This window comes from Mytilus californianus, unplaced genomic scaffold (genome assembly GCF_021869535.1).
Source record: "Mytilus californianus isolate M0D057914Y unplaced genomic scaffold, xbMytCali1.0.p SCAF_19, whole genome shotgun sequence".
Lineage (NCBI taxonomy): Eukaryota > Metazoa > Mollusca > Bivalvia > Mytilida > Mytilidae > Mytilus > Mytilus californianus.
The window spans coordinates 3624993-3697081 of record NW_026262667.1 but is presented as its reverse complement, the minus strand read 5'-3'; the positions used below and the strand labels follow the sequence as shown (position 1 = coordinate 3697081).

Sequence of the window (72089 nt, the reverse complement as noted above, 5' to 3'; positions counted from 1 at the left end):
TCAGTAAACAAACTTATTACAAGTTTCTTAATTGCCTTATATGTATTGGGTTTTAGTATTTCTTAGATACAAGATGGGAAGTGTGGTACTGTCCATTTCTTTATATCCAGTAGAACGAGTGTTTCAAATAACCCGCCAACATGTGGAGCAGGATCTGCTTACCCTTCCGGAGCACCTGAGATCATCCCAAAATTTTTGTGGGGTTCGTGTTGCTCAGTCTTTAGTTTTCTATGTTGTGTATTGTGTACTTGTTGTTTTTTTTTTTTTTTTTTTAATCATGGAGTTGTCAGTTTATTTTTGGCTATGCATTTTTTCGTCCCTTTGGTATCGTTTGCCTCTTTTTTTCAACACCGATTATATGTGATAGATTTTTCAAATACGACCTATGTCTGAATAAAGTTGTGTCGGACGTATGGTGCGTCAGACAAATATGGTGTCAGACCAATAGAGTGTTAGACCAATCGGGTGTGAGAATATCTGGGCCACCCCATAGGAATATGGGACCTTCAACGAACACAAAAAGCTTTGTAAGTAGTTAAAGTATGTTTTCAATCATTGAAATGGGCGTATTACTTACCCTTATTATTATTTTTTATATCATTTCTAAAATATATGATAGGCAAATTTATGTAATAAAACATATGAAAATAGTGGAATTTACCATTTTTGGAGTGTAAAAAATTCTTTGAATGTTTTAGATAATTACGTGCTTTTGATGGTCCTTTTGATTCGGTTAACAGTTTTGACTTTTCCATTCTTTACACTTCACTTCCACACAATCTTATCAAACAAAAGTTTTCCTATTTAATTAAATGGTCGATCGATATATCTGATTGCAAATTTGATGCAATTCATAGAAAGCCTTTTTCTCAAACGAGAAAGGTAAATATGCTAGATATACTTACTGGAGGTGTGATGAAATGATTAAAACCATAAATTTTGCCCTTTATGTACGTTTCGGCAACAAAGTTTATCGACAGATTGTAAGTATTCCTATGGGCACAATGTGCGCCCCTTTAATAGCAGACTTGTTCCTGTACAGTTATGAATCACAGTTAATGACCAAACTCAATAAAGACCCGTCTATATTCTATTTAAATGATAAATTCAACAATACTTACCGTTATCTTGATGATATTTGTTTGTTGAATAATCAAGAATTTCTAAATGTACTGCCGAAATTTACCCACAGGAAATTACCTTGAATAAATCAAATATTAACAGCAATAAGTGTACTTTCCTAGATTTAACCATTTCAGTTTTACACCAGAAACTCTACACAAAAATTTACGATAAATAGGATTGATTTTTCTTTCCTTATTTTTAATATTCCTTTCTTGGACGATGATGTTCCTCTGGCACCATCTCACGGTGTTTATATATCCCAACTCGTTCGTTATTATGCCCGTGTCTGTAGTGACGTTTTGGATTTCAATGACAGTAATCTATTTATTACTGGTAAATTATTAAGTCAGGGATTTCGTTACCACAAATTACTTAAAACCTTTACTAAATTCTTCCATAGATACAAAGATTTGGGTTACAAGTTTAGCTGTACCCGTAAAAACGCCTTTCAGACAGAATAGCACATCCAAAATTTTACGATGATGTTGTTTATCAAGCCTGGAAATGTATATACGATCCGGGTAACATTATCAATCCTTTAAATAAACTTATTCTAAAAGGTTACCAATTCAACACTGTAATTAGATCTTTGAATATTGTTTTTATTGGTATATATATTGATTTTGTTATAAGTAAATTAAAATCATACTAAATAGTTTTGTTATACACATATGCACTTTAACGGTACTACAATCTGTCGATACCTTTATTTTTGCATTGCACACGGTCATGTTTTTCTCTGACTGTTAATGACGTCTTTACACTAAATCCATTGGATGATGAATGTGTACTGATTGATATTTTAGTCTTAGATATATTATTCTTTGTATTAGTTGTTATTGGCTTTGAACTAGTTGTTCGTTACTGCAAGTTCTCTTAGATCTGTACTTAGTGTCCTTTTCGTTGTTAGGGATGAGGGATGGATAAATAATCTGCCACTTCCGTTCTGTGTATTTGTTTGATTTGTATCGATCTGATGAGTTCAGACTTTTTCAACTGATTTTTTTAGTTTGTTCTATTGTTGTGCTGTTTCATCAATGTCCCAGGCTAGGGGGAGGGTTGAGCGCTCACAAACATGTTTTCTCGTTTTTATATAGATTTGACCGTTGGTTTTTCTGTTTGAATGGTTTTACACTAGTAATTTTTTGGGGCCCTTTATAGCTTGCTGTTCGGTGTGAGCCAATGCTCCGTGTTGAAGGCCGTACCTTGACCTATAATGGTTTACTTTTATAAATTGTAACTTGGATGGAGAGTTGTCTCATTGGCACTCATACCACATCTTCCTATATCTATTAACCCCGCCACATTCTTTAAGTGCCTGTCCCAAGGCAGGAGCCTCTAGTTCAATGGTTGTTGTTGGTTCTAGTCGGTCAAATTTGTTTTTCGTAAATTGTTTTGTTATAAATTTGGCCGTTAGTTTTCTCAATTGAATTGATTCATATTTTATTGTCGGGGCCTATTATAGCCGACTATACAGTATGGGTTTTTCTCATTGTTGAAGGCCGTACGATTGCCTATAATTGCATACATCCACTTCATGTTAACTTTGGTGGATGGTTGTCTAATTGGCGATCATACCTTATCTCCTTATTTTTATAAATATCAACACTATTCAGACATTTATTAAATTAGGAATTAAGGGATTTCTTGAAGGATTCTCCTGTTTACACTAGTGATATTTTGATTATATTTTGTGACAGTTTATAACCCTAAAGGGCTTCTACATTATTGAGGTCCGATATTATTACATTACCATAGGGATCATATCTCAACTTATATTCCGTGTTCATTCTTATGATCTGTCGAACATCACAAAAGATTTGATATATAATGTTATTTATATATAGGTATATTTAACATTGCCATAAAGCGCGGAGGTTTGGCTAGCCACAAAACCAGGTTCAACCCACCATTTTTTTCTTAAAATGTCCAGTACCAAGTCAGGAATATGGCAATTGTTATTTAATAGTTCGTTTCTACGAATGTTGCATTGTTGTTTGTTTGTTGTAGCACTTCTGTGTTCTGTTATTTCGTTGTTTTCCTCTTATAGTTGATGTGTTTCCCTCGGTTTTAGTTTGTAACCCGGATTTGTTTTCTCTCAATCGATTTATCACTTTTGAACAGCGGTATACTACTGTTGCCTTTATTTATTTCACCTTTAGGGTGAAGAGATTTCAAATCAATTTCGTGTATATTCGAAAATGAAAAGTATAATGTATGAAATTTTGAAACAGTGATAAATCTTTGAATATGCAGGGAAATTTACGCGGAGTCAAATTTTCGCGTTTTTTCAGCTGCCGCGAAAAAAAGCGAAACTTAAACACATGCCAAAAAACCCGATATACGGTAACCAGTAAACATATTCTAAATAAATGATCACATTTCCAAAAGAACAACCAGGAACATTTACAGATGAACCATAACAGTCTCCTTTAGCATCTGTTCCTGTCGGATTATTATATTCTAATGACTTGTTTTCCCTTTGTAATGTATGTCTTTTATTAGCACAGAAAGAATTTAATATACTGGTGCTGTGATTAAGGTGTCAAATGCGACACTTCTCTGTGCTTTATACAGCTATAAATCATTGTTTTCGTTATGTTTAGAATTAAGAAACCAATTACAGATAATATTTCTAATAAATACCTTCAATCATTTTAGTAAGAGCTGTGACATATGAGTGTTTTGATCTAAATCCAGACTACTTAATATGTATCATATCAAATGTAATTTTTATTGATACAGTGCTTAACATATTTTTCCTTAAAGTGTTAGTTCACTTTGAAGAACAGATCTAGGTCTTCAGATATTCATATCCGTGCCATATCCTTATATATTAACCGGAGTAATTCAGCTAATTTCAATTTTAATGGCAAATTACCACTGAAGATAATCAAATTAAAATACTTTAATAGCATATATATGTGTGTATCATTTTTACGACAAAAGAGATGATTTCAGCTCCCCAATTGTGAACTTTCCATTTCTATGTAGCAACATTCCACCAGCGCCTGTATACGGAGTATATATCTCCCAATTGATACGATACTCCCGGGTTTGTGTTTCCTATCATGATTTCCTTGATTGAGGATTGCTGCTCACAAGGAAGCTATTAAACCAAGAGTTCCAAATGGTGAAGTTGAAGTCATCCCTTCGTAAATTTTACGGACGCCATCACGAGTTGGTTGACCGTTATGGAATAACCGTTTCACAGATGATATCGGATATGTTCCTTATGTCGTAACTACTATACCCTCCCTTTTCACGAATGTGACTTACCGAATTAGACTATTTACCGGATTTGTAATAACATTAGCAACACGACGGGTGCCACATGTGGAGCAGGATCTGCTTACACTTCCGGAGCACCTGAAATCACCCCCAGTTTTTGGTGGGGTTCGTGTTGCTTAGTCTTTGGTTTTCTATGTTGTGTCATCTGTACTATTATTTGTCTGTTTGTCTTTTTATTTTTGACCATGGCGTTGTCAGTTTGTTTTCGATTTATGAGTTTGACTGTCCCTCTGGTATCTTTCGTCCCTCTTTTACTTTACTTTATAATGCACATTTTGATTAGCTTCTGTAGCGATGCCTGAGTTCTAAGATGTCAAAATTTGCAAAGTCCAAAATCTCTTATACGTAGTAAAATTTGTACAAAAGCTATATCAACAAGATCCATCTACAATTCAGCACTTAGATAATTAATTGCATCTTCTCAGTGCAAAATACTCTACCTTCCTCTTTTGTTCTCCTAAGTATTTCTTGATTAGTTTTTTCTCAAACAAATATTCCTAGAAACAATTTTTAACTCTGGATCAAACTATTGATGTCTTCTATAGTTAGAGGAGGGGATAAGGCGTCTGCGCAATGCTAGGCGGTGTTGTCGTAGAAGTTAGAAATAAAAAGTACAGGTTCCAGCCGCGCTCGTGGAGGAAGAAAAGAATCAGATCTACTCTAACATCGTTAGGTTGATTTTCTAGGCACTTTATATGTATGTGTTTCTTAATATTCGGGAAATGTGTAGTTCCATATTACAGATTTATAGGACCAGGTTTTCCTGACCTTTCTCCGTTATTGATTGTGAGTGGTTGATACAGTGAGGCGTTTGATTTAGTCAGATTTTATGGACTTTCCCTTTTTTCAATTTACCTTGGAGTTCGGTATTTTTCATAATACTTTTCTATTAATCAGATTTTACCTTCCGCCAATTAAATATTCCTGTCAGCGTAATAAGTAAACAATATTTTGAATAAAATATTATTTCAAAAAACATATTAAGTTCATTTTTTAAAATATTTCATTTTTTAATATCCGTTTCTTAAACTGCGAAAGAAATTTGGTAATTCATCCACTAAAAGACGGGCAAAACAACATCCATTACCTCCTTGAAAATAGATTCGGCTTTTGGGTCTTGATGAAATACTCCTCTACGCTCTCTCTGATTAATATATAGTTACACCAGCTGACCACGATTGATTTTCGACTCGTTAAAAGGTTTATGCTCCTTACACAAAAACTTCTCTTACAGATTTATGTAAAAGAACGATTGAAATCAAAATACATAAATTTTTACGGTAACCATCAGAAATCGGTTGAACGATACGATGTGTCGCTGTCTCAACTCCCCATCGACATGTTTTCGCGGTCTTACACCTCTAGATACCAGTATAGTCGTCTGATCTGTAATTTTATCGAGTGTGTCTTATTCCCGATTGTGACATCATGCCGTAGTGTGAGTTAGAAGGGCGGGTGATACAAGCATAGCAGGAGACGCTTATCCTGTCGACACACCCGGTCTTGTTCCTTTTGGAGTTCATGCGATTCCCTTGGGTATTGTTTATTATCTTGATTTGTCTCTTCCTAATCGATTTACGAGATTTGAATATCAGTGAATCCCTTTCACCTTAATCTACCAATCGTTACAAATCGAATAATTTTTCTGACTGGCTGGATTAGAATTTGAACAATTGATGTCTAAATCCAAAGGATAAATATAAACTCCCAACATCTTTCTGATTTGAATATTGATTCTAATTGTGTGGATTTAGGCTGTTTGTATCGTTTCAGTTACTGTCGCAAATAACACAGAAATACGTTTGCCATATGATATACCAGATACTATAATATCAATAATCCTATTCAAAAAATTTAAAGAATAATTTTAGCATCTTCATATCAAGTTTGTGTTCATTGGCATTCAAGCACCATCTTATATCATTGAGCTAAAATGAAGGAATTGCTTTAATGCTGATTGGATTCCACCCCGTTGTTTGAATTCTCCTCCCTCGTTTATTACGAACGTGTTGGATATGTCACTGCAAAAGGCATGTGGTCCTTGAATGTGATAAATTTGTTTACAGTTTTCCTTTGAAATGCCAAAGATTCTATTTCTTACATTGAACATTGATGAATAAGTGTTTTCAAAGAGTAAATCCTAGTAGTCATTGAGCATGTGGTACTAGACATTTTTTTTTTCAATTCACCAAATCAATCCCTAGAAAAAATATCTAAAAGGTTGCTTTACTTTCCCTTTGACTTTAGTTGTGGTTAAGAAGTCCATACCAAGGAGGATAGACAGCAATATCGCAAAAGAAATAAAGAAAAATATATATCAGTAAAAACTACACAGAAGTATAGGCTGCTTTGTCAGTTAAACGCTGCTTTTGGTTTAGAAATGCAAGCCTTTTTCAACTGATTTTTATATTTTATTCTTATGTTATGCTGTAACAGCTCTGTCACAGGTAAAAGGGAGGGTTGGTATCCGCAAACATGTTTAACACCGCGACATTCTGACATTCTGTATGTACTTGTCATTCAGTGGTTGTCGTAAGTTGCTGTTTATGGTAAATGTTTTTCTTTTACTGTATTGTACATTAATGAGACCGTTAGTTTTCTCGCTTGAATTGTTTTACATTTGTCATGTTTGGGTCTTTTATAGCTTGCAATGCGGTATGGGTTTTGCTATTTGTTGAAGTCAGTAAGATGACCTATTTTTATTTATATTAAACTTTTGGGCATTTCGTAGCAGTATTATTTGTAAATAGTATTGGCTATATTGAAAATCTGTGTAAAAGCTTCTCATGCGGAACCTTGTTATAATTCAAACGAAATTTTACATGAAAGACCCGCAGGTCATTTATCTATGGCATGGTATTGGATGCAAAAATTTGATATTTTTCATTTAAATGCAATATTTCTTATTTAATTGGTATATTTCTTCATTTAAATGCAATATTTTTTTATTTGAATGGTACATTTTTTCATTTAAATGCAATATTTTTTATTCAAATGGTATAATTTTTCATTCAAATGGTATAATTTTTCATTCAAATGGTATATTTTTCATTCAAATGCAATAGTTTTTATTCAATTGGTATATAAAATGTCATTTGAATGCAATATTTTTTATTCAATTGGTATAGTAGTTTTTTATTTATATGCAATAATTGCATTATGGGAAATTCTTTGACGTCATAAGGTCAAATTTGCAACAACGTTTGTGATTGGTCGAAAATTGTTTGGATTTCTCCCCTTTCTTTCTAAACATGGGTGACCAAGAATTAAAAAACGCGTCAGAATATCGCCCCTCTAACTAAATCTAACGTTCGTGCGAGTCCTGCACTGGCTGTTAAAATCTTGTGGTCATAACTAGTATTTCTATTGCAACATTTCAATGGTCAAAATGTTCGGTCCACTTTTCAAAAACCGTTTCATTGTATGTGGATTTATATTCAAGTATATCGTTTTTTTTTAAATAGATTAGACACCGTTGGTTTTCCCGTTTGAATGGTTTTACACTACTAATTTTTTGGGGGCCCTTTATAGCTTGCTGTTCGGTTTGAGCCAAGGCTCCGTGTTGAAGACCGTACGTTGACCTTTAATGGTTTACATTTACAAATTATGACTTTGATGGAGAGTTGTCTCATCGGCACTCATACCACATCTTCTTATATCTATATACAACGTAAACCAGACGTTTCTCGGACTGTTTGCTTTTTTAATAAATCCTTTGCCGCGCGTTGTGTACTGATTGATAACTCTGTCTGGGAGAACAAGATTTATTTCAGTACCAGTTGTAATTAGGTTTGAGCAAACTTCCAGTAATTGCAAATACTCTTATGTCGGTGCTTTGTGTCTATTGTCTTAATGTTAGTTTTTTTGTGTGTCTCGTACCGATCTTTTGAGTTAATTTGCTGATTTGTGCAGGTTGTTATTTTATTGTACTGTTACACCACTGTCCCAGCTTCGGGATGGTTTGCTCACAAACATGTTGTTGTACTGTTACACCGCTGTCCCAGATTAGGGGGAGGATTGGGATCCCGCTAACATGTTTAACCCCGCCACATTCTGTATGTATGTGCTTGTCCCAAGTCAGGAGCCTGTAATTCAGTGGTTGCCGTTTGTTGCTTTGTTATACATATTTGTGTTTCGTTCATTTTTTTGTACATTAATTCGTCCGTTAGTTTTCTCGATTGAATTGTTTTACATTTTTGATTTCGGGGCCTTTTATAGCTGACTATGCGGTGTAGGCTTTGCTTATTGTCGAAGGCCGTACGGTGACTTATAGCTGTTGATTTCTGTGTCATTTGATCTCTTGTGGAGAGTTGTCTCATTTGCAATCATACCACATCTTCGTTTTTATATCCACCCTGCCATATTATTTATTTTCCTGTCCCAGCGGATGGAGCCTGTAGTTTAGTTGTTGTCGTTGGTTCCTGTCTCGACTCATATTTGATATTTTGTAAATTGTTTTGTTATGTATAATTAGGCTGTTAGTTTTTTCGTTTGAATTGTTCACACTTTTCATGTCGGGCCTTTTATAGACGACTTTACAGTATCAGGTTTTTGTCATTGTTGAAGGCCTTACGATTGTCTACAAAAAGCATTTGTCTACATGACGGCAAACAGCTCTACAGAGCTTATGTTTGTAGTATTTCATGTAACCCGACTTTAAATATTTTTTTTTATCTTATCTTATCTTATCTTATCTATAATTGCTTACATCCACTTCATATATATTTGAACTCCGGTGGATAGTTGCCTTATTAGCAATCATATTCCATCTCTTCATTTTCATATTATATACGTGATTTCTAAACTCGTGTTTTCCTGAAAAAGCATAAAATAATTTTCACTGGGCGTTAAAATTGGCAACACACAATCAATCAATTTAAACTTGTGTTAAATAAGAGGAAAACCATTTGATATTTATTTATTTGTTGGGGTGGGGGACAGAAGGATTTCATATATGAATATGGTTGCCTGGTAAGAGCTGAAAAATAGGCATGATTAGCGACAGATTGAAATGAATAATAATGCCCTCTCTTCCCTTCCCCATAATTCATCTATAAATTTAAACTGACCACCACGGAATAGCCCAATAGTGTTGAAAGTAGCGTTAAACACCAATCAATCAAAATCCCTTCCCTAGAATATCAAATAATCGTCCCTTAACTGTTATTGTCCGTGTAGTTCTTATATTTATCCAGCTTATCGTCCTACAGGGATGTCCTACTAAGGCTGTCATACCATAAAAACGTTTATAAAACAGCTCACATTCTAATATATCTGCATTTATAAATTTATTAATTTCATCTAGACTAAACGACGCCATGTTTGTTATGTGCCTCTGTCGTCAACCTATCAAAAAAGAAGAGGTGGAAGAGAGCCAGAAGATCTTCCCAATGCCAAAAAAAAAAAAAAAAAACAGAAATGGACTTCTTCTGGCTCACTTCCGAAGAACAAAAAAAAAAAAAAAAAACGCGCACCATTGATATGTTTTAAAAACGCCTTGCCCCTACCCTTTTTTCGAAAAAAATGGCATTATTAAATATATAAACATATATAATTATAATCATCAAAATTAAAATGCTATTGTATTTTTATAAGACCTACTTTATTACACGACCTGGGACTAATGACATATATCTATAAGTCCTAGCAAACATTAATTATTATAATATGAATATGTTTCTTGTTTTAATAACCACATATGATGCTATGCATGAGTCACCATTTATCAGGACATGAATTGGGTTCAAATAATCAATTTGATAATTTAATAGGGGTTCAGTGAAAAAAACTATACGAATTAAGTTTTTTTTATCCTACATTGAACTTTTGATGTCGTCCCTAATGTGCAAATAAATAGATATGGGGCGGGACCAAACCTATAGATAACATAATAAAGAAATGATGAAATATACAGAATACGTTGATTTACTTTTGGTTGCCTTATGTCCAGTGGCAAATATGTCACGCATGTTTAGGACAAATATAATAAAGATCAAAGGATAAAGAATAGAGTGAAATGGTAAAAACTAAAAGATATAGAATTATAGAAACGATCTTTGATCTGAAACCCATACCCTCACACACACACCATAACCATTACTGTCAATACTCGCATATATACATCTCTATACAAATATCTAAATTTGAACCTACTCCCCCCCATCTAGACACCGAGGTTTTGGATCCGCCCCTGTTAAATGTGTCTAATTATATACATTTTGTACGGGTCTAGATAATAGCTAAACGTACAATCATATAATTTGTTGGATACCTAATTATATTATATAATGTGTCACAAAATAAACTTGTATACTCCACTTCCAATGCAGTATTGAAAAGTAAATCATTTAAAAGTCCTGAAGATAAAATATGTTTTGAAATATGCCGGGCATACTTATTTATGCAAAGACATATAGTAATTATTGAACTACTGTGGGGCTTGGAAAAAAATCTATTTAAGGGATTCGGAGACGAGAACAGTAAAAAAAGCTCAGCAACGAATCCTAAATGTAAAATGATTTGCAGCATAAGACATGAGAGCACATATTATAGATAGTATTAAATATGAAGTTCACGCCTCATATAGTGAAGTCCTATGTCATAGGACTATTGTTGTAACATGGGTTAGTAGCTGGTTCCTGAATTGTCTTTATTAAAGAATTAGTTTCGGAGTATAACAGCTTATGTCTCTACTTGTAGGTTTCTTGTTCTGCTGTCGTAATTATGTGATTTTTTTCTACATGTAGTAAAAAAGATGGGGCTTAGTCCAAATAATTATAACGTCCCGGATGCTTTTTATTCTTTTTTCATGTGTGCCTTCCTGCAACGCCTCTGAGGATCAAGATTCAATGTGTAGACTGTAGGAGAGTTTCTTCAGAAAAGGTTTTCATTTGAGGTGTTTTTGCCATGCACGCAGGCATCTGTTTCTATCCATGAACAAGTTGTGTGTCAAATTAATTATTATTACTTGTCACTCGCATTTTTTGCTCGTCCTGGCCATTATTGGCATTAACAGCCAGTGCACGAACTCGCACGAACGCCAAATTTAGTTAGAGGGGCGATATTCTGACGCGTTTCTTAATTCTTGGTCACTCAAGTTTAGAAAGAAAGGGGAGAAATCCAAACAATTACCGACCAATCACAAACGTTGTTGCAAATTTAACCTTATGACGTCAAAGAATTTCCCATAATGCAATTATTGCATATAAATAAAAAACTACTATACCAATTGAATAAAAAATATTGCATTCAAACGACATTTTATACCAATTGAATAAAAAATATTGCATTTGAACGAAAATTATACCATTTGAATGAAAAATTATACCATTTGAATGAAAAATTATACCATTTGAATGAAAAATTATACCATCTGAATAAAAAATATTGCATTTAAATGAAAAAATATACCATTCAAATAAAAAAATATTGCATTTAAATGAAGAAATATACCAATTAAATAAGAAATATTGCATTTAAATGAAAAATATCAAATTTTTGCAACCAATACCATGCCATATTTATCGTGACATTTTCACAAGGTGAACTACAAATTTTTTGTATTGAAGGAAGTTCCTGAAACAGGTGTTGTTGGCACTGAAATCGGTCTCTTATGCTTTTATCACTACTGTTGAGTCGGTTCCACGGCAAGTGCCGTGTCATTACCGGCGGGTAACATAGTTTAGCCCATTATATTGTTTTATTCTACTCAACAACAAATTGCACTGCTGCTCTTAACAATGTTTTTAACTAGTCCAGCATTCCAGTGAAGAGTCCCTGTTTGTTGTGATCAGAATTCCAGGGTTGTTTTCTGGTAAGCATCACTATACCAAATTAACATTAGTTTTATTTACAGCTAAATTATAACATTATCAACAATGAAATAAACAAATATATATCAATAAGACTTATTTATTTAACAATTTACCATATATCATCTAGCAATTATTTGTACGTGTTATTTTTGTTACTATAAAATATCTTCTAGGCTTTAAAACACAAATTGTCACACCAGCTTTGACTATTTTAAAAAGTGTGCTATAGACAATTTACAGGTATGTCTGAATCAAAATTTATTTGTAGTTTAAAGAAAATAGAGATTCTATGAATATTTCATTTTGAAATCTTCTCTTTTTTAACGGTAAGGAGTCCCGTTCTTAATCATCACATGTAGCGGCAAAAGGTAAAACTTATATCACTTAGTCAGTTCCAGATGTGTAATTTATAAAATTTAGCTCTTTTATTAATTTATCAATTCATTTATTTTTGCTAGATCATATACTTTTAAAACAAAGACATTCTTATAACAATTTGTCAGTTTTATCTAGTATACGTTTATATTTTGTATACTTACATATTGCCTGTAGTTTGTAACTATACATGAATTTTGCTTTTAAAACATTTATAGATGCTGTTTTCTGTTCAAACATATAATTAGCTTTGTATATACAAAACATCATTATTGTAATCAAATAATTAATTTCATAATATTGTATATGCAATTAATTTTGTACCAATATTTAATAAAGTTATGGGTCTATAATTATCTACACAAAGCGGATCATTCTTTTTATGGATAAGAAAGATAACGCCTAATTATATTTGAGAACTAATTATCTCCCCTTTTTATATGAATAATTAAATGTAGATATAGCAAATTCTTTTAATTCCTCCCAAAAAGTTCTATAGAATTCTACACTTAGTCCATCAATTCCAGGTGCTTTATTCAATTTCATCTTAAATAATGAATTTTTGCATTCTTCAATGGTTAAAGTACCCTCCATAATATCACTTTCTTGCGTAGATAATTTATGATCGATATTTGTATCATTAATATAATTTCTATGGATTTCATATCTAGATTTGTACTATTATAGATACTTTGATAGAATTCTTTTTCTTTTTGTAATATTTTAGAAGAATCTGTTTTTACAACTCCCTTTTCATCTTCAAGGGCAGTTCTAGTCTTTCTAGTTTGTCTACACAGGTAAAATAGCTACGGACGTATTAAACGGATGTTTAGTACCACCGACGTAAAACATCCGTTGGTTCCCATCCGTATTACGTCCGTATTCACCAGTAACACGTCTATCATACAGATTGTTGAATTGCATCTATTTTACGGTCATTTATATAACCACTGTATGAAACACAAATATAATATTCAGATAGTATTTAAATTTGTGTAAATATCAATTCTTTCTTCCTTTAGACAAAGAGACAGCAATAAAATATGTATTAGTAGTGTTTCTTATTCCTCTGGTTGTTCTCATACAGCATTGTCCGGGTGAATACTGTTTTATCTTTTGATCATGCATGGCATGTAATATTTGATGTGAAAGTATATTACTATAAGATGGTTTTATGCATACCGCTATGATCTTCATCTTGACCTTTGACCTTAATGTAAAAATAAATAGGGTTTTTTTTCACATTTTCTGTCCGTAACATATAATTGCCACATGACTGCAACACCTAAATATGATGTGTCGCATACCATTGAAGGTGACCTCTGACTTTGATCTTTGCTAATGTCAAATTATTGATTTGTATATGTCCACACTAAAAACCTTATATATTCTAGCTTGCTATGGCAAGACATTTTCAGTGTAACTAAGGGTTTACTCTCTCCAGCAGGTAATACATCGTGAAATATTTCTAAATGATTCATATACCCACCCCTAAACAGTATATATTATTAATTGTGATATCAATACACCAAAGAATTTAAGGGCCCCGTTGACTAGTTTGCGGGTGCCCTATAGTGATCACAATGTTTGCCTCTCCGTCAACACTTCTGTGTCGTACGATACGTCAAGATTGAGCAGAGTGTTAATATCTATAACAGGACAGAACCTTATTATTTGTGAAATTTAGAGCATAATTGTGATAAAAACTTAGTTTATGTTGAAAAAAAAACTTTCAGAAGCATCTTCTTGTGCCAGAATTTCATTTAAAAAAGTTGATATATAGTATTCATATGCTATTCAAAAATGTTTCCCTAAGTCGGTTGGGTCCATAAAAAAAATGATATATAGGTGTAATAAATAATTTTAAAGTAATCGAAGGTACCAAAAATTATAAAAGAGTGGTATAAACTAACTTTTTGTTAAACAAATCCTAAATTTTGGAAATCGTCTGTTTTTGTTAAGATTTTAAATTGATCTATATGTATAATATGATATTCCAAATTGTTACTCAATGTCAAATATTTGGTAAAAAGTTTTAGTTTTCGTGAGAGAAAAACATCGCAAATTTGGAGAAACTTATTTTTGTATTTGGATTTAGAAAAAAAATATATTTGTATAACTACATTCCAAATTGTTTGCTGATTTCAAAATTGTGATATAAACTCAGTTTAGGTAAAGAGATGATATACTTTTAAAAAAAAATATCCTTTTGTTTTGCATTTCAATGAAAACGAAAGTTTGATAACTCAGCAGATAGTTTTACGATAAATATATATATATATGATATATATATATTTGTATTTTTTATATGTGGCCTATGCCAACACATTCATTTAGCAAAAAAAAAGTAATTTTAAAATTTGGATACACTGTAAAATATACTATAGCAATTTCTATTACACAAGGTCTACCAACAAGATCTTCCTACATGTACATCACCAATGTAAAAATTATTCTCATTTCTCATTAATTAGTCCTTGCTGGAGATATAATACAAAAACTTCTTATTTTTTGTATTTTCTTCTTTTGCATAGATTAAAAGATAAGTTAACCACATATTAATTTCACTTTTGTAGCCCAGGACCCTATTCAGTGGTTGTTTGACATGTCTGTCATATATCAATGTTTTTTTTATCATTTGGAGTATTTGGTGTTGACAGATCATCTCGATTGGTTCTGTTTAATCTATTCAAACTATTATAGATTTGTGACAGTTAAGAGATTGGCATATTGTATAGATACCTGTCTATTGTTGAAGACTGTATATTGCCCTTTATATGTTGTTTGTTTTCTTTTTTTTTTTTGTCATCGGGTTGCTGTCTCAACGATGTATATCCTTCTATACGAAATGCAGATATTTGCCATATACATTTTACATGTAGTATTTCATGTATATATTAAAAATGCCTTTTAGTTTACTTATAAATTGGATATATATCAGGATTTAAGCACACTTTAAACGTATTTCTTAAGTGTACTATATTTACAATATATGATACACGTTTTAAAATACTCTGAAAAGCACTTGTGAAGACATATATATGATATTTACTTATATTGACCTTCATAGATACAGCATGGCACCTTGACTATGAGACAGCAAACCAGTAACTCAAAAAACCCAAAAGACAAGTTCGTGCTATAGCAAGGCAGAATATCCGTAATTTATGACAGGATGTCAAAAACTTTTTTATGATAAATCAAAGCATTATATTTTCTTTTAAACCATTTTTGCACGTTAATGTATCAGTTTCTTATTGTTTCAACGAAAGAAATTTATAAGGCAAATATTATACAATAATTTTTTAATGAAAATAAAACATGTGCTTTAACAGCCGTAATACGAATGTTTTGAAATACGTCCGTAAATCGGATGTTTTAGAACGTCTGTAATACGGAAGATCCGTTTACGGACGTGGTACTATTTCTCCGTAAAACGTCCGTGATACGGATGTTTTACAGACGTATTTCATAACGTCTGTGATACGTCCGTAGCTATTTTACCTTGGTAGCTTTTTCTAACCACAAAAAGAATTTTGTATTTATCTCTCCTTTTACCCATTGTATTCTTGTCCTTATTTGAGCCCTTTATTTTTTATTTCATAAAATTTTCTTCGTTTACATTCATTATAAATTAATTCTTCTTGAAAAAGTTTAATAACATCATCTTTACAATTTCTGTTAATACTTTCATTTAATATTGGTATTGGACTTTTTTAATTGATACATATTGTTTATAACTGTATTAAAAGTTAGAATGCAACTCGCTCATGTAAATTTGCATCAAGCGGTATTTGCTCTACTGTTTATGAAAATTTTGCTTTGATGCTTACTCGTTTAATGTTTTTGTAACTTTTGATCTAAAGCGGAGTACACGATGAAAGGACATTCCAAGTCGTGTGTACTGAAATAGATTATAACAGTTTTGTTTGAGCAATGTAGACTACTTCATGTCTAAAATTCTTACTTTGTATTGTGTTATTCTTTTACAGATTTCATGTCTTGTAGTTGATGTTTTATTATTAAAAACTCTGCTTATATGTACAGATATTTTCAATCCCAGCACTTTTCACATTTTCCGGCTGCGATCGGTAGTGTGGTTGGTGATGATTTAAGCATACTCTGCCGGGACAACTGACTGATATTAGCCACTTTTATTAACGTTATGCGATTTTTCTTTAAATTTATTTACCACTCTTTAAATTCTTCGAATTTATAATTATTGGTTTCATAACGAGTGACACGAAAATTGAGTTAATTTGATTAGCTTTTTATTGATGTCTTTCAAAAGTCAAAACTATATACATTTCCTCCATGGCAGAGGCTCGTTTAAGATATTTGTTGAGGTCCTTTTTGGTCATATATCTCTTCACCTGTTTTTGGTTGTTATACATCCTTGGCTTTCAAATATTCGGTTTTGAGCGTTCCTGATCCAGAAAAGCGCTTCTGACGCATGAAATTTATAACGTGATGTTTCATTTTTACAGCACTGGGTAGATACCTCTGCTAGTGGACTATCAGTCCCCGAGGGTATCATCAGCTCAGTAGTAGTAGTCAGTACTTCGGTACTGACATGATTTGTAACAAACCTTTCTAAATTATCCGTCTATAAATTTTGAAATTATAAAGAAACGAAGGTTTCAACTTCCTCAGGCGAAGTTGACCTAATATGGATTTGGCTATTTTTGTAGGTCCTGTTTTATTGTTAAACATCCTTGGCATTCAATTATTCGGTTTTGAGCGTTCCTCATGAAGGTAAATCCAGGAAGCGCATCGGACGCAAGACATTTATAACGTGTTGTTTCATTTTATTAAGACCCCGTACACACTTGCAGTTTTTTTAATCGATCTAACTTTGAATTAGTCTAAATAAAACCAGTTAGCGTTCACATTGTCTTTACTCATAACGATTTCTATCAGCCTAACCTGAATCACTGCTTCAACACTGCAAGTAAACATGCAATCGATCTGATCTTTTTACCCGTGAAATCGTAAACACTGTGCCTAATTATATAGAAATATTTTATCAAATTAATGTGTTGATTTTCGGCGAATCGGGTAGCAAATGTTTGCAAAACAATAATTGACGAAGTTATTAATATTTCTTATCTTCAATTATAATTTCAAGTTCAAATGTTGATACTGTTGTTTTTACAGTTTTTGTGATAACTTGCACATGTAGTTCTGCCGCAATACATACCCATTTTTTTCGATTCAATTTAAGGTTAGGTCGATTCACAGTAGATCGATTCAAACTAAACTACCTCTTTCGGTGTTTTAGTTTAAACCGATTCAAGATCGAATCAAAGCGTTCACACTTGACTTAAATCGATCTATAGTGAACCGATATTGTTTAAATCGATCTAAATGTCCAAGCGTGAATGGGGTTTAATATTATATTGAAATTAAATAACTCGAGTTTACATCAAGCGAGTTTTTAAAACTATTTCTCTTATGGTAAACATTATTTTAATGTTAGATTTTTAAAAGTAAAACATTTCGCGACTCTTTGATCTTGTCTTTTGCACATACCAGTATGACTTCATATGTCCTGTTCCGACTTTTCAAAACTGTTTACGCTCATAATGTTACGGCCATAACCATAAGAGAATCTATTTTCTTCTTTCTTTGTGTACAAATTTCTAAATATAACAATTTGTAGTCAGTAATCTCAAAACTTATCATTTTCAACTTTAAATCTCCATTGCTTGCACTAGTGTCAATATGTCCGAACGGCATTACAACTCCAAAATACGCCCATAGAAACCTATTAATAACTAACATCATTATTACATTTATATATCTAGTTATAGAAATCAGGTACAGATACCTGTAGACAGAAATGACTTGAGAACATGTATGTGTATATCATTTATACAAATATAATAATATCACTTCGTTCGAAAAATTAGATTTTAGTTCATTTGAACAAAATCTATTGCATAGTACAGCAGCAAGTACACCCAAAGGTACATCTAGGACAGCAACACCCGACTTGACGTCGGAACAAACGAACTAAAAAGAAAGAAAAAGAAGTAATAATTGGTAAATGCAGTCAAACAAAGTTATAACTAGCAAGTTATTCCATGCCTAGTCTACGGCTGCACCTGGCTTTCACTATAGTAAAAGTTATTTCGCGACGATAGCCCTTTACTATTTAAAAAAAAGTCTATGGGAGTAATATTGATCTTATGACATTGTATAGATATACTTTTATAGTTGAAGATTGCATGTTGTCCTTTTGTGGCTTTTGCTATAACGTCGTCACCTGTATGTCTTATTTACGTATAACGGCCCAATCTCCTTTTATCACCTTTGGCCTCGCTTGGGGCTAACTAAAACATATCAAAGAACTGATAGCTCTGAGGGGGAAGAAGATACATAAAAGGATAACTTGAATTGCAATGAAAACACACCTCAGCAACCCAGCCTACTCTGTGCGATTGTTGCTTTCGACAATATTTTTCTTAAAAAAATAATATACCCAGCGGGCACATGATGTTGTTTCAACGTTGAAAAATTGTAGAATTTTGGTTGAGTTCGTCTTCAACGTTGTTTCAACGTAGATTTAACGTTAATTTTTCAACGTCGAATTTTCAATCACAATTCAATGTTGATTCCACGTTGAAATTTCAACATTAAGTTGATGTAAATTCAACGTCACTTTTTGAACGTTGAACCTATATATAAAATCACTATCCGTCTTATATTGCTTTTCAACACATGGTCACGTACTACTTTATATTCAGACATTAACCGAGAAAGGGTTGTGTGAAAATTATTAGTAGATCAGTTGAATCGGAATAAGATCCATACACGCAATTATTTTATGTATGGCCGTTTTGAGGAAAAAAAATATTTAATTCAATTTGTACACCCAGGATTCAAGAGTTCCTTTCTTTGCTTATAAAAAATGTACATATTGCATGTATATGATATACTTTAACTATTCAAATCTGTTTTTTTGGTGATTTAAAGGTTGGAAATTAAAGCAAAATTATTATAAACTGGTTTTATATATTCCTAGATTAATATAAACAAGCATTCTGAGAGTATTGCATAGCAATGCATAGTTCCATATCGGTTAAAAATTCATTGTATTGGAACAAAATGACAAAAAAAGTGCGGAAAACTGATTACTTTCACATATCCAGAAATCAACGCCACTTTGCTTATTTGAATATTATACTAAAGAAATCGAATACGGGTCACGGAAATTATATTGAAATGATAGGGAATTTAGAAATTAGAAAAAATGTGTTTTAACTTTGATTTCAGTGATAGACAGGTTGCCGGGGCAGAAAATAAATATACACAACAATATACACCATTTAAACGAAATATAATGACTGGCGTTGCAAAAATCAAGGTTCCTGAGCTATTTTAAAAATCGAAGCGAGAGGCTTTTAACATTGCAGTATAAAATACAGGCTAAAATGGCTGAAACGTCAAATTTGCAAACTTCGTGTTGAAAATTGGCTAACAAGATCATTAGAAAAACAGGTTGCCGGGGTGAAACTTGAAACTTGAATGTCCAAAGAATAAGCAAGTCCAAACCTTGTATGTGTAGTCGTTGAACTCTAGGTTCCCACGTAAAGTTAAAATGCCTCTATTTCAAGAAGAATAAACTCACGAAAACACGAAAAATTCACTAAATTCGCGTTCATTGTTTTGATTTTGACCGCCTGACAACTTTACGGAAATATCAGAGTGATTATAAACAAGGACTCTGTGACGGGCAACTAATAATATCCGTGTTTTAAAGATTTTAATGATATCAAGCCAGTCCAGTTCAAACTATTATCACGTGGTACAATTCTCATTTACATATTATGCATATTAATTAGCAAAAGTACTACTAATTTCTGGCTATGATGTATTTTCTTAGTCCAAGGACCATAACTCTGCAAAGAAATCATCCGAACCAAACAAAATTCAAACTTGATCTATAACTTGTCATGGCTAAACAATTTACCAAATATCAAATCAATATCTTCAAGCATGATGAAAAAAAGTGCGGAAAACTGATTACTTGCATGAATTTTCTAAGTCCAAGGACCATAACTCTGCAAAAAATCATCAGACTGGAACAATATTCAAACTTGATCTATAACTGGTCATGATTAAACTATATACCAAACAGATCAAATCAATATCTTGAAGCATAAAGAAAAAAGGTGTGGAAAACTGATTTGTCAGACTGACAACGGACGGACGGACAGACAGACACACGGACGGACAGAGTGCAAACATAAAGTCCACTTCGGCTTTTCCAGAAGGGGACTAATAAATTTCAATAACCTTCCATCTGTTAATCACAACTACAAAATCAGCTATATTTAGACCATGCAGGGACTTATACATGCACTCCCTGGACCAAGTTTATACTTTTATTATTTATTCATATTAACCGAATGACACTTCTCAGGAAAAGAAGAAGAAAAAAACCCATTCAAGATGGACAATGATTAATATTGTAAAATATATTCCATAGGCTGAAATTAACGACTAGTTTAGAGCTCTGTGCATAATGGACATGTAACTGAAAGTTTACGCATGTCTGTTGGCGTTTCATTCAAATGAAATAACATGTGTTTACCGCTCGAGAAAAACTGATACTTATTAAAGAGAATAACAAATTACAAGAGAGTCTACACTGTCATCCAAGAAAAAAGATTAGAAGATTAGAAGACTGAAACCAGAAATAATAAACAACGATGGCAGAAGGGAGCAGACCTATGAGACAAGAACACAAAAATTAACAATCAGTACGTTTTTTAAATGTAACAAAGTTTCAAATCGATTGCACACTCATCAATCATGGACTAGTTTCTTATTGACAACATCGTTTTTGAATTTAGAGGTCGAATTTTCCAGCCGGTTGTCGGCATTCCTTTTGGAACAAATTGTGCACCTCTCCTGGCCGACCTTTTCTTATTTTCACATGAGTCGGAGATACTTCAGACACATGTAAAAAACAAGAAGATCAAAGAAGCTAGATTATTTAACTTCACATACAGGTATATTGATGATGTTCTTTTCATCAACAATCCAAACCTTTTTGATTGGGTCCTATTAATATATCCACCTGACCTAGAGATTAAAGAAACCACAGATATAGCTTCCTCCGCATCATTTCTAGACATTTACCTCAAATTTGACTTAAGCGATCATCTCATAACCAGAATATATGACAAACGAGACGATTTCAATTTTGAAATTATAAATGTTCTCCACCTTAGCAGCAATATACCAACTTCACCGGCGTATGAAGTATACATTTCTCAATATCATACGATATTCAAAAGCTTCCAGCTGCTACTCAGACTTTGTAAAACGTCATCGGTGTCTGAGCAGAAAATTAATGAGTCAGGGTTTTGTCAAAGAACGTCTCGTTCTTTTTCTCAAAAAGTTCATCGAAAAGTACCAAGACCTAATAGATAAATATTCAATGTCTACTTCACAAATAACACAAGATGGTCTTGAGTTATAGATTTAGGTGCAGAAATTGTGTATCTTTTTATTTTACTATAGTTTCCCCGTTATTTGTCTTCCGGTATACTGTTTCTTTTGGTCGTATGCCTATTGACGTGACTGGGTATTTATGCATCCCGCCATCGGGTTTTTGACTTTTTAACTTTTGACATTCCTGGTTCAAATGGGTCCAGCGGTTCGATTCGGACACAAAGGGTTTTTACAGTGTTTTTTCTATTTTTTTACTCTTGTATTTATATATACTTATTTTTTTATTTATCAACGACAAAAAAAAATTGTAGACTTTATTGTCAAATTTACTATCTACTACACCTTTTTTTGTTTGCGTCTTTGATAGATTTATTTGTATGTTTGTTTCAATGTTTTAGTCAGTTGTGTTGTATCTGTGATGTATGTTCACACAATTTTGGCTGCTGGATTCCAATTATTGTCACATTAACAAATATTGTCTGTTTGGGTTGCGCAACCAATTTTGTCAATATCATGGAACTATAAACAACTGTCATACAAGTGGAAGGTTTAGCTAGCTATAAAACCAGGTTTAACCCACCATTTTCTTCGGGAAATGCCTGTACCAAGTCAGGAATATGGCAGTTGTTTTCACTTGTTCCGTTGATTGATAGCTTTTGATTTTGTCATTTTTTATGGACTTCCTCTTTTTGAATTTGCCTTGGATTCCGCTATTTTTATGAATTCCGATTGTACTCGGAGAACGACATGTCGGCCCGGAGACAACTGAGCAACTCTATAAATAAGAGACATATAGTAATCAACGTCTGCATACTGGATCCAAATGTATAATAATGATGGTCCGTATTTACATCGTTGGAGCTGTCTATTTAAGCGGTAAAAGTTTGATTTTTATATAAAGGGTCGAATACTATTCGGGCCAAATTGTCACTGTTCTTTCAAGTTTAATCAACGCATGCGTTCTATCAGATTTATTATAAAAAGCATTCGGTAACAGTAAATAGAAAATTTTGAATTATGTGAAATTGACGATAAGTAAGATGAAATATGAAAATTAACGTAAAAAGAAAGGGAGATATTAAAACATTAAAACATGAGAATCTAGAAAGCTAACGTTAGTGATTGTTCTTAAGCCTAAATGTACATTTGTTTTTCTGTCTTTGTTTCATAAAATGATGCAGACGCTTTTATACAAACTTACAACCGATCATGTGTTAAAAAGGTGTTGAGATGAGGCATGGAAGTTATAAAGTGGTAAAGCACGGAAAGGGATACGGAAACACTCCTGAAAACGGTTCAATGATTTTAAAAACAGTCAGCAGTTAAGGAATTCCGAAGACTGAAAAGTCTTCTTCCCTCCATATATCTATAATACTAACTTTTGTTTATTTTCTTGGTTTCAGCAGTTATTTCGGGCAATGCTGATGGAGAGCTTGACACCAGCACCATCAATGCCATTGCTGTCACAAGGAGCAATATTGTACTTTTAGCCATCTTTATGTTTAATTACTGAAAGAGACATAAAAGGCATATTAGTTAAACAAATCTAAATTATGTTCGCATTTTTTCGTCTTTTATCATTATCGTTGCACAAATTTCTAGACTCATATCTAGACTTATAAATATATATATATATATATATATATATATATATATTAGGGAAGAACAAAAATTTGCTTCCGCAAATTTGCAGATTTAACATTGTTGTGCTGATATTTAGAGTAGTTATGAATATAAAATGTGTTCACTGGTGATCCAATGGATGGATCCGTCGTAGAGTTGTCACTTGTTTAGACGTACAAAATAATTATTTCTTTTACTGCATCATACGATCCTTTACGATAGATATTAAGCTAATCTGCAATCCATTCCATCATCATGCCTAATATATCATGTACTGTGTTACAACTCTAGATTCTACTGACGAGGAAAGGTAACACTAGGCCATCGAAAGCTGAATTATTAGTTCAGTCTAGGTGGCTGAGTGGTCTAGAGCGATGGAAACAGTGCAGGCGGTGTTGTCTCGATATCCCAATAGCATGAGTTCGAATCCCGGCGAGGGAAGAACAAAAAAATGCTTCCGTAAATTTGCAGATTTAATATTGCTGTGCTGATATTTAGAGTAGTTATGTATATATAATAAATATATATATATATAGCGGATGTGGTTGAGTGGTCTAGAGCGCTGGTCTTAGGCTAAGCGATTGGTGCTGTAGTGTATCAAAGGTGTGAGTTCAAATCTCGTTGAGGGACAAAAATTTGTCAGCATAAAAATCTAATTCTAACAATGTTGGGTTTAATTTTCAGACTTATATAATATATAAATAATATATATATATAGAGAGAGAGATAAGATTTATATATATAATACCGAAAGCTGAATTTTTAGTTCAGTCTAGGTGGCCGGGTGGTCTAGAGCGCTGGACACAGTGCAGACGTGTTGTCACGATAACCCAATAGCATGAGTTCGAATCCCGGCGGAGGAAGAACAAATTTGCAGATTTAATATTGTTGTGCTGATATTTAGAGTAATTATGAATATAATATGTGTTTTCAGCCGTGTATCACCTTCACTGGTAATCCAATGGATGGATCTGTCGTAGAGTTGTCACTTGTTTACACGTACTTATTTCTGTGACTGCATCTTACGATCCTTTACGACAGATAATTTAGCTAATCTGCAATCAATTCCATCTTCATGCCTAATATATCATGTACTGTGCTACAACTCTAGATTCTACTGACGAGGAAAGGTAACACTACGCCACCGAAAGCTGAATTTTTAGTTCAGTCTAGGTGGCCGGGTGGTCTAGAGCGCTGGACACAATGCAGGCGGTGTTGTCACGATATCCCAATAGCATGAGTTCGAATCCCGGCGAGGGAAGAACAAAAATTTGCTTCCGCAAATTTGCAGATTTAACATTGTTGTGCTGATATTTAGAGTAATTATATATATATATATATATATATATAGAGGGAGAGAGAGGAAGAGATAGAGAGTACACGAACAAACACTATCAAAAAGCTGATAGCTCTGAGGAGGATTAAACTTCTTTACGCCAGACGAGCGTTTCGTCTACTCAAGACTCATCAGTGCCGCGCGAACCAAAAAAAAAGAAGGCAAAATAAAGTCAAAGATGAAGAGCATTGAGATTTTGAACAACACTAACCCAACAACGAATGAGTTGTAATAGTTGTTATCAGTTGATTTCTTGACATTGACATAAAAAACTGTGTATTTGAAGTTATTCAAAATCCCTCATTAACTGATTTTTTATGATTGTTCTTATGTTGTGCCGTTACACAATTGTCCCTGGTCAGGTGTTGTGTTTTGAGCACTTGTTAAAATTTCAAATCCCGTCGTTTTCTGTATGTTATTGTCCAAAGTCAGGAACCTGCAATTCGCTGCTGTCATGCATATTTGTTTTTCATCTATTGTCTTTACACAAAACTTTAAAATTTCCACTTGATAAATGTGTTGTGTCTGAAGTGTTTTCTTGATTTACCTACATCAGGACTGTTATTTACAAAAAATTGAAAGTCAATGCAGAGTTCTTGATAAGAATTTTGTCATATGGGACATTTGTCCCTGGTTATACTGTATCGTGAGAGCCAAAATGAGAGACTCTGAAACTGGTTATTTTAAGAAGGGATATATTTCAGGACTGAGCCTAGACTTTTAATGAGTATATTAATGCATAAATAACTTTAAAATTTTACTGGCTACAGAGTAACTTAGAATGAACTTTTTCTAAAAACAAATTGATTTTGATCTCTACTAAAAAATGTGCAATGGAATATTCAAGGTCAATTTTGGTTTTCACTATTTGTGGTTATTCACATTTCGAGTTTAAAAAACACATTCCAGTTCATCATGATAGCTTGGTCTCGAAGTGTCCACTCTTACCAACAAAATAGTTACTCTTCAAAAAATTTTAAGTATTACTCCAGAAATTGTTTTCTCTCCAAGAAATGACCGGGACAGGTCATCAATTATTGTTTGTGGTTGTCATCGTCCAACTTCGAGAAAACGTTTTTTTTTTTCTTAAAACAAAATTTTATTAACATATTTACATTTGTTTATAGATACATCAAATACCTACCTTATCCCGGCCACGTTAACATTAGTATAGAGGATATATTATGGCTAGTTGTGTTAATACACAAATTTTCATGAATCCGGATATAACTTATGTCTTCACCTGATTTTTTTTTATTAATTGTTTTGTTTACAAAATAGCTTGATTTATTAACACGTGTAGTGCTATGGAATATATCTGATCAAATAGATTAGCCATGGAATTTTTCAAAATATATGTTTTGCAGGAATTATGATATGTCGTTATTTTATTCTGTGGTAATTGTATGATTGAAATTCGTATGTGTTTTACAAAATATATATCTACAGTAAAATCGGATGCTATTTTATTAGTCCAAATAATTATGACGTCTTGAAAGGCTATTTTATTTTTTTGCTTTGACGCCTTACAGCGACGTCATAACGCCGAACTCATTTGTTTCAGTTGGAGAGAGAGAATTTACTGCTTTATTAAAACGTTAGCTGATTTCTATTTGAGAAGCTTTACTTTAAGAGTATAAAATTTTGGCACCAAACTCGGTAAAATTTGGCGGACCTGTATTTTCGGACAATATAAAACTAATGATCCGGAAATTCGGGTCTGTCCAATTTTACCGAGTTTGGTGCAAAAATTAATTTTATACTCTCCTAAAGAGAAATCAGCTAAACGTTTTAAAAAATAGCAGAAGATTTTCGTCCACCTCGGAAGGAATTGTAACTTATTTTATCATTTCTTTGGGAAATTATTGGAAATATTTTGCAATTACAAACGCATAAAAGGTTAGCATTTGTAAACATGCAAAAATTTCTGGCCATCAATGAAAATTTTATGGCTTAATTTTGTCTCAAAGTTGAGAGCAAAATTCCCTCTCAAAATCCAACCGAAAAAAATGGCTTCAGCATTATGACGTCGCTGTAAGGTGTCAAAGCAAAAAAATAAATAGCCTTTCAAGACGTCATAATTATTTGGACTACTATTTTATCAGATCATTCAGTTGAAGGTAATATTCATTTACTAAGTGTTCTTGTCATGTTAGATTCCTTATATCTTGTATATCATTGTACCAGTAAATGATTAGTTGACAACAACAAAAAGAGACTAATAATATAACACAACAAAAATAAAACTGCAGTTTGAGAAAAATGCAGTCAAAGCTCTATACAAAAAATGATAAACAGGAAGACACACCTGTATGTAGAAATTACAGTAATACTATCTTTATTTGAGAGCAGTATTATTTTTACCAGAATAGCAAGTTTATCTCATTATGTAAATCAAGTTCACTTCGATTTCTTCATATTTTCATTGTTTTTATTTAGTTCATTAATAGCTTGTGTTCTTTAATAATTTACCAATCTTGTATCCTAAAAAGTTTCTTGTTTCAGTATAATTTCTGATTTCGTGTCTAAATATTTTGAGTGATTGTATATTTTTTTATTTTTTTGTCTGACATATAGTATACTTTAAATAAAATAAGTTCATAATACTCTTTATCATATATTTTATATCCAAAAACTATACTTTTCAGATTAATAATATGTCTTCCAATGTTTAATTTCTCGAGAATTTGTTGTACTTCCTTCAAAATATGAACATTTTAGAAAGAAATGATCATAATCCTCTAATTCTTTACAGTGTTATCATGTATCTGTTTCTATTATATGCCATTGTTTTAATAGTTTATTACAGGGAAGTATATACTGTAGCAGTTTCCATCTAAATATTTTATATCTATTATCATATGTAAAGATAAATTTCAATGTTTCATATGCAGGGTTAGTATTTTCTAGTGTCAAATGTGATTTCCATTTCCAAGAAACAACAAACACGGCTTCCTCCGCCTCATTTTTAGACTTATACCTCGAATTTGACATACACAGTCATCTCAGTACCAGAATCTATGACAAACGAGACGATTTTAATTTTAAAATTATCAACTTCCCCCACCTTAGTTGCAATATACCAACTTCACTTGCATATGGGATATACATTTCCCAACTAATTCGTAATGCAAGAGCTTGCAGCTCCTACTCAGACTTTGTAAAACGTCACCAGTGTCTGGGCAGAAATTTGATGAACCAGGGGTATGTCAGAGAACGTCTCGTCCTTTTTCAAAAAAAAAAGTTCATCGGAAGGTACCAATACCTTGTTGATAAATATTCCGTATCAACTTCACAAATAATACACGATGGTCTTGAAGTATAGATTCTGCGTACTGACGCTGTTTATTTTCTTAATAACGTGTTAAAGTGTTCTTTCATTTGTCTTTATTAATATTACTTTTACTGAATGGTCTGTTTTTGATGATATACATTTGACGTGGCTCTGTACTTATGCATCTTGTGTTTGTGTTGTTTGTATTATTTTTCATTTTTACTTATGTGCTTTGTCCGTGTGACTTTATATGTTTCATTGATACATATGACGTGTCTCTGTACTTTAAACATTCCGCCATTGTGTTATTGTTTTATTGTAATTTTTGCATACTTTGAACGACAAAATTATTTATATCTCTACCTGTGTGACGTTTACATTCTGACGTCAAACACGCATTTCTACGTCAGAGTTAATGTTAGAATTACGATTCGGTCCCAGTGCTTAAAATCCCTCGATCCTTTATGGGTTGATTTGGCATACATAAATAAAATACAAAAATAAGTAAGCAATGAACGAGGTTGTTAAATGTGATACATGTTTTTTTCTGCTTCCTTGTTAAATATTTGTTTGTTTTTGTTGTGATTAAGATTGTGACACGGTGTTGACTGCTGTACCCCTATTTTGACATTTTTGCCTTTTATGTCTGTATGTTTTATTCACGCATCGTTGTCAATATAATGGAAATTGATGCGACTGTCATACAAGTGAGAGGTTTAGCGCTATAAAACCAGGTTCAATCCACCATTTTCTACATAAGAAAATGCCTGTACCAAGTCAGGATTATGACAGTTCAGTTGGACGGCAAACGATTTAATGGCTTCTAAGGTCAAGACATTGGTCACATGACAAAAGGTCAGAGTTTACGGTTTTTTGGTAAACGTTCATGCCTCGTGGTTTTTTTACTCGTATCGTCTTATTTGTACTCGTACATTAATAAAAATCAGTGTTCAATTCTTGAGTGAATAAGCTTCAATATTCTTTATAATTATTATTAAAAAGTGTTGTTAAAGTATTCTAAATTCACGAGTGAAGTGAAACTTTTTTTCTGAAAATTTGCGTAGGTCCACGGAAAATTCCTAATTATTCCTTAAATAGGTATGGTAACGTGTTGAGGAGTATAAAATATGAAGCAAAACCATTTTTTACATGAAATTTTCATGATAATCGATCCTAAATTCACTGGATACGAATTTGTGTCAGGTTATTCGTGGCGAAATGGAGATCAAAGGGAGGTAACTCCGTAAACACATGGTAGGAAATTGCAAGTTCACAACAGTAAATTCGAGTAAAATTAATGAGTGTAGTTATATTTCGACACTTTCTTGAATAACTATTCAATATTTCATGTTCCTTTACTATTGTAACATTAAAATAGTCATGGTATGGTTGAATAAGGCATTTTTCAAGTACTTTCAGGTTTTTGAAAACTTCCTAAGGAGAAAATTATACACCTGAACTGACTTTTCACTGAACCCAATGGACTTATTGTATATTCTCAAACACCCTTTTGGTAGATGGAATGATACAAGTCTTTGTTTTATTTTCTTTGTATCAATATTCTTAGAAAGGATATGAAAATAAACTCAGTGTTTGTACATGTTGGTTGTTAATAGAACAGTTTTTTTAAATATAAATTTCACTCTAAAATTAAGACTTCAATTAATTATTTTTTATATATAAATAAGTATCTAAGATAGAAAGTTTTTAATCTGGTTCACTGAAAATGTTGCATCAGAAATGAGATTTACCAAAGTTATTCGGTTTTAATAGACTGAAGAACTTATAGATTGTCACTTTGTATGCTGATCATGATATGGGAAAAGAAAGAGTGCTATTATAAATTCTAACACAGCAACAATTGTGAAACAATAGTTTTCTCCTGCACACATTTTAGTTTTCAAGATGCGCGGCTTGCTGATTAATTTACATATTTAAGAATTCACTGTTAAGAGTGGAAAAATAACTTATTGACAGAGATTCTGTATGGGAATGTTTCTCTACAAAACATCTATGTTACTAACTGTCTTTGTTTTTCTACTATGATCTGAAAAGAAATGGGTTCTTTATGTGTGACCTCAATGATCGTCAGGCATGATTATTGGTAGCCTTTTTTCCTGATGTAACAATGGCAAATTCTGAGAAAAGCAAGAACTTTTTAGCAGATCCAGGTCTTTAATATAGAGAGGGGGGGGGGGGGGGGGATTATTCCAAACAGAAAAATTATATTTGATTTCATGCCAAAAAATTACATACAAGAGGGGTTTATCAGCCATTTGTCAGCAGAACTTGTGTTACAATTTAACTTTGCATAACATTAAAATACAATATGGAAAAAAAGAAAATGTAGACAAAACATGCTTCAAAATTGTGAACATTGAAATTGAATGAAAAAAAAAGTCAATCTGCAATGGACAGAAGTATAATTTTTTTATATTATACCTGCTTTAAGATACAGTGGCGGATCCTACGGGGGGGGGGGGGGGGGTCCGGGGAGAGGAACCCCCTTTTTGTTGGACGATCAATGCATTTGAATGTGGACATATGGTTGGAACCCCCCCCCCCCCTTTATCCTGGGTTGGGAACACCCCCCTCCCCCTTCCTCCTTTTAAAATTGGCTGGATCCGCCCCCAAGATAAGAAACTATATAAGATGTACAAGTTATGTTGCTCGCTCTTAATCAAGAGAAAAAATCTGAACATCCAAAAGCCCAGAAAGGGATTTAAAACATTATAATCAACACAAAGAAAACTGAACAAAAAGCTGTATTGCAATCTGATATCATGCAGTTTACATCATTCCTATTATTACAAGTTTTTGATTTTTTTCCCTTCAATTTGAATTCAAAAGTCCTACAAACAACTGTCGAGTCTTTTAATTAAATTATTGATTGAATAATGAATGATTAGTTTAGCTGATCAGTAAATAAAGTCTAAAAATGCTTTGTTTAAATAAAAAAGTGTTATTATGTCATAAAATATACTGAATCAACTTCAAATTTAATCTAAATTCATATTTAACTGCTCTAAAATGCATAGTCAATTGCACTACAAAACAAAAACTTGAGACTACTATAACGTAGAGATTGGTCACTTTCCATGTTATAGAAGTCTCAGACAAAAACAAAGCTGACTTAAAAAAAAGTATGTTCAGAAATTTTTTGAAGAATGGTCAACAATGAGATATTTATTATTCTAATATCAGAAAAAATCTCATAGTATCAAATCAGAATGCAAGTTCTTTTTATTGCGATAATCAATTTAATCGCATTATTTACTTTAATAAAAACCTCATGATAATTTCTGAATTTACAGTCATGACTTAGCTTGTCAATCTCTGCGCTTAAAAAATTAAGTTTCCTAGGCCTAAATGTCATGAATGTGGTTGAAATACTGACAATTTTGCTAACGTTTACCAAAAATCTCTATTTTTTATGACATACATTACAATTTCAGAAAAAAAGCTGCATAAAGTTATATATGTAACACATATCAGAATGCTAGTTTGTATCATCATGATTATTGCAATAAGTTGTTATTCAATTAACTAAAAAACATCAATTATTTTTTACACAATTACAGTAGTCTTTATAAACATAATGACACAATTTTATTGTTGATATATGTAAACTGAAATCATTGCAGAATTTTTCTTTCAAATGATTTAATGTTTGTTAGTCACTTAGTACTTTAAATACTTAACCTGTACTAAAATAAAGAGATGTGGTATGATTGCCAATGAGATAACAGACTAAAAACTAATCACCAGAGTCCAAAAAATGTGTGTGTCATGTCTGTTAGCAGTTATACGTCACTTTACAGACATCAACAATGAATGTATTTCATTGTTTTCAGGCAGATGAGGAAAAAGAAGAATTGTAGCTTTTTAGCTTATGTACATGAGAATATAAGAAATATAATAATATAATAATATAAATAAGGAAATAAGAGAGACATAAAAGACAGGACTACATATAAAGTGTTCCCTTACTAATCCTTAGAGCAGCTGCTGTATACTTAGAAAAAAGGATGTTGAGGACTTGGCCACATCAAACAGCATTTTTAGACACATTATGGCCTATTGCAATCTGCCCTATTTGCTCCAACCTATACAAAATATAAAAAAAAGCCTAGGGTGGGAATTAAACCCATGTATGTTCATATTTACTTTATTGTTCTCTTTGTACATACATGTATATGAAAAATATCAAATGCAAAAAAATGCTGTAATGTAAATGTGGTAATTTACATCATTACAACCCCATTTTTTTAATTAGGACCTAGTAAAGGAAGTCCCTGAACCTAGTTAGACCTATTTCTTAGGCAAGGTGTATTATATAACTCTTGAAAGTATTAAAATGCAATTGTAAAATTAATTTTATCTGCTGTTAAACGATAATAACACAATGGTGGTTATTTCTAAGTATTTAGTAACAACAACTTGCAATTTAGGTAAATAAACATCAATGATCGACCACGTGTTTGTCTGTTGTGCTTGAATTCAAAACGACCCATCACGTTTATTTACACGAATTTTTGCTAAAGCAGACAGTTAAACATGTCTGCTACCTTAAAAGTTTTATAAAAAATGCATTTGCTGTTATGACTTGTGTATGCATGGAAATATAATGAAGATAACATTGATTTTTTACCGTAAAATTGAATACACAGACATTCCTCAGCTATACACACAAAACACATCCCACTTTTGTAACGATGGATGGTAACGTATAGCCACTCTGTAACAGTAAATCCCATTGGATAAGCTACCCCACACAGTACATAATATGCAAATTAATGATTGGATACGAATTTGTGTCAGCTCTCAAATTGATGGAAAAATGTAGACATTGGAATCCGCCATTTTGACATAGGAAACATACTAATTTTCAATTTTGGACTAAAGGACATTGCGCACATTGCCAGCGTATCATGCATAACCAGTTATGTGCAAATATATCTTTTAATTTGTTTTCTACACTTACTATTCTGTGTTTTAGTTAATTTAATGTCCTAATTTCCTACAGAACGGAACATCATTCTTAAAGATGCCGTAGAAAAAATTATAGGTGGCGCTGTTTGTGGGCGTAAACATTTTACATACGGGTACTTTTTGTGTCGACAGATTGACCTCTATCTGTAAGATTCAGGCGTTTGCCGTTCAACTGAGTTGTTGTCCATTCGTTTGATGTATTTGTGCTTTTGATTTTGCCATTTGATTAGGGACTTTCCGTTTTAAATTTTCCTCGAAGTTCAGTATTTTTGTGATTTAACTTTTTTCTTTGACTATTTGTGATTTGCAATCTTAACTTACAAGGAAAAAGTCAATTCTGGTTGCTTCTAACTCTGACTTTCTACGCCAAGTGTATTGAATTGGTGTAGGGTTTTGTCTCTCTCCATATATCTATAAATATGAAATATTTTATGAGCATTTTTAGCCCGTGATCTGGTTTGTCAAATTTGTTTTTAGTTCTTTTATTTTTTGTATCGTTAATTGTGTAAGAATATCATTAAAATCTCCTCCCATTACGATTTTTCCTAAACTATGCTCTTGAGTCCAGTCTTTCACTTTTTTAAAGAAGGCGTTTATTTTTGTTGTTGCTATATTTGGTGCATATATATAAAAATAAGGAGACGAGGTATGATTGCCAATAAGACAACTATCCACCAAAGTTCAAATAAAGTGGATGTAAGCAATTATAGGCAACCGTACGGCCTGTAACAATGAGAAAACCCCATACCGTATAGTCGGCTATAAAAGGCCCCGACATGAAAAATATGAAACAATTCAATTGAGAAAACTAACGGCCTAATTTATAACAAAACAATTAACGAAAAACAAATATGACAGACATGAACCAACGACAACCACTGAACTACAGGCTCCTGACTTGGGACAGGCACATAAAGAATGTGGCGGTGTTAAACATGTTTGTGAGCATTCAAACCTCCACTAACCTGGGACTGTGGTGTAACAGCACAACATAAGAACAAACAATAAAAATCATTTAAAAAAGGCTTAACTCATCAGATCGATACAAACGCAGAAAAACATCAAAAATAAACACAGACCGGACGTGGCAGGGTATTTATCCATCCCTCATCCCTAACAACAAAAAGGACACTACGTACAGATCTGAGAGTACTCGCAGTTACTGACAGCTAGTTCAAAGCGAATAACAACTAATAAAAAAATCATGAATCTGAGATTAAAATATCAATCAGTACACATCCAACATCCAATGGATTTAGTGTAAAGGCGTCATTAACACTCAGAGAAAAACATGACTTTGTGCAATGCCAAAATGAAGGTATCGATAGATTGTGGTACCGTTAAAGTGCATATGTGTATAACAAAACTATTTAGTATGATTTTAATTTACTGATAACAATATCAATATTTATACCAATGAAAACAATATTCAAAGATATAATTACAGTGTTGAATTGGTAACCTTTTAGAATAAGTTTATTTTAAGGATTGATAAGTTTACCCGGATCGTATATAAATGGTCTAAATATATTTCTCTTTCACTAAAAGTTTCATTTCTGCAAATGTGTTGGTTAGTTTAGGTAAACTATGACATCAAAAGCACTATTTTGTGTCAGAGTAGGGCTACTTTCGTACGTTCTAAATTGGAGGGATTGAATTGGTGGTCTGACACCTTTAGGTAACCAATACATAGTGGGAACCTTCAAATGTTCAGAAAAGGCCTTAAGCTGAGCTGTGGTTGTGACATGACTATTTAATATATGACTCTCTGTGGAGCGTACGGCCTTTAATGTAATTGAATGTATAATTTCATTAAGGACTTCCGTGTAGTATTTACGTCATAGCACCACCACATTGTTGGCTGCTTTGTCGGCCGGTACGAACACAAAACGCTTTGCGAGTACTTGAATTTTATTTTTAATCCTAGAAATGGGCGTATTACTTATTCTTTTATTAATTTCTGAATTAATTTCGAAATGTGATATGCGAATATCAACAATATTCTGATATTTATTCAAATAGGAATCAAGTGACTTTTTGTCAGATTTCTCTCGTTTACACCATTTTTTACAATAGGATGAAAGCATCTTTAATAACCTGACGACACTCTTCACAATTTATTTTCTACGGTGGACGATATTTGGTCCTTTTTTTAAGAAAGGTTATAACCTCTCGGTCTTGGACGATATTGAGGTCCCCTGTAATTACATGGCCATAGGGATCATATCTAAACTTTGATGTTTTGACAGTCTTATGTCGAAGGAGCGTTATTTTCTAAACTTACGTCTGATGTAACTGACGTATAATTAAAAATTAAACTTCTACTGGGTTTTTTATACGAATAAGAAATTATATGTTATCAAAATATGGAGGTATAAAGTTTTGAACGGTAGAGTCATGAAAAATACTAGACAAATTAATAAAATCAATACCTCTATTAATGTATTTTATTTTTATGAAATACTTTTTATGATCATTAGGTTTGTCAATTTGAGGGAACAATCTATGGTGCCAAAAGGCTGTAATACACTCATATTTTGGGCTGAATTGGTTTTTGACCCAGTTTACATAATAATTGATGTCTACCATTGTTTTGAAATATAGACAAAAAATCATCAAGTGTAAAATTAGAACGATGTTTATTCGTTGATTGCGGTTAATGCGTTTGCCATGAGACCTATGATTGGGTTGTCTTTTATCAACAATAGTCATGCTATCAATAGAGGAAGTTTAAGATATGTTTCCTTGGCCCATGATATTGTCATTTAGACCTAGGGGATACGCTGTCTATAGTTGTTAAATCCAAGAGTTCGCAAAGTTTACGGGAATCTTCAAACTGTTTATGTGATTGTCTTGGTTGTTTTGAAGTGGTTGGAATTTTATCAATTTAATATTGTGTTTGTGTTTTTCTAAATGTTGGTAAATTAAACTTCGAATTTCTTATGTCTGCAGAAGCGGTATAGATGTTCTTGTGTTCGTTCGAAAAATTCACGTCCAGTTTGCTCTTCATATTGAATACCACATTTCGGTTTTGTTCGTGTTACAAGATATATGAGGCTTTGGTTTTTTTTTTCAAGTAATGTCATATGAAAAGGAAAGAGAAAAAGTTCTTCCGTTCACTGATGAAGATAATCTAGAGCAGGTTTGTCATTTTCTGGCATTGCACGGGAATATTTGTGGATATCCACGTGCGTTTTTGTTGAACAATCTAGCTGCAGAAGCATTGCCTCCTTTAACACAATTGTGAAATGTGCTAAATTTTATAAGTGAATTTCGATTTTGATTGGGGACTTTCCTTTTTTTTTTACCCCACCTATGAACAATTTCCCCAGGAAAATCATTATTTATAATATCATTTATACTTTTGGTGAAATGCGTTTCTTGCATCATCAAAATTTGGCAATTTTGGTGTTTGCACCTCTCAATCAATCGTTTTCTTTATTCAGATTGCAGTAAACCTTGAGTGTTTACAGAACATATGTGAAGTGGTTTAAAAGCCATTTGTTCGAAAAGGTTAGTATACTTACTTTTGGATAACCATGCTTTAGTTTTTTGTTCTTACCGATAATTTTATTTACTACGGTACGGTACAATTCATTAATTGCTAACTCAGGCCTTGATTTAAATGACCCAGTTTGTCGCATTTCGTTGTGATATCGCATGTGTGATTCCACATACGTAAATAAAACAGTACCACGTGCTTATGCTATCACGTGACGTGTAAATATAGACAATACCACGTGTTTGCTACATCAATTGACTCAAGTTTGTTTATTTTTATTAGGGTTTTGCACAAGTTCTAGTTTACTTTCAATTGAAGTCCTATTACCAGTTTGTACCCTCTAACAATATTTTTCATGCCTTCATGCAATTTAGCAGCATTTAAATTTAAATATTTGCATCTTTTATTTTTGTTTACCAGCTTATTTTTGCATTTACTACAAATGTTACTCCTTTTTGCCGCATTGATTTTATTAAACCACATGTCGACTAAATAGTTCTGTACATCTTTTTTGTGCCTAAACATAAAAACTTTGTTAAAACAATGTGATATTTACAAATTAAAAAAAAACATTGTATGTTTTTTTTTTGTTATTGTGTCAGAATATTATCCATGGTATTACTTTTTCTGTTTTTTTTACCGATTCACTCTCTGATGCAATTCTTCTGGTGGTGTTACATGTGAATATTCAAATACGTTTAAAAGACATTTCTTGTTGACTTTGGTGTTTTTGGTTCTTTTTCACTTGCATTATTTGACATTTTTACTATATAGTTTGACGTATTGCTTTGACTTAATTGGATTCTTTTTTTTTCCCCTTTTTTTTCCGTTTCCACTGATACTGTCCGTGTGATGTTTTGGGCCAAAATTGACTAAGATGGATCTATGTCGCCTGTGTCACCTAGGATTTGTGTCGTCTCCTGATCTCCTTCGTCATTTTGAATTTCTTTAGTTTCTGTCAATTGACTATCGGTTTCATTTTCTTCTTCATCTCCTGTTTGTTCATTAAATGTTTCATCATCTTTCTCTCCATCAGATTCTGAACTTTCTGTATTGTCTGTGTGTTGTGCTTCATCTGTGAACATTCCTTCAGTTCATGTGTCCTGTTTGTGTCCAAACTTTCCACATCCTTTACATTTCAAGTCATTTTCACATGCACTAGCAATGTGTCCTTCTTTCTACATATTATTTTCTGGTTGTTCCTTTGCTTCCCGTAATGTATTATGTTGGTAGTGTACTTCCCTATTTTCAGGAATCTTGGAAGAGGATCTTTAAATTTCATACAAATGATAATTCGGTCTGCTGTTTGACAATTTGTAAGGAGATCTTTGTAACTTAACCTTTCTTCTCTGTAGTGGGTAGTTATTTTAATGTTGTATCTTTCAAAAACATAGAGTATTTCTCCGTCGTCGGCTGATAATGGTACATCTCTTACCCTGACTATAATGCTGTTTTCTTTTTCATGTTCTGTGATACGGGGATTTCGGGTATAGATTGTCATACTCTGACTTCTGATAGAAATGCCTATGAATATGAGAGTTTTTCTATCACTTTCGCGATCTAAATGTATTTGCTATAGACCTTTCACTCGTTGCAGCCCTCGTATTGCATGAGGTTTGACAATCTGGGATAGATAATAGTACATTTTTGTGTTGGAAAATTTCCAGTATTTTTTTTTCTATTGATTTACTAAAAACCACTCTACTTTTAGAATAAATACTGCCTTCTGTGTTGGAAAATTTGATGACAGTCCTACGAAATCTTCAGCTTTGTTACTTTGTCTCTCGGTTCTCACGACCTCGGCGTAGGACGCCATATTGTCATTGTCTTCGTGTTCATATTTTATTATCATTTTGAGTTGCCATTTTTTACTTATTAATTTTGTATGTAAAACATTTTGTTTCCCACCTTTCTGTGATCAATGCTTGTGTTATCTGTACCGTTCTTTTGAATCACCTTTTTCAATTTATCTAGATTTACGCTTTTTTTTCTCATGTCCTTGGAGCAAAAGGTGCGAACGATACAACCTAATACCAGTATATTTTTTATGTATGTTCGTCTGGGGACTTTAGAAGGATGTAAACTTGCTTCAGATAGTGATTGAAACTACGGTTTGATTCTGTAAAGCCCTATATTTGTTCTTGTGGATGTATTACTATGGATTATACCATGTACTTAGGTTTACTAAGAGATATATAAATACCAACTTCAATGTTCAAGCCAAATTACCGTGAAGTAATATTGGTGTATTAAATAAAATTACACAACTTTCAGTAAAACTATATATAAGGCTTGATCATGTATAAGAAGTATTTAAATTTTTTTTGAAAGATCAAGGTTAAGGCACTCGGTATTATGCCTGTGTTTGTGTAAGAGGAACATTGTCTGGCACGTCAACGATTACAAAGGAAGAGAACAGGGTAAATGAATTGTATACGTATTTTACTGCTCTTAATTTACTAGCATATTTATATTCTTCACATTTGTGAGACTTGACCCAGTTTGACATACAAGCCTGATGCAGTGCTAACCCCAAAATTTTCCTCTCGTTTGATTTTTCTTATATTTATACCATCGAAAGGGTAGGGGTCCATGCATCATCTCCCAAAGTTTTGTTGCATTTTATGTTTATGGTATATTAAAAATGACTAATTTTGGGGTACCATAAGAAAAAAAAAAAAAAGTAAAATCACAAATATTTTCTTGTACGGTCGAAAACCCTAGTACCCATATATTATATGTTTTGGAGTTTAGTGTGAGGTCCATTTTCACTGAACAAGTACACAATTTTATTTAGGGGCCAGCTGAGGACCACCTCCGGGTACGGGATTTTCTCGCTGCGTTGAAGACCCATTGGTGGCCTTCGGCTGTTGTCTGCTCTTTGGTCGGGTTGTTGTCTCTTTGACATATTCCCCATTTCCATTCTCAATTTTATAGTGGGTTTTTTTTGCACATGTTCTCATTAGGATTACCCATGACTGTTAAAATGTGAAGTGGAAACATATTTTGAAGTAAATCTGATATGTCATGGTAATATTTGTAGCCTGAATGTAAATAAATGGTTAAAAACGATTGAATAAGATTGAAAATTCTGGCCAGTTCAGATAACATATTTATTTTTCAAACTTTGCCAGAAAAAAAATATCGTTTAATTCCTGCTCAAAAATTGCCTAAACAATTATTGTTTATTATCCTTAAAAATCACAAAATGTTTTTGAATTTGACCGTTTGAAATTTACATTTTCAAACAATTTGACTCACAGACAAAAGAAAAAAAAGCAATTTTTTGGACAAACTATTTTTTCCCCTACAAAACCTTCTACATTCTCTTTTTGCAATTTTATTTTGTGTTTAAGTGAAAATTGTATCGTCCCAACAATAACTGTAGTCAAGTTAATAAGGAAAATCATTAATATTCAGTATGGGATGACCACCTTTGGGACGAATTGACATATCTCCATTAAAATATGTAATGTTGGTTTCCCTCCACAAGACTACAAAATACCCCTGTCATGACAAGCAGACGCTCAATTGAATGTTTTGACAGGCTGTCACTATTTAAGTACTATCTTTGTGCTAATATAGGTTGTCGTTAGATTGTAATAGGATGGATATTCAGATCATATCTTCTGGAATATTGCCATGTGTATTTGAAAAACAAAGACACACCGTTATGTACAGCTTATCAACCAATAGCTTAGTACTAAAACCTTATAACTTCATTATTCAATCCAATTTTTTCGATTTCAATTTTTCTCAAACCGTTCAAATATTTATCTAAATGATTTCAAGAGTCATTCCAAATACTCCATAGTAAATAGTTTTTTTTCAAAAGCATTTCATGTATGAATGTTAATTTTTTAACTTCAGCTTTTGATTTTTGAATCTTGAAAAAATTGTAATTCCTTAATTTAATACTTGGTGGAGTCAAACTTGTCCAATCTTTTAAGATGCTCCTGCATCATTCTCATAACCAAATGTAAACAACATAAATGCTTGATCACTCTTTCAATTACTGCTAGGTTAAAACGCACAAATGACTTCCAATACCTTTGTAAGAGTTGTCTCCCATACCCCAGGTCTACCCCCTTAACCGATTCCAGAGTCGGGAAATGGTATAAGAATCCTATAATAAGTAATAATTATGTGATCTTAACATTTTATTTGTAGGCTTTATGTTTCTATCTGTCAATTAGTTATCAAGTCGTTCCAGTTCAAAACCATATGTGATTCATTGTGAGTGGAATTTGCAAATGAAAAATTTGTGCAAATTTCGCCGATGATAGTTGGAATATTTTAAGAAAACGGTATTGATGATAAATAAAATTCTGCAAATCAAACAACATTTCTCAATTTGAGTATTTTAAACAAAATCAAAGTTTGTTTAAGAGCCCGGGAATCAGCTTGTATAGTTGTGTATGTATCTGTATCTGTATGTATTCTTCGTCTCCAATATAGGAGATCAAGGATGTCCTCAATAAACCTATAACCCAACATAACATCACACAACACTGTACACATAATTAGAAATACTTATAGATAAACATATATGTTGAAATTTATCAGTCTTGTTGTCCCGGTTTTTTTTTTTAGAAAGATCAGAAAAACAAAAGAAAGATATCTGGAATATTTTATACTCTGTTTAAGACGGACAAAAGAAAAAATAAGAGAGATGTATCAGTTAAAAGCTGACAAACCGTTCTCCACAGAATACTTAACTATTCATTATTACACCAGTTGAAAGACAACAATTGTAAAGATAAAAAAAGTAAAATAACAAAAAAATACCGAACTCCAAGGAAAATATTCAAAAAGTGAAGTCCTTTATCAAATGGCAAAATCAAAAGCTCAAACACATCAAACGAATGGAAAACAACTGTCATATTCCTGACTTAGTACAGGCATTTCCTTATGCAGAAAATGGTGGATTATACCTGTTTTGATAGCTAGCTTAACCTCTCACTTGTATGACAGTCGCATAGAATTCCATTATATTGACAATAATGTGTGAGCAAAACAAACAGACATGATAGGTAAAAATGTCAAAAATTGTGGTACAGCAGTCAACATAGTGTTATAATCTTAATCACTATACAAACAAATAACTATTTCAACAAAGAAAAACAAAATGGCATATAGACACTCTATAGACAAAGTACATAACCAAAAAATGAAAGACAAGAATACAAAAATGACCATAGCACAATCACTCAATGGCGGGATGTATAAATACCGAGCCACGTCAAAAGTATATTACCAAAAAAATGGTCTGAACAGTAAAGGTTAAAAATATACAAAGACAAATAAAAAGAAAACAATATAACACGTAATTGAGATGATAAACATAGTCAGTACCTAGAATCTATACTTCAAGACCATCATGTATTATTTGTGAAGATGATACGGAATATTCATCAACTAGGTCTTGGTGTCTTCCGATGAACTTGTTTTAGAAAAGGGACGAGACGTTCTTTGACATAACCCTAGTTCATCAACTTTCTGCTCAGACACTGGCGACGTTTTATAAAGTCTGAGTAGCTGCTGCAAGCTCTTGCATACCGAATGAGTTGGGAAATATATATCCCATGTGCAGGTGAAGTTGGTATATTGCTACTAAGGTGGGGGAAATTTATAATTTCAAAATTAAAATCGTCTTGTTTGTCATAGATTCTGGTTATGAGATGACCGCTTATATCAAATTCGAGGTATAAATCTAAAAATGTGAGTGAGGAAGCCGTGTCTGTTGTTTCTTTAATTTTTAGTTCTGGATATATTAATGGAACCCAATCAGAAAAGTTTGGATTGTTAATGGAAAGAACATCATCAATATATCTGAATGTGAAATTTAATGATCTGGCTTCTTTGATCTTCTTATTTTTGATAAGTGTCTGAAGGAACTCCAACTCATTTGAAAATAAGATGATATCGGCAAGGAGAGGTGCACAGTTTGTTCCCATAGGAATGCCGACAATTTGTTGAAAAAGTCTACCTCCAAATTAAACAAATATGTTGTCAATAAGAAACTCCAGTATACTGATAACGTGTTCCTCTGTGTAGCATGTTTTACCTTTTTGTTCACTATTAACAAAATATGCCTTATGGTATCCAAAAGCAATAAATGTATAGCGTATGCTACCATTTTTATATTGAAAAGCATTGTAGATTGTATTTCTTTTAGACGATTTTTCAATTTCACATGGGGAATAGAATAGTGGTATTCAGGGTTGAAAAATCAAAAGTTTTGATGAAATTAACTTCAGAGCAGTCATTTGAAAAAATGCTGATTACTGTTCATTAATGTTGATGGTATTAACCTCTGTACTATGTGTTTTAGTATACAATAGTCTTGATAACGTCTAATAAGATCATTATCAACATAAATGCTTTATACGTCATAATCATCCATACTCATTTAGGGTGATAAATGATCATAAACTGATTTTAATATAAATATTTTCATTAAAGAAATAATATATTTCGATATGAAATTTTTAATATTGATGTTTATCTATTTTTCTTTTATTATTTTTTTTTTTTTTTAGATATTCCAATAAATGTCTACTCTAATGTAACATTGCATATTATTATCTGAATATTCGCCGAAGGCACAATGTTGTATTGTCCACATTTGCTTTTATTCATAAAATTCATTTATATTTACGAACTACAAATAAAAAATATATGATTTTTATCTTTTGCAAATATGTTTTTAATTGGGGCTGGATCGACACGAAAGCGTCAATTATATTTTCTTTCACTGGCTCTGTTTCTGTTACAAACACTCGTAAAATTCTTCAAAACACGCGTATCACTGCGCTCAGAACCGAAGCAATTTTGCCAAATCCTCGCATTATCATTTTCTTCTATTTTGTTGCAGTTCATTTCGATACAAAAATAATATAATTATAGAACGTATATATCTATGGATTTTATTATTGGAAAAATATTCGGACTATATTAGATATAAATGTAAATCGGTCAATTCGGTGGGAAATTACATAGACATTACATAACTAATGTTTACATTATGGCTTTTACTGTTGGATCACTGAAAACCCGAAACAGATTTCATTCTTCACGAGAATAAACCGAAATCCCCTTTATATATATATTAAAAAGACGTCAGTTATGATTAAATAGGCCATGACATATCTTATTTACACATGGAAACACTTATTTGACTTCAGAAAATTGATGTCGAAACAGGCATACTGATATATGAAGAAAAGTTGAAGTTACGATTGAAAATGTTCTCTTGCGCATTGTTGTGCGTTAAAAAAAAACCCTCAAAATCACCAGTTTGACATAGCTTTTGGCACTATTAGTATTACATGGGGTTTTCGATAAATTTCAGATGGATATTGATAGTTTAGGTGCATTTCGGTAATTCGATATACTAAATGTTCTGATGAGAAAAGGAAAATAATCCAATACCAGGGAAAACTGAGTTACAATTGACCTGTAGCGACTAGGCATTTCAGTCGACTTTTTATTATTATATCAACGACTGAAATCTTAAAAACAACTTTCACACGGATTTTTAAGTAATTCCGGTTGTCAATTGGTTGACTGCTCATAATTCGAAATGCAACTCTATCGAAAGTTTGAAAACTAACAAAAACACCGTTCGCTTCTTTACTGACAAGTTTTAATGAATTGCAATAAAAAAAAACACAGAATATCACAAATAGAAGAATAAAAATCCAACTTTTCAGGATTTCTTTGATGACGTATTTACCATCCACGCAGAAATAAAATATATATGGCTACTGCGTGATACACAGCCAAATTTTGCTCACGTGAATTTCACGTGAATCTCATTTCACGTGAATTTCACATGAATTTCACATGAATTTCACGTTAATTTCACGTGAAGTGATTTCACGTGAAATTCACGTTAAATTTTCACGTGAAATTATTTCACGTGAATTTCACGTAAAACATTTCATGTGAATTTCACGTGAAAGAATATAAATGGTGTCTAAGTTAAAAAAAAATAACCGAAAATCAAACATTTTGTCAACCTCTAATATCTTGTATTATATGTATCATATATTCCATGGAAATCTTAATTTAATTTGAAAAATTCTATTTTCACGTGAAATTCACGTGAATATTTCACGTGAAATTCACGTGAGTATTTCACTAGAGTATTTCACGTGAAATTCACGTGAATATTTCACGTTAAATTCATGTGAATATTTCATGATATATTCACATGAAAAATTTCACGTTAAATTCACGTGAACAATATCACATGAAATTAACATGAATCAAAACTCATGTGAAAATGTTATGTTTCATTTTATCTGAATTAAACCATGAATTCATAAGAGAAATTTAACTTTATTGAGTTAAATTTTTGTAACATGAGAAACAAATTCACCTGAATTTTGCTATTATTCATTCCAATTTTCTTTTTGCAAAATTGAATCATTTCAAAACTGTTATTCTTTGTCTCTCAAGATTTACACATTTGGACATACAATCATTGTAAATGGCTTCAGACCACAATTAATTCCCTTTGTTCGTGGTCTAGGAATATAGTTCCCAATTATTATATGGGGTATTTCTTCCTAAGTATTCTGACTACTGTTTTCTTTGAAATGTTTACTATTTAAGTGGTCCTATCAGTTGCATATATATTGAAATAAGTAAAACATGTGGAAAAAATTTATTGTTGAAAGTGAAAGTAGTGATTCGGCCAAAATGAAAGTAGGGTAGAAATTAGCCTTCGTCATTTATTCAAGATTCAAATCCTACCATTGGCATGTTAATATGGCTCTCAAAAGAAAAAGCACTGATGGATTGTCCTGGGACAAGCATATTTTATTCAAATAATAATGGTCTATAAGCAGGTAAATTTATTTCATGTTTGAAGCGGTGCAATTTTTTTAATTCAATTTGACTTTTACCAAAAAATGCATTGTAACCAATGGGAAGAATAATTGTGGTCTGAGGCCTAGGAGATGAGTTTGGACAAAACACAATTATTGTGAATAAAAGGTCTTACAGGTACAAAATGATCTTAGTCAGATTACCTTTCAAGAAAGGAAATAGAAATTACAGAAAATTTATCAAAATAAGACATTTTGACCATATTTGGGCATATAAGGCAGGAATTGGCATTTTTTACAGTAAACATGATTTCTAATGAAAATTATAGAAAAAAATATTGTGAGAATGCACCACATAGCTTTATTGAATCAATGAGGGTACCTTATAAATGCAATTTCAATAAGTTTTTCCAAAATTGGTTTGTCATCCTGGGACATAACATGACATGCAAACACATTTAAAAATATGTGAAGTAAAATTTCTTAAAAGTTCAAAAGTGTCAATTCTAAATTACTTTTAGTTGTTTAGAAGTAAATAACCAATAGAGAGGATAGAAAGATGAAAATAAATCAACTTTTCAGTGTTAATTTACCCACAATTATGCTTTTATGGCTGTACCCTTATCATATTGACCAATTCTGACTTAAGAACCAGAGATATATAAATATGAAAAAAACTGGCACATAAGTGGCAGTTTGCTTTAACAGTTGTCTCATTACAACTAAATACAAGTTATGTTAACTGGATCAAGGCATATTTTGGTAAAAAATTACCAAACAAATATTTTCTGAATAAAATTTTGACTGAATTCTTAAAACTTTGCAAAACGCATGTTCCGCAGACAGATATGCTAATATAAAAACATTCCAAACTTTTTTAATAATTGTCAGAATGTAATAAAATTTGGCATTTATACTACTAAGATATCATGCTAGGTAACTGTAAAGTTTCATAGGAATACTATAATTTTTTTAGGTCTAATAGGCTTCAGACCACAATTAATTCCCTTTGTTCGTGGTCTAGGAATATAGTTCCCAATTATTATATGGGGTATTTCTTCCTAAGTATTCTGACTACTGTTTTCTTTGAAATGTTTACTATTTAAGTGGTCCTATCAGTTGCATATATATTGAAATAAGTAAAACATGTGGAAAAAATTTATTGTTGAAAGTGAAAGTAGTGATTCGGCCAAAATGAAAGTAGGGTAGAAATTAGCCTTCGTCATTTATTCAAGATTCAAATCCTACCATTGGCATGTTAATATGGCTCTCAAAAGAAAAAGCACTGATGGATTGTCCTGGGACAAGCATATTTTATTCAAATAATAATGGTCTATAAGCAGGTAAATTTATTTCATGTTTGAAGCGGTGCAATTTTTTTAATTCAATTTGACTTTTACCAAAAAATGCATTGTAACCAATGGGAAGAATAATTGTGGTCTGAGGCCTAGGAGATGAGTTTGGACAAAACACAATTATTGTGAATAAAAGGTCTTACAGGTACAAAATGATCTTAGTCAGATTACCTTTCAAGAAAGGAAATAGAAATTACAGAAAATTTATCAAAATAAGACATTTTGACCATATTTGGGCATATAAGGCAGGAATTGGCATTTTTTACAGTAAACATGATTTCTAATGAAAATTATAGAAAAAAATATTGTGAGAATGCACCACATAGCTTTATTGAATCAATGAGGGTACCTTATAAATGCAATTTCAATAAGTTTTTCCAAAATTGGTTTGTCATCCTGGGACATAACATGACATGCAAACACATTTAAAAATATGTGAAGTAAAATTTCTTAAAAGTTCAAAAGTGTCAATTCTAAATTACTTTTAGTTGTTTAGAAGTAAATAACCAATAGAGAGGATAGAAAGATGAAAATAAATCAACTTTTCAGTGTTAATTTACCCACAATTATGCTTTTATGGCTGTACCCTTATCATATTGACCAATTCTGACTTAAGAACCAGAGATATATAAATATGAAAAAAACTGGCACATAAGTGGCAGTTTGCTTTAACAGTTGTCTCATTACAACTAAATACAAGTTATGTTAACTGGATCAAGGCATATTTTGGTAAAAAATTACCAAACAAATATTTTCTGAATAAAATTTTGACTGAATTCTTAAAACTTTGCAAAACGCATGTTCCGCAGACAGATATGCTAATATAAAAACATTCCAAACTTTTTTAATAATTGTCAGAATGTAATAAAATTTGGCATTTATACTACTAAGATATCATGCTAGGTAACTGTAAAGTTTCATAGGAATACTATAATTTTTTTAGGTCTAATAGGCTTCAGACCACAATTAATTCCCTTTGTTCGTGGTCTAGGAATATAGTTCCCAATTATTATATGGGGTATTTCTTCCTAAGTATTCTGACTACTGTTTTCTTTGAAATGTTTACTATTTAAGTGGTCCTATCAGTTGCATATATATTGAAATAAGTAAAACATGTGGAAAAAATTTATTGTTGAAAGTGAAAGTAGTGATTCGGCCAAAATGAAAGTAGGGTAGAAATTAGCCTTCGTCATTTATTCAAGATTCAAATCCTACCATTGGCATGTTAATATGGCTCTCAAAAGAAAAAGCACTGATGGATTGTCCTGGGACAAGCATATTTTATTCAAATAATAATGGTCTATAAGCAGGTAAATTTATTTCATGTTTGAAGCGGTGCAATTTTTTTAATTCAATTTGACTTTTACCAAAAAATGCATTGTAACCAATGGGAAGAATAATTGTGGTCTGAGGCCTAGGAGATGAGTTTGGACAAAACACAATTATTGTGAATAAAAGGTCTTACAGGTACAAAATGATCTTAGTCAGATTACCTTTCAAGAAAGGAAATAGAAATTACAGAAAATTTATCAAAATAAGACATTTTGACCATATTTGGGCATATAAGGCAGGAATTGGCATTTTTTACAGTAAACATGATTTCTAATGAAAATTATAGAAAAAAATATTGTGAGAATGCACCACATAGCTTTATTGAATCAATGAGGGTACCTTATAAATGCAATTTCAATAAGTTTTTCCAAAATTGGTTTGTCATCCTGGGACATAACATGACATGCAAACACATTTAAAAATATGTGAAGTAAAATTTCTTAAAAGTTCAAAAGTGTCAATTCTAAATTACTTTTAGTTGTTTAGAAGTAAATAACCAATAGAGAGGATAGAAAGATGAAAATAAATCAACTTTTCAGTGTTAATTTACCCACAATTATGCTTTTATGGCTGTACCCTTATCATATTGACCAATTCTGACTTAAGAACCAGAGATATATAAATATGAAAAAAACTGGCACATAAGTGGCAGTTTGCTTTAACAGTTGTCTCATTACAACTAAATACAAGTTATGTTAACTGGATCAAGGCATATTTTGGTAAAAAATTACCAAACAAATATTTTCTGAATAAAATTTTGACTGAATTCTTAAAACTTTGCAAAACGCATGTTCCGCAGACAGATATGCTAATATAAAAACATTCCAAACTTTTTTAATAATTGTCAGAATGTAATAAAATTTGGCATTTATACTACTAAGATATCATGCTAGGTAACTGTAAAGTTTCATAGGAATACTATAATTTTTTTAGGTCTAATAGGCTTCAGACCACAATTAATTCCCTTTGTTCGTGGTCTAGGAATATAGTTCCCAATTATTATATGGGGTATTTCTTCCTAAGTATTCTGACTACTGTTTTCTTTGAAATGTTTACTATTTAAGTGGTCCTATCAGTTGCATATATATTGAAATAAGTAAAACATGTGGAAAAAATTTATTGTTGAAAGTGAAAGTAGTGATTCGGCCAAAATGAAAGTAGGGTAGAAATTAGCCTTCGTCATTTATTCAAGATTCAAATCCTACCATTGGCATGTTAATATGGCTCTCAAAAGAAAAAGCACTGATGGATTGTCCTGGGACAAGCATATTTTATTCAAATAATAATGGTCTATAAGCAGGTAAATTTATTTCATGTTTGAAGCGGTGCAATTTTTTTAATTCAATTTGACTTTTACCAAAAAATGCATTGTAACCAATGGGAAGAATAATTGTGGTCTGAGGCCAAATGATAAATATTTATCTTTTTGTTAAGCATGAATTATCTCCCTTGATAGTGGGTTAGATGCAACTACAAAAACATGTTGGTTTTGAATTATATTTTCTATCACTGTTTATATTTATCTCTAGTAGAGTCATTAGGATGGAATTTTGTATACATGTGTATCTCTTATTTCAAATTCCTAGATGCCTATATTATATTGATGGACTAATTGATTTACTAGTAATATTTCTATAATTATTAAGTAGTAAATTTAATTACTTTCACACATCTTATGTCTTCTTTACTTTTATACTTTTAAAAAATGTGGGAGGTAACTCCAACTTATGAAATAGATTACTGTTACTGTAATAGATTCTTTACTTCCCATTATTGCAAAGAAAAAAAGGATAGTATATATCATATATATATCATTAACTTCCAAACATGAGTTATCTCCCTTTTTTACTGTGCATAAAACTTTTCCTCAAACTTATAAGTCAAGAAAATTTGTGAGCATTGAATCGCACATAAGTTTAACATTAGGACATATATGAATAAAAACTAGTAAGAATACAGAAAAGAATTTTATATGTACTAAATTTTGTCAATAAATGTAAATTTGAATGTTTATCAATTTTTTAAGTATATTGAAAGTGCAGTATAAAATTTTTTGTATTGCTTTTTATAACATGACATCTATACAAGAAGCAAATTTTGTTTATAATCTTTGAAATTGAAAGATTGCATGATCAATTGTTGCACTGGGACACATTTTAAAATTACAAAACAATTTTACGTCCCTGTATTCTTAGATTAATGTTTTTATTCAGAAAAAATGAATGGTTACATCAGGGAATTGTATATTTAAATATACAATTCCTTGGTTACATTTACACTTTATTATTAAAAAAAACTTACATTCTTTAAGCTTTAATAAATGTGTGGTAAATGATTGCCAATTAGACAAGGCTTGCTCATTGAATTAAGGTTAAACATTTTACTTTTGTATAGATATATATATATATTCTTTTACACAATGAAATCACAGTCATAATTGAAATTATATTTATTATATTTTATCTGGGACTATTATACTAAGTTAGTATAACAGTCCAAGATTTTATAAATATATATATTAAATAGTTGTAAGAGTTTAATTAACTAACAGCTCCATGTGGAGGTGCTCCTATGTAAAGGATGCTTATTAACAAAATAATTTGTTATATGTTCCAAGGATTTGTATAGTAGGAATGGGGGAACTAGCAGGTACCTATTTTTCACTTTTCACATGGAGAAATACTTTGAACATCAGATCAGGACAATATCCGTGAATCTCTCGTCCGGAGTCGGTTTTTTTTAAAAGATACAGATTATGACGCGTCTTAAAGAGAAGAACGCCGTCAGCCGATTGTCAACAACAGTACTTGTTTCAGTTAATTTAACAAGACAAACAATACCAAGGAGCTATGAATCAATGAATACTCGAGGATGTACTACAGGTAACTCAAACAAATGATTTAATAGTGCAGGAATAAACAGAAATCTGCAATGACTGAATAAGAATGGTTTTCATCTTCGATTTTGGTATCGTTTTCGTTCGCTCCCAAATAATATTTATACACGTTCGCCCCATAGGACCTAACGCATCTAATTTCAAATTCCAGTTGAATTGTAAGTTATTTTATTATTTGTATACAGTAACGTAGCTTGCATTCTGTTATTCACGAAGTCAAGGGGTCTTAAGCTATCGATTTTTTTTAACAATTTGAACAAACTAAAGTTAAACTACCAACTTAATAGTTCATTACCTGCTTATAATTTTTCACTGTTCTTATGGATACCTAAATCTTTTAAGACGCTTTCATGATTTAGTTTCTCATATCGAATTCTTTAAGTGTCGCAACTTCCCAGATAATGGCAGATTAAAAAATATTTATGAATAATGGAGATGGATATGTCAAATTCTGACTGAGTCTTATACAGTATAAATTTGTCACTTCTTTTTTTATTTGTGTATGATTCAAATCATACGTATTACTATCTTATCTATGATTAACTCAAAAGTTATATAGATAACAAACACTTGGCTGACTTGCAGTTATCACATACATGACACAAGACAATCACTGACAAGTTTCCGGACTTGCTAGCACTAGCAGTAACTGAAAGCCAGATCAAATACAATGTACCTAATCTGTTGTACAAAATGTACACTCTAATACTGGTCACGTGGCTGTACCTCACTTTGACATTAGATTTAACGTCATATCAGAAGCAACACAATTGACTTGAATTGTGTCATTTTTTTTTATTCCAGCATATTTAGATTACAGAAAACTACAAATAGTATGAATCAATAATGACAACAAAACGATACAGTATAAAAAAGAAGATGTGGAATGATTGCCAATGAGAATGCTACAGGTCACTGTACAGCATGGCCAACTATTATCCTCAGTGTAAGCCAGTACAAGTTATCGCGCATGATTTTAATTTCTTATCCGTCTGATCAGTCTTTTCTGTGTGTGATATCTTATCAAGACAACATGCTGAGTTTGTAAAGACAATGTTGACACTCGTTAATAATTTGACAACACTAAGTAAACAATATTATAACCATATGACATTGTAGCATGCTAGGTTCCGCATGAATACGAGTTGTATAAACTGACTTTATTTCCAAAAGATAAAATTCGATTTTACCGAATATCAAACATACAAAATAAAAAGTCGAAAAAGGACAAATACGAGATTATGATAACCAAACATATATACATGTATATATATCTATCATTAAATCGTTGGCTTGTTATAGTTTATAAAAGCACTTACATATTAAAATTAAAATTGTTCTTTAACAATTTCAAAAGCAAGAGGGTTGTAATTGTGAGGTTATATTATATTAGATATAATATTCTTGATTTCAGTAACATCATTTTTAGAGAAGTATGCAATGAGTTGACAATCAAAATATGGATAGATGTAATTCATGTAATAACAAAATACATAATCGAAAAATGATTCACTATAGTCATCAATAGAAATGTTCACACGATGTTGTTCGATTTTGATATATCTTAAACCTTTCTTTCGACGTAAATCCGAATATGAGACAACGTAGATTTTTATCTTGTTTTACATAAAGAAAGTCCCACAGAAAAAGTGTATACAATAATGTTCAGAGTATAATATAAAAAAAGGGGGGGGGGGGGGGAGTACCCTGCCCAGATAATAATATATTATTTGAACTTGACAATTTTATCTGAAATTCACACCAGGTGACCAAATACATGTTGAAATTTGTGAACTTCACACGGATATCTTTAGAAAACATGCTAATCGAAACAACAGGGGTCGCAGGCATCTGTTTTCAAGTATAATTCTGAATTTTAACGATTCCAATTATCTTATTCATTTGATAAATTAAAAATTTCAAATACTGCAAATACATGTACAATATACATTTTTTTTTTTTATAAATTTTGTAAATGTAAGAAGATGTGGTATGAGTGCCAATGAGACAGCTCTCCGTAAACTTTACATTAACAGAAAAATAATTAGAATAAGTTTCCTTTTTAATAAATATTTTACATAAATGTTCAATTGCAAAATTAAATTTTTTTCATGATAGAATCTTTTGAAAGGACGGAGACAAATTAAAAATAATATTTATTTTGTTCAATGCGATTTATTTTTCTACAAGTTAAGTGTATAAAAGGAGAATGTGCATCAAACAAGCAATAGACTAGTAAATTCACATGTACATGTATGTATCTAAAATTTTGTTTCTTAAACTGTTAAAATATTTTATTTCAATTTTAAGCGATTGCCGTTTTGTAATCTTTAAATTAGCATTACTATATACAAATATTTTAGTATATAGTCCACACTGGCACATATGCTGCCCTTGTCTTATTCTTTTAAGACTTTGGCAATTGGTTTATCTTGGAGAATATTTTTTTTTTTCTCATTTGAAACTTTTGTGCATTGAAATTTACAATTTATAAAGTAAACTTGAAAAGAAAGAGGCTATTAAACATTGTTAAACCGTCAAAGAAAAAAAAACACAAACAACTCATGTCTACTGAGAATAACAGAAGTTATCACATTGTCATGTGTTAATTATTTATCCATGAATATTATATTTACCTGGTTTGACTTAGATTATTTCTGGTCAACTTAAAAAAATGATCGCATCTCGATTTTTGAATAAAAAAGGCCCTGATTAAAAAAAAATTGTAAAATATGAAATTTATATTGTTGGATAGATTTAAAACCAGAGAATAAATATACATGCGAATGAAGCTGTTTCTAATAAAGATTTTATGTCAATTCATTAAAGAAAACCCATGTGCACACATTTTTGGTTTCGTATTGTATGAAGTACAATGTAATAGGTCATGCACCCGGTGTTCTTTAATTGAAAAAGGCCCTAACTTCTGCAATCCTTATCAAAATACAAATTAGATCTGTAGAAAGCTTATAAATTGAACTTTCAAAATTGATGCCAATTAAAAAGAAATTTAATGATATTTACAGACAGCTAATCAAAATTTAAGATTTCCTTTAACAATCTATAGTAAATTTATCGATATCGATTGTGGTCAAATTTGACGCATGCGCAAAGCGGGTGCTGATAATAGTTGCGTATGGCCTTCAACAATGAGCAAAGCCCATACCACAAACCCAGCTATAAAAGGCACCAAAATCACAAATGTAAAACATTCAAACAAGAAAACTAATGGCATAATTAATGTATAAAAAATGAACGCTAAAAACAAATATATATGTAACAAAGCAACAAAGGACAACCACTGAATTAATATTACAGGCTCCTGACTTGGGACCGGCACATATATACAGAATGTGGCGGGGTTAAACATGTTAGGGGAATCCAAACCCTCGCCCTTATATATAGAATAGAATAGAATATTTTTATTCACCAAATTAGGGCCCCAGAAGGGCATATAGCAAACAAACAATATTATTATAAACAATAATATTTAGATATGTATACATTATGACAAGTTCACAGATCAAGTTCAATATATATTCTGTTCAGAAAAAATAACTTAAGTTGTTTTAATTTTGCAGAGCTACATTCACGCAAACAATCAGTTTTTTACTTTCATTTTTATACAACCGCAAAAAATTAAAAAATTTTGCGGTCGTATATTGGTATGAAGTTGGCGTCGTCGTCTTCGTCCGAAGACACATTGGTTTTCACACAATAACTTTAGTTCAAGTGAATGGATCTCTATGAAATTTTACCATAAGGTTTGATACCACAAAAGGAAGGTTGGGATTGATTTTGGGGGTTATGGTACCAACAGTTAAGGAATTAGGGGCCAAAAATAAGCATTTTTGTAACTTCCAGACAATAACTTGTGTGTTAGTGTATGGATCTCTCTGACATTGTACCACAAGGTTCCATATCACAAAGGGAATGCTAGGATTGATTTTGGGGGTAATTGCCTCAAAATTTTAGGCGAGTCCCCTGGGGTCACCCCCACCCCCTTTTTTTTGAAAACTTGTAAAGGGTCAAGATCTCCACCCCGAAACCATATATATTCTTGTATGGGACAATAAAACAAATCAAATGAAATCCATGGGGGTATAAGGCGAGTCCCTTTGGGTCACCCCCACCCCCTCCTGTTTAAGAACTTGTAAACGGTCGAGCTTTTCATTATTAATAAGATAATACCACATTGAGGTCCAAAGGGTACTAAATTAAACTTTTGTTTAATTTCATCAAAAATTGAATTCTTTGGTTCTTTGATATGCTGATTCTAACAATGTTTGAGTGTTAAATCATATCTAATTTTAGAGAACTTATATTAATTAGTCATCACTGGTTGTTGTTATTATATTATTGATTATAATTTGAAAAAATGCATCATATCTTATTTTAGAGAACTATTTATCCAGTTTGAGTTATTTCCATTTGCACAGAAAATATTATGGATAAAATTAACCTGTGTTTCATTTCAACATAAATTAAATATATATATAGGGTTCTTTCAAATGCTGAATTTAAACTCTATTTAGATATTAGATTTGTAGGCCCAGTTTTCAAGTTGGTCCAAATCAGGGTCCAAAGGGTCCTAGATTAAACTTTTGTCTGATTTCATCAAAAATTGAATTCTTGGGGTTCTTTGATATGCTGATTCTAATATGTACTTAGATTTTGGATATTGGACCATAATAGGTATTTAAATGTCCAATTTCAAATATATCAGTTCTTCGACTACATTCATTTTGTGTCACAAACCTATGATGTGTCAAATATTCAATCACAATCCAAATTCAGAGCTGTTTTAAGTATAAATGTAGTGTCCATACTTGCTCAACTGTTCAGGGTTCGACCTCTGCAGGAAAATCCGGTTTGCTGTCTTTCTGACAGCCTCTTGTTCAAATTAGTCTACATTAGGGTCCAAAGGGTCCAAAATGAAACTTAGTTGGATTTTAACAAAAAATGAATTCTTGGGGTTCTTTGATATGCTGAATCTAACCGTGTATGTATTTAGATTTTAGATATTGGACCATAATAGGTAAATTAAAAAATTTTAAGTTCTTTGACCACATTCATTCTGTGTCAGAAACCTATGCTGTGTCAAATATTTAATCACAATCCAAAGCTGTATCAAGCTTGAATGTTGTGTCCATACTTGCTCCAACTGTTCAGGGTTCGACCTCTGAGGTCGTATCAAGCTGCGCACAGCAGAGCATTTTATTGTTATATATGCTTGAAGATATTGATCTGATAATTTTCATGATTATTGTATACATGTATTTTTACCATGACAAGTTGCATATCAAGTTCAAATTTTGTTTCAGTTCAGATGATTTTTAATTTATAGCAGAAACTGTTTAGGACAAATGTAGGAATTATGGTCCAAAACAAGCATTTTTCATGTTTCATGGCAATAAATTGTGTATAAGTGTAGGATAACTATAAAATTGTACTACTTAATAGGTCATTTGTAGGTTCCATACCTCAAAAGAAGGTTTGGATTAATTTTTGGGGTAACAGACTAAACCATGTAAACCATTTAATAATTTGGGGCCAAAATAAAAGAAGGATTTTCTGGTTTGCAAACATTTAAGTCTTGAATAATATACATTGTACATCATTTGTATATGTTCATACACCTGAACTAATATATAGATAAAAGAAGATATGGTATAATTTCCCTTCACCCAAGATTAAATGACATACATGTAGAAGTTAACATAAACTACAGGTCACAGTTCATCCTTCAACAATGAGCAAATCCCATACAGTCTAAGGGGAAATTGTAAACAATCAATTTCAAATGGTTACAACTTGAAAACTAATTTAATAATGACAAGGGGTCTTCAGTTACTGTTGTAAGACTACAATGGGATGACCTACTTTTAGTTAAAACTACTGGACCAAATTTAATAAAATCATTAAAAGGGTATCTAATACTATTAATTATGATTTTCAAAACAACAGTGGATACAGGTGAGTGACACAGGCTCTTGAGAGCCTCTAGTTGATATTTGATAGTACAATTCTAAGTTTAATATAAATACATATAGCAAGAAATACATGTATATTATAAGCAAATTGTTTGCAAAACTCTTTGAATAGTATTGCGTCCACAAATGTACTGTTTTCTCCCTTTCAGCAGTATTACAAGGTATGGGCAGAGGAGTTGACTATTGATAATGACTGATACTGGAATTAATGAAGTAACCTACATGTAGTGTCCAATCTCTATGTGCCTATCAGACAGTCCATTTTTACATGTACCAAAAAATGTACGTTGACAGCCAATGCTAAGTATTAATCTTAAACATATATTCAATGATTGTATGTGCATCTCTGATACATATATTTCGCTGTTGTGTGGCTTTATTTCTGATCAGAGACTGATAAAAATCAGATTATCCTTTATTTTAAGTTCAAATATTATGTACTAGTACTACTACTAGTAACTACATGTACTCAATGTCTTGCATTCATTTAACTAATAATGATGATGCAGCATCCAACAAAAAATATATCTTTTTGACCTTCATTTTATGCCTCACTGATTGTGTATATGTATGAATTCTGTCAGATTGTGGTACTTAACACAAGTTTTGAGTGTTTTGCACATATACTTTGTCATTGGACTTTAAATAAATTTGATTTCTGATAATGGCAGAGTGTTTTGAACATTGCTTCATAGTGATGATCAGATTACCTTTAATCAATATATATACAATGTACATGTACACTGCTACTGTAAAATAAAGTTTCCTAAATATTGCACTAATTTTAAAGTAACAAAATAGTACTGAATATTAAAAGTAGATTTCCAGTACTACATATGTTTGGTACAGAAATAGTACCTATGCAAAAGTAGCTGTGTATATAAATAGAATTTAATTGTTGCAGATTGATAATTTTTAGTAATTTGAAAATAAGGAGATGTGGTAGGATTGCCAATAAGAAAACTTTCATGATCAGCCACGGTCAAAATGAAGGGGATGTAAGCAGTTTTAGGCCACTTTAAGACCTTCAACAATGAACAGAACAATACTGTTTACTCAGCTGTTAAAGATCCTGACAAAATGCGCAACAGTTCAATCTAGAAATTTAGTACTAGTCATTTTGCTAGTGATGTTCACTTATTGGTTAAAAGAAAAATTAATTGTTTTCTCTCTTGGTGAATATTTTTATGCCCCTGCCGTAGCGGTGGGGGCATTAAGTTTTACCCTTGTCCGTCTGTACGTACGTCCCAAAATTGGTTTCCGTTCTCTAACGAGTTTGCCTCAACCAAATGTTTTGAAACTTATACACAATGCTTATTACCAGAAAACACAGATCAAGTTTGAATTAATTTTGGTGGCGTCACTTTAACCATTCTAGAGTTATGCCCCTTTATAAATGGAAAAATTGCAAAATTTTTAGTTTCCGTTCTCTAACTTAAGTTTGCCTCAACCAAATGTTATGAAAATTATACACAATTCTTATTACCACAAAACACAGATCAAATTTGAATTAATTTTGGTGGCGTCACTTTAACCGTTCTAGAGTTATGCCCTTTAGAAATGGAAAAATTGCAAAAGTTTTAGTTTCCGTTCTCTAACTTAAGTTTGCCTCAAGCAAATGTTATGAAACTTATACACAACCGTTCTAGAGTTATGCGTGTTTACAAATAGAAAAATTGCTGAATTTTTAGTTTCTGTTTTCTACTTAAGTTAGCCTCAACCTAATGTTATGAGACTTACATACAATGCTTGTTACCACAAAAATCAGATCAAGTTCAAATTTGGGTAGCATCACTTTTACCGTTCTTCAGTTATGTCCCTTTATAACAATATGATATGCAAGCAGGGGCATCATCTGTGTCCTCATGTGGACACTATCAACATTTATTTAAAACAATTGCCTGTGTGAATTTGACATATATCTAAATGAATTTTCAGTGGTATTGCCATTTTTTTATTTGGAAAACAGTTCATCAGCATGATCAGGTTCAGGTCTTATATTTATAATAATCACTGGAATTTAAATTTTCAGAATTAGCTCCCCAGATGTAAGTGGAAGTGAAGTTATACATGTTATATGTTTCGATGAAATGAATGACTTGATTAGATATACATGTAGTGGAGACCCTATAGATACAGTACATGTAACTGGTATGTATTTGTTACAGTATTTTCTGTCAAAATTGTATAACAAAAATGCCGAATCCTGTGCAAATTTAAAAAGGAGTCCACGCAAACTGACAAAATAAAAAAACACTATCAATCAACAGATCAAGGGAAAAGTTAATCTGCTATATATACATGTATGGAATAGGCATGTAGTTAGATTTGTTTACCCCTTTTCAGTCCATGTAAATTTATGAGAATAGAATTTTATATTCTGGATTTCCTTAGATTTCAATCCTTATTTCATATTAATATTCCCATGTGTATATATGTTATGCTTGTAGTTTGAGGAAAATTATCAAAATAGCTTGACCAAGATTAAACAATAACTGCTTTCATGAATTAGGCCATTTTTGTCTTGTCTGCAACTGATTGTATGGTGTACATATCTGTCTGGGCAGGGTTCATCTTACCATGACCTGATATTCATAGTTCATTAGTCAATAATAAGTTTCATATTTTGGTCTGTTTGCAGAGGCGGATTTAGGGGGGCAGGGGGCCTCCCCCCTTCCCTGTTCTGGGAAAAATTTGGTTGATTATATAGGGAATCACTGAAGCTTGACCAGAGCGGGCCCCTTCTTAGGCAGTCAGTGGGCCCCCACTTATGAAAATTTCTGGATTTGCCACTGTTTGTTGTATACTATACAAGCTACATGTATAATCAATTAACAGATCAGCTATATTTGGGGTAGGCAATGATTGTAAGGTGCACATGTCTGTCTGGCTTGATTTTTCTGACCATGGCATTATTTGCTTGACATTATTTTTTTCATGGATCATTGGTTATGTTAAGTTTATATATCATACTTATAGTAAAATTATATCTTTAGCATGTTTAGAACAATCAACATAAAATATATCATGAATAGTAAAACATGCAAGACATTTCAGCGTGTTTACTCGTCTCTTGTGATATCTATTTTATATAAATTTATACTGAGTGCCAATAAAAACACAATTCTGGTCCCCTTACACATGCTACAGCACATGTAGTTATGCCCAGCAACAGTCGAGGGGGAATAATATCAATTTACCCCTGTCCGTCCGGATGAGGATACTTTGTTTGTCTGGCTATCTCCTCCTACAGTTTTGGAGGTACAACTTGTTAACATGGCAAAGTTCAACCATAATGAACCGCCACACCTCCGTTGCAGAGGTAATTAAAAAATGTACAGTCTGCTAGATTATCAATTTTCAGAGCATTTGGAGTTTTGATTTATACCCCTATGGAAGCTAATCACAAATTTCTTAACTGGAAAAGTATCAGGTAACCAGATGTTTCCAGAATGCATAGAGCCATAAACATACTGTGTTAGTATTGTAATTTAAATGGGGCTAAGACATGTAAGAAGGGGGCTTGAAAATGATGAGTTGTGTTTCTATAGGCACTAAATATACTTATATATACAGGTAATGTGTAGTACACATACATGAATATGGTTTGTTTTCATAAGTAATTTATTATAAAATTTGACATGGTATGATTGCCAATGAGACAACTATCCACCAGAGTCCAAATGACTGAATATTGACAACTATAAATGATCATATGTACAGCTTTCAACAATGAGCAAAACTGATACAGCATAGCGAGTTACAAAATGTCCTGAAACAGGGTTGGCAAAAACCTGGGTTTTATGAGTATTGCCCAGCCCAGTGGGAATTACTGGGTTTTACTGGGTAAATCACCATCAAATCACCAATTGATCATGTCTGAGCTTAAAATACAAAACAGTTGTCTCCTAATTATAAGTTTGGTAAATCATTGGAGATTAAATTGGTGTTATCTTTTTTGCTTGACTACAGAAACAAACATGCTGATTTTATTATATTACAGGAACTGTAGGAAGTATTCAAAGAGTCTGATTGCTAAGTATGCATTACAGGATTTTATCATTGGAGCAACATCTTAGGAGGAGAAGTGCAAATGTATGAAGGAATCCTTGGGTACAAATAGCAATTATATGCAGAAGAGGACTCTTAAACATTATTAACAGACATGTAGTCATAGTAGTGGTGTTTTCAAGAAACGTAAACCAACTGGAATTAACAATTGTGTATATTTTTTCAACCACAAGTACTTTCAGAATATAATACAATTCAAATTCAAATTATTGTGTCAACATACAAGTTACAGTAAAAAAATGAAAATGCATGTTTTAAAATGAATTTTATATAAAAAAATGAAATAACAAGAATTTTTAGCTTATTGTGCAGCCAAACTTTGAGATCTTTTAATGGTATATGCCTGTTGTTTGTCAACATTTTGCCTTAACCTTAAGATCAGTGTTAAAATGAGAAAAAAACTATTTTTGCATATATGAAATAAGAAGTAAATGGTTGTAAATTACAGAGAGCCTTTCAATATGGTACATTTGTATATCAGCTATATTTCACAGAACTTTCTATTTTAGTTTATTAGTACAATGAGACATGAGGTATACATCAATCAGCCAGCAATATAACAACAAAAACACCTGAAAGGCATTAAGGTGCTAACATGCAGTCCTCAACAAAAGACAGGTGTCTAAAAGATATGCCATGATCTATTTAATTGACCAGAGGCTATAAAAAAAATTACAATATGAATCAAGAATAGCCATCAACACCAAATTCTCTGAATATTTTTTTTTTATTAAGACGAGATTTTTGACAACCACTGAAAAGGTTTCTGGCTTTAAGCAGGTACATGAATATGTGGCGAGGTGAACTAGTTTTTTTTCTTCAAAACCTTCTTAAAGAGAATTGGCATCTTTTGCAAGTAGGTCTTTTCCATAATGTGATTGGTTTGTGTCAAAACTGATGACCACACAATATGACTTATACAAACATAATAAAAATCAACTCAAATGAAATATACATCAGTGCAATCAACTTCTATAAATGACCACAGTCCATAAATCATTTACAAAAAAGGATTGAGACTCAACACAACCAAAAAAGTTCTAGGAGTGAACTAAGGTGCCCTGGATATAATTTATATCCTGTGATGCATTTGCTTGCCTTCTTTGTTTAAGACCAAAAAATTTTGGAAACCAAAGAAAGTAAAACAGAATGGAAGTATGAACACATGGTCCAGACCAAGAAGAATATTTTTCATGTTTATATATATATCAAAACAGAATTTGTATTAGATTAGAATTGACTTACATAAATAAGCTCAAATCCTGTGAAATTAGTGTGATTGAGGCTGAATTCACTTTAATTTCATTAAAAAAAAGAAGCTCGATTCATGTTAATTTCACGTGAATTTCACGTGAAGGCTCAATTCACGTGAATTTCACGTGAATCAGTATTTCACGTGAAAATCACGTGAGTTTAACGTGAAATTCACGTGAAATTCACGTGAAATATTTCACGTGAATTACGCGTATAAGCTCGATTAACGTGAAATTCACATGAATTTTTTCACGTGAAATTCACGTTAATTTCACATTAAATTCACGTGAACAAAATTTGCCTGTGTACCATTAAAGGGCATATAGGCACTGCCTTAAAAAAAAACATCAGGTTACAGTAAATAGAGAATTTCGAATTCCGTTAGATTGAAGAAAAGTAAGACGGGATATAAAAATTAACATAATAAAAAGGAGATATTGAAACATTAAAATATGAGAATCATGAAAACTAACGTAAGTTATTGTTTTAAAGCCTAACTGTACATTTATTTCATAAAATGATGCAGACGCTATTTTACAAACTTGCAACCAAACATTTGTACAAATCGGTGTCGAGATGAGACATGGAAGTTATAAAGCGCTAAAGCACAGAAAGGAATACGGTAACACTCCTGGAAACGGTTCATTGATTTTAGAAACTGATTCTCCGGCTTCTAATTATTTACTGTCCCCTTAGTAGCTTGTCAGTTTGTTTTGTAATTTCTTATTTGGAAACGGCTGTCAAGAAGAAAAAAAATGAAAGTACTGTTTCTTTATTATTTGATACGTTAAATAAAAACTGCCATGTCAAGAAAATACCATAATAAGCTTTAACAAATGCACCAGAACAAAATTGCATATACACTATAGAAAACAAAATGAAATATATTAGAATGTACATAAATATAAAAATGACATAAACTTAATTTTAAACGAAATACTAATTATCGTTTTTTTTAAATATTGCATATAATTTTTAAAAAAAAATCACTTTTTACCATGATGACTGTCCTATTGCATATAGATAATAGCCCTAGTATGTGTTTGGTCTGTGAGTAATGGCACATTTTTTACATGGTTATTTGTTCGTACTTTAGAATTTATATCTGTGAGAGAGATTAAAAAAATAAAAGACAGTAGGGTACTATGCCGGAATATCTGAAAGACAAGTTGAAGTATGAGTACCAGAAAGTGAGTTCGAAACAGAATGTCTTTTGGTTAAAAAGAAATACGGGACTCAAATTCTTTTTGAATATCACGCACAGAAAAAACAGCGATAATCCCTTTCGCAGGCTAAGCGAATGACGTAATGAACAGTAAGCAAGTTTAGAAATCATTTGGAGCAAAATGAGAACCACACGTTCTAATTAATTAATCAATAAACCAATTAAAGACCACCGCCGCTTTCAATTTTGATTGTTCTTACTATCCGCAAGAATACATTGAAAATTATTTTCATTCGTGAAGACTCTATTGTCCATAAGCCAATATGTTACTTTCTTGAATTCATAAATACTTACTATTATATTTGCATGTTAACTGTTATTTGTTCAGTATATTTATCTTACTTAAAATGTAATTTGTCAAAGGTATGCCCCGCCACATCACAAGTATAAAACAAATATAAGTTACTAACCTTTCGAAAAGTTCTGCTCTGGAATCAAACGAAACTATTACGTCTGATGTTTTATAGACTACTAAGTTTACCTTACATCACGTGTTACTCTAGCTTATTACGTTTTATATTATGTTTAAGTGTGGACAGGAGAGGAACACATTAGGTGTATTGCTGCATGATGTGATTTTCTTTAATATGCGAGATGGTTTTTGAGAACTTGTTTGTCTGTACTTCTTATATGGTTCTATTTATGTTCCATAGTGGTGGTAATTTCTTACTTTGGTTTGTCCACAAAAATGTAAATAATTTTAGGATCATTCCAGTATCTTTAGTGAAAGATTCGCTTATATGTTTGAAATTGTTTCTTAGAAGATGTCTAATAGTTCTAAGTGATGACAATACCTGGAATGAGCTAGAAAGTACATTTTTGGTGTGTTATTTTAATTCTTTCTTTGAAAATGTCTTCTTCCTAGACCCTCCAAGGCCTGGTTGGAGTTATATAACAGAAAAATTTGTATGAATATGAACTATGATTCTTTAGTATTTAAAATGAAAAGAATTTGGCAGAATTATTCGTGTTTCAAGGTTTTTGTTATGTGGATAAAATTATAAGTGAAAATTGTACGATGCTGTAAGTGTTTTGTTGTGGTATATAAAACATTGCTGTAATCAACATTAACACAAATTAAGAAATGAACGAATGAATAATAAAAGTTGAACAATGAAAGATAATTTAAGAAATCGACTAGGTGTGTGATTCGACCTTTGGTATGTCCCATTTAACGCGCAAAAGCCTTTCATTGACAGAGTGAAGGCCATTTTAAAATCAGTAGGTCCAAAATACTTTTCATCCGCCTCTTTATCATTTTATTCATAAAATGTAAAGGAAGGAATTTGGAAGGTATAAGAAAAAAATGCAAGTTGCATGTATACACTGTCCACACTAGGGACTATAAGAACTGTGAAAATCGCCACCGGAAATTGGGTACCAACGAAGCGGAAAGAAAGGTAAAAAAGTCTTAAATTCTTGCTTTATATGGACTGATTTATGATAAATTCTCATACTTCATATCTAAACATATAATATTGTCCAGTAATTTTGATTTTTTGTCTTTTATGTATAGGATAATATGTTTTATGATTTAAGAAATAATTCATGGGGGCTTGCATTTATTGTGATTTTACCACGGGTTGGCCCTTTATGCTAAATATTTTACCGTGAGCGATTTTTCCCTTTATGCTGATATTTTACCACTCGCAATCGCTTATGGTAAAATATTTTGCATAAAGGGCCACCTCGTGGTAAAATCACAATAAATTCAAGCCCCCATGAGTTATTTCTTAAGTAATGCTAAAAGTACAATATGTTGCTTAAATTAACTGCTACATCAATGTATTAGAAAACTCTATTTTTGGGGACCTTGTACCGATTTGTTTTGATTTAATTTTGATGGATTCACTCAATGACAAAGACTTTTCATTTTACAAGGAAATAAACACAAAAGTTTAAAAAAAAAAAGATAGAAAAATATTTAAAAAATAGAATAAGATACAGGACAATTTCAATGAGACAAGAACATGCATTTGTTAGAACTTTCTTTTTGGCATTTTCTACTATTGATAATTTTAAATGGACTCTGAAATTGTACATCGATGAAAACTCAAGAGGTTTTATGGATATTTACCTGAAGATAATTAGCGTTATTTTTTTTCCAACCTAATCTGATCTAACCCCTTGTTTATTCAAGTATTCCTCCTATTCCGACATGGATTTCTTTCAAATGACATACCAGATTTTAAAAGGTAGGAATAGGAGGAATAAGCCATATAAATAACACATAGCTGAGAGGGGCCAAGGTTGTCAATGTTTATTCGAGGGGTAACAATCTATTCTATCAACCTCCCAGCTATGTGTTTATTTAATTAGTTATACTGAATGTTCTGACATTACTGTCTTTTAAATTCTAAATTGAAAGTAACTTTGATCTCATGTACATAACAACGTCACAGTTATTTGAAAATATAACAAAGGTAATGCAAGATATATCTTTTTTTTCAAATTCAATGAATGTACTTAACTGCTTAAGTCATGATAGTATAATGTTTCATATTACGTTTTTCCTCCTAGAAATCAATAATCATGGACAAATAGATTGTATTTACCTTTGTGTAAAAAATATTCATCTATTTGAACAAGGTTCTTTTGTTTAACTTCAACCAGGCATTTGGAGCCTGTGCCGAAAACATTTCCAGACACACAATAAAATAAAACTTGTTTGTACCACCACATGAACATGGCCACCACAGTGAAACATAATATTGATAAAGCCATAAAAGAAAAATGTACATACATTTTCTCAGAAACCATATCATATTTTTAAGTCAAAGCCATGCAACTAGTTTGTTACTCTACTGCTTTTGAATCCTGGTGCCTATCCGAAAACAAAGGTCTCTTCTGTGGAATAATAGTTTAACATACAGATATGTTGGAAATCCATACAAATAGCTATTCTCCAAATGACACTAAGTTTTCGACATTAAAGCTGCTGTGATTGCACAATTAACAGGCAACAATGGACAAGTAAAAGCTGCAGTGTACTTTTCTGACGAGCTAGTAAAAATTAAAGCTAAAAACAGTAAAAAATGAATTTAATTATAACAAATAAATCAAGATATCAATTACCTCTAAGAATATCTACCAAATTATGATTTTTAGTATTTTTCCCTTTCTAACTAAAGATATTTAAAAATAGTTACCAATTAGAGTATGGTTCTGTTGTTGACGCATTATTTGATGAACCAATCAGATTAGACTACCCTTGTTAAAATGATCATAGATCATGACATCGAGGAATCATTTCGATTCTAATAGGACAAATACTGGTATTTTTATAGATCGAAGCGTACGAAAATACCTTACGAATAGATATAAGAAGGTGTGGTATGAGTGCCAATGAGACAACTCTCCATCCAAGTCAAACTTTATAAAAGTAAACCATTATAGGTCAAAGTACGGTCTTCAACACGGAGCCTTGGCTCATACCGAACAGCAAGCTATAAAGGGCCCCAAATGTTTGGCTGTTCCCGTTTCCTCCACATGAAATATGCACATGACATTTTCATATTTGATAAGTTTAAAAACTAAAAGCAGGGTAAATATATGATGTTTTGATAACAATATATAATTAAGTTTTATGTAAGCAGCTAAAATATATATTTTTATTAGGATAAAAATGAAAATAACGAGAATGTAAGCAGTAATTAAGTTTGTGCGCATGTATCAAACATATTTTGTGCTAATTAGAACACGGCTTTGTTTACAAAGCGAAATAAGGGCGTCATAGGTGTAAAATTATAATAGGGAAATTAAGAACATTTATACTTCGAAGAGGACCTACAAGACACGTTCGTAAAGCAGCCATTTTGATGTGATGAACCCAACGTTATAGAAAATAACCCATTTGACGATAAACCATAAACAGATACATATTAACTTACTTTTAGAACGATTTTATTTAATTTCCTAACAAGCAACACCAAATGTCCATTTTGATCTCCGACATTGTTTAAAACACATCTGACGTTGCAATTTCAATTGTGACGTCAATCACGCAGCCCATGCTCTATTAGAATTATGACATGGCTTTGTTTCCAAAGCGAAAGAAGAACGTCATATTAGAATTCAATCAAGTTTCGATCATTCGGCTTTGAGCATTCGTTATGAAGATACATCCAGAAAAGAAATTTCGACGCATGCAATTTATAAAAAGAGAGGCGAAGGATACCAAAGGGACATTCAAACATATAAGTCAAAAATAAACTGACAACGCCATGGCAAAAAAAAGAAAAAAAAAGACCAACACACAAACAACATTGAAAAGCAAAGACTGAGCAACACGTAAAGTATTGTTTTCATTTTTTAAAAAACTTAACAAAAGTGAAATAAAGGAAGACTAAGAAATAAAAGGAATAAATTTATACCTATTATTGTGAATGAGCTTTCTCAACTTTCAGCACAACTTGTGTGTAGATATATACCAGAGGCAAATCAGTTCTGATCTCAGCACAGATATTCTTCATTTATAAAATTAATTTCAATAAGTTCATGAGAATTTGGAAAATTACTTATAATACAGTAACTGAAAAGAAAAAAGTAACAACTTTTGTTTAAACAAATATAGTAACTAATAAGTTGTTTAGTGAAATAAAACGATATAATCTTTGCACTTTAAAAATCCTTGATGTTACTGCTTGCCAAAAAGAGATTCATTTTGAGTATTCTCAAAAATATATAATTATAGCTTCTTTTTCATAGAGATAAATGATTATGAAATTTCACATCATACAAATAGAAAGTTCGAATGATTAAATATTTCGCCTTCATGCTTGTGTTAGATGATTACGACAACACTTCAAGAGGGCGGATGGAAGTAAATTCGTTATAACAGCCATGAACCTTTCTTCAAGGTCAACAGGAGCCAATTTTTTAGTTATCGTTTACTTGAATATTTTGTTTTTGTGATTTTGTGGTTTGTGCGGGTTAGCTTTCAAAAATTGTGTGAATATCATCCCTTGACCTTGGTAAATTTGGTTAAGGTTACGGGTTGACTTTCATTGACAAAAAGAAGAAAAATACATATTACTTTAGGTTGATATAAATGTATACCCACATAAACAAAAAATCAACTCAAAAAGGTTGGGTGCGTGGGTAAACATAATTACGAACTGCTGTTGCATAAACTGATTGGTAAACTTCGAATAAATTCAATTGCTTCAACGAACCCTTTAAGTAATATTTAGTCATGCTTAACACGAATTACATGAGCTGAATATACCCGTAAAAGCCACATTGCGGATATATGTCATCCAATCAAAACTAACATAAAGACAAAACACGTGTTTATACTAAACAATCATTTGACCTTTACTACATCATGTGACCAATAACTTTAATAAAGGTGCATTGACCTTTTCATACAACATCTATTTTTTTATATAGAATATTCCAAATTACTAAACAAACTTTGCATTAAATCAAATAGTAATAAGAATGTAAAAAAAAAGGAAACAACACTTTATAAATTATATGCGTTCGAAGCGCTTTTTCTGGATTTCCCTTCATCGGGAACGTTCTAAGCCGAAAACTTGAAAACCAAAGATGTATAAATACCGAACTACCTGAAGAGCTATATGACCAAAAAAGACCTAAAATAATAGCCAAATCCATCTAAGATCAAGTTTGCCTGAGGGAGTTGAAACCTGTAATTTATGAATTATTGCGACCCGAGACCGTATTCACACAGCTTACGAAAAATTATTGTGATCATGATATGAAACATTATCTTACCTCCTTTACAGTTCTAGGAATATCATTGGTTAAAAACGAACAAGTGGAGACCATGTATATTTAATATGGGTTAGTGTGTGTGTTTTATTTTAATACACGGTTAGTAGTGGCGTTATGTCCATATATAAAAACAACATGGCGTTGAGGAAATATCTGAAACGTTACGCCCGGACAACAGACGAAGAAATTGATGATGAACGATTGGAAATAAATGCAGAAAACACATTAAAAGCTAACAAGTTGTTGGCATTTGTTTTTGTATAGACCAATGGAAGTAGGTTCTTGATAATGAAGACTTGATCACTTTGATAGGCCATTGGTCTAAATGTCACAGGTTAAGATAGTCGGTAAGATAAATTCGTTACACAGTGTGCTAGTGACCTAATACGGTATATATGGGGTCAGTAAATTCCATATGTGGTGAGAGCGAGTATGGAATTTACTGACCCATATATATAGTACTAGGTCACTAGCACACTGTGTAACTAATAGTCTTTGAGCTATGCCATTTAGCAGTGGCAGATTGTTTTCATTGCATGATTTAAGAGATACTGAAAATAGGAATGCATACTTATCTCCTTTGTATTACTATAGGAAACCCTGAATATAATTTTCATCCATTTTTCATTTTCCATATAAGCTGATGAATTCCTAAGACATTTTACAACACAACAGTTTTTGTTACATGAAGCAATTTACCATAGAAGTCAGAAATTAACAAAAATGTACGAATAAACTCGAATAAGAACTGTCATCCCTCGGATTACTGTGATTATGATCTCTATTTTGAAATGTTGGGTCAGTATGTTGCTGTCTCGATGATCTCTATTTTGATATGTTGTGTCGGTATGTTGCTGTCTCAATGATCTCTATTTTGATATGTTGTGTCGGTATGTTGCTGTCTCAATGATCTCTATTTTGATATGTTGTGTCGGTATGTTGCTGTCTCAATGATCTCTATTTTGATATGTTGTGTCGGTATGTTGCTGTCTCAATGATCTCTATTTTGATATGTTCTGTCGGTATGTTGCTGTCTCAATGATCTCTATTTTGATATGTTGTGTCGGTATGTTGCTGTCTCAATGATCTCTATTTTGATATGTTGTGTCGGTATGTTGCTGTCTCAATGATCTCTATTTTGATATGTTGTGTCGGTATGTTGCTGTCTCAATGATCTCTATTTTGATATGTTGTGTCGGTATGTTGCTGTCTCAATGATCTCTATTTTGATATGTTGTGTCGGTATGTTGATATGTTGTGTCAGTATGTTGCTGTCTCGATGATCTCTATTTTGATATGTTGTGTCGGTATGTTGCTGTCTCAATGATCTCTATTTTGATATGTTGTGTCGGTATGTTGCTGTCTCAATGATCTCTATTTTGATATGTTGTGTCGGTATGTTGCTGTCTCAATGATCTCTATTTTGATATGTTGTGTCGGTATGTTGATATGTTGTGTCAGTATGTTGCTGTCTCGATGATCTCTATTTTGATATGTTGTGTCGGTATGTTGCTGTCTCAATGATCTCTATTTTGATATGTTGTGTCGGTATGTTGCTGTCTCAATGATCTCTATTTTGATATGTTGTGTCGGTATGTTGCTGTCTCAATGATCTCTATTTTGATATGTTGTGTCGGTATGTTGCTGTCTCAATGATCTCTATTTTGATATGTTGTGTCGGTATGTTGCTGTCTTAATGATCTCTATTTTGATATGTTGTGTCGGTATGTTGCTGTCTCAATGATCTCTATTTTGATATGTTGTGTCGGTATGTTGCTGTCTCAATGATCTCTATTTTGATATGTTGTGTCGGTATGTTGCTGTCTCAATGATCTCTATTTTGATATGTTGTGTCGGTATGTTGCTGTCTCAATGATCTCTATTTTGATATGTTGTGTCGGTATGTTGCTGTCTCAATGATCTCTATTTTGATATGTTGTGTCGGTATGTTGCTGTCTCAATGATCTCTATTTTGATATGTTGTGTCGGTATGTTGCTGTCTCAATGATCTCTATTTTGATATGTTGTGTCGGTATGTTGCTGTTTCAATGATCTCTATTTTGATATGTTGTGTCGGTATGTTGCTGTCTCAATGATCTCTATTTTGATATGTTGTGTCGGTATGTTGCTGTCTCAATGATCTCTATTTTGATATGTTGTGTCGGTATGTTGCTGTCTCAATGATCTCTATTTTGATATGTTGTGTCGGTATGTTGCTGTCTCGATGATCTCTATTTTGATATGTTGTGTCGGTATGTTGCTGTCTCAATGATCTCTATTTTGATATGTTGTGTCGGTATGTTGCTGTTTCAATGATCTCTATTTTGATATGCTGTGTCGGTATGTTGCTGTCTCAATGATCTCTATTTTGATATGTTGTGTCGGTATGTTGCTGTCTCAATGATCTCTATTTTGATATGTTGTGTCGGTATGTTGCTGTCTCTCAATGATCACTATTTTGATATGTTGTGTCGGTATGTTGCTGTCTCATTGATCACTATTTTGATATGTTGTGTCGGTATGTTGCTGTCTCAATGATGAACACCCTATATTTTCTTACGTAAGCATTAGGAATCGTACTAAGCAATGA

At 32.1% G+C, this 72089-nt stretch overlaps 2 long non-coding RNA genes across 2 annotated transcripts; one reads left to right on the top strand and one right to left on the bottom strand.

The window, feature by feature from the left end:
* Nucleotides 1-18463: 18463 nt before the first annotated feature.
* Nucleotides 18464-64187, bottom strand: LOC127727085 (uncharacterized). The gene is made up of 3 exons (XR_007993770.1): nucleotides 64171-64187; nucleotides 23450-23579; nucleotides 18464-18620 (listed from the first exon to the last, which is right to left on the bottom strand). It is a non-coding gene; the product is annotated as an uncharacterized LOC127727085 (long non-coding RNA).
* LOC127727082 (uncharacterized) lies at nucleotides 57438-61529 on the top strand. The gene is made up of 3 exons (XR_007993763.1): nucleotides 57438-57492; nucleotides 59243-59361; nucleotides 61214-61529. It is a non-coding gene; the product is annotated as an uncharacterized LOC127727082 (long non-coding RNA).
* Nucleotides 64188-72089: the final 7902 nt, after the last annotated feature.